Here is a 68,235-nt window from a genome sequence, read left to right as displayed (position 1 = left end):
GAATGTTGCACAGTTTAATGGAGACGCCCAGTACTTTTCAGTTTCATTATGGCTGTCAACAGCCATTGGGTTTCAACCCATTTAATATTTGCCATATTACATAAAATAGTATTACCAAAAAAGCAAAACACCACTTTGAAATAATGTGCTTCCGAAGCGTTCAAACTAAAGTCCATTTTAAATTGCCATCCTTTCAACAAAGAGGAACTTCAATAATTGAACTAAAATATTTTTCTTTCATATCAAGCACATCCGGTTAAAAAGCAGTCCAATCCGATTACCGTTCAAATAAGAATGCATTCCACCGAAGGTTCACGACAATTTTCCCTCGCCATTAATGGCAAAATGAGTGGCACAGGCACACACATTCTTCGGATGCTTTCATTTCTCATTACATCTTTTCTCTTTCCAGTAAGGATAAAGCATTTTATTTAACAAAAAAAAACAAAACTCCGGAGACTGCTGTCACTCACGGTTATGAATATTACCAAGGGCTTTGTTCTCGGTTCCCTTCCCATTGCACTGTGGTCGGTAAAGGGAAAAGGGGAGAGAGAAAATAAAAGTTACACGAACCAAACGAGGATCATTTTCCACCGACGAATTGCCGACGGGTTCGTCGCACAAACCCCGTGTCGGGAGCGTGGGAACACTGGTGGAAGAAAAACAAAACCATTGTTCAACTTTCCATCGACTCTCGAAGCGCCCGAACCGATGCGGTGGCATTAAAACAAAATTAAATCCCCTCTTACCGTACCGTGCCGTGTCATTTGGTGTTTGATCAAAAATGAATTTTTTCTCCTCTATCCCCTCCCCACCATACTCCCTACCTTTTCCCGCTCCGGTAGTGATCACTTACCGCTCACCCTAATCTGTTCGTCCCTTAAATGATGCGGTTTTCCGAAAAAGGACGAACAGCCGTCGCCGGCAGACTCCATTAGATATTCATCGCTGCGAAATAACGGAGTAGTGGTCCCGTCCGGTCGTAGATGAACCGAAAGCCGACCGGACGGACGGACGGATAATTTACTGCTCCATACAGAAGAACTTTCGACGCTTTCGGCAGTGTTGTCGGTCGAGGATGGCACCGGACGGCAACAGACGGTCGTACGTTTCCGAGGAAGCTTCAAAGGATAGCTACAGTTTGTGGAAGGGGGGGTAAAAAAGGACCTCCACCAAAAAACCATTGTGCCGTCCATTCATGAATGGTCCTCCATCGAGTACTGCCTCGACAAAAACAAATAGGCAGCATAATAACCGCTCTAAACTCTAATGAGCGCCACGCGGAATCCTGTGCAACGAGGGGACGGAGTAAAACGTGAATCTCGGACGACCCGTCACTCAGTGTCGTCGGGCAAATTCGTCAAATAAACCCAACCCATGCAGTGAAAATTCTGCCCCGTTTGCGACAGCTACGAAAGAGGAGTTCACAGAGTTGCTAAATAGCTCGGAAACGAAGGAGGGTTTTTTCTTGCAAAAACGATACGTTTGACAACGGATGAAAATAAAATGGAAATCCAAGTTATTAGTGTGGCTTCGTACGTGTCCTCAACGGAACAGTTTTTAAAATTCCCCTTCTGTTATTTACTATAGGTATCTTTTGCCTACTCGGTGCGAAGGGTTTTATATGAGCCGTTTATTGGATGCACCAGTTAAGCAAGGCTTAACGAAGAAATGAACGCTAGCATTGTAGTAAATTACATCAAAAACATCCCAAATAATCAGTTTGCAGGGAGGTGTTTTCTTCACGGTATTATTAAACCCATGAATATTGGAAACTTTAATAATTGTATCATCTTGATCAGTATACTCAATAGATTACAGAGCAGATAAAAGATTGCAAGACAGCTTATCATTACAAATTGAAATAATTTAAGCGTATTATAATCTTCATTGAGATGCTTTCAATGGAGGTTTGAAAATTAAAAAGAAAAATTAAATTAAATCATTTAATTTTAAAACAAAATCTTGATCAGGAAAAACATAAGAAGTGGAAGAATTAAGTTGTTTGAAACATCAATTATTTTCATAAAAACTGATAAAATTTGTTACTTTCTGTAAACTGTAACTGTGCGATAAGATGAAATTTAACGAATAAGAGGAATAGTAAAGCCGAAAAAGCTTGTATTTGATACAGAATCTATATACAAATTGTTATAATACAAAATTCTATAAGTTTATCAGTACAGTGACACTATCAACTTAACAAAAAATTAAGCAAACCAAATTTTCCATGCACGAGATACTCTCAACGTTATACTTAAGCACCGGTATACAGTATTTAACCTCGCTTGAGATATAACCAGGTTAATGCGGAGCACGACAAATATTATGGTTTCAGATTACAGGGCGTCTCGTCCCGACTGAACCCAGTTAAGCGCGAGGTCCATCCGAGGATCAACTCATTAGCCATCGTGTAATGCGTCCTATTATAGCTTTCCCAAGTACCAGCTCCAAGTGCATGGAAAACGAAAGCATATATTACGGGCGAACGCCAAAATTCTCACCATTCCGCTGTTGATCCTTTCATAAATAACTAGCAGACCACACCAAAAACGAAACTCATTATCCATTTCCCTTTTTCCGCTTTCACCGAAGGGTGGATATTTTGTTCGCTCCTTCTGTACATACACGTGTATGTACTGGGTGGGATGGGGGGGAGGTGTTTTTTTAAATCTTCTTTTGCTTGTCTATGCTACGGTCATCGTGCCACAGGGTTTGCTTTAACCCATTCGCCGTTCGACAGTTCGGTGCAAAATTTTCCCTGATCCGCTAGTAACAAGTTCCGTTTGTTTTTACCTCCTCGAATTCCCAATTCAATTTAACGACCCCGAGCGATACGGGAGCACGTGTTTGCCGGATGAAAAAAAAGCCGCTTCCGGGCAGCGGATGATGATGTTGCGTCCAACGGCGTGTTTTTAACCAGCGTTACGCGGTACAGGGAAAATAATGAAATATTTAAAAATTGGTCATTTAGACCCCTTCCCGTGGAGTGTTTCTTTTCATCTCATTTTCAACCCGCTCGTCGGGCGTCTCATAACAGCAACAACACGGCGGCTTCCATACCATGAAAAACGGGTGGCCCTGGAACGGAAGCATCCACCGTCGAGCCATCATCTTTATGCTATCAGGCTTTATGAGCATGCAAACATTCGTGGTCGGTGGTTTTTCCGGTGTTTCACTTTCCGTTCCGCTTTTCGCATGCTCGTATGCATGCAAATGGGCACAAGGACACGCTGCCCTTGATGTCGTCGAAAAGGGGTGGAAGGAAAAATTATCCAAAGCCACCGAAGGGTCAAACGAAGGGATGTGGCCAACGAGCGTTACCCATCGGCGTTCAGCCCAAAAGCGCTGTAATAAGTAATCACGACGGGGTTAATGAATTTGTTTATTGTTTGTCCAGATGCAGATGTCGTTGAAAAGTCGACCGCCGGCTCGCGGCGATGTTGAACGACGGTCGGCAAATTTTAGCGCTCCGGCCCCTTTTGTCGAGTGGCGACAAGCATTACAACGACAAAGGGTTCCACCCGGCTCGGACAGCACGGAAAGCGACCGTCCAGTGGCGCCCACCGGCCACGAACCCTTTTTGTCCGTCGTTTGTTTCAAGTGCGTTAGGCGTTCGGAAGCAACCGACCGACAACCGAGAATATCACAAAAACCAACGCCTCGACGTGACGAACTCCGGTTGGTTGGGCTATTGAAATGAATAAAGACATTAATGGGCCATGGTCAGAGGTGGAGAGGGTCTGGGTGTGGGGGGAGGGGGGGTTTGGGGGGTGTTTGTGTTTGTCCAGGGTGCGACAATGACGACGATGATGATGGCGATGATGAAGGGAAAGTTTATCTTAAATTGATTTCCATCCACCAACGATAATGATATTGTACTGGAGGACGGTTGGGTCAGCGGACAATGGCGGGAAGTTAGGATTCTCGCAGCCTTTGACATAATTGTTATGCTAGAACAACCGGACCCAGACTGCCGACCGTCATCAAGAGCTTTATGGTACGCTTGAGCAAATACAAATAGCTGACCGAAATATGATCAATAATTGGAAAACTTTTTGCTGGGAAAAGCGACATGCAGGAATATATTGCAACAGATCTGATAAATCAACCTACAGTATACTCCCGATTATGCACGGCTAAAGGCTTTCAAAATGTTCAAAACACCAACAAAAAAATTCGAAGCACCACTTCAAGTAATAATATAAAGTTACAAAGTTGCTTTTCGAGCCTTTAGTTTTGATGTGTTGTTGTTGAATTGTTTTCTCAAACAAAAGGTGATTGATCATGGTTAAGAGGAAATGCAAATTGAAATTTGTTACTTCTTCTTCTTCTTGGCGTAACGACCTCTTGGTCATGCCTGCCCGTTAAGGGCTTACGAGACTTGTTTCCCTGTTGTACGTGGATAGTCAGTCCTCTCGTACAGGGGAGGGTCCGGTCTCAGTTGGGATTCGAACCCACGCCGTCGAGGTGGTGAGCCCCGGCGCTCATGGGCCGATTTTCTAACCGGCGCTACCGCTCGGCTGTCGCGGACCCCCAAATTTTGTTAAGACGCCGAAATTTGTTAAGACGCCGTATTATTTTTAAACAATCACCGAAATCTTTAAACAAAGTGTAGCAAACATCAGTGTGTAAGAATCTCTATACAGTATGTCCCATAAAAAAATGCGAAAATCAATACCTAAGATTCTAATTTTTTTTTTCATACAAAATGAAAAAAATATAATTTTAGTTAGGCAATTATTTTTTAAGTCTTTTATGATTACATTTCTCAATAAATCTACCATTTTTCTCGATCGCCTTCTCCAAACGGGGACAGAATCGAGAGGATATCTTCTCAATGTGTGAGTCAGTCTTGGCAATTGAAGCTGTCTAAGATCCAAAAAGGGGGCTAGAACTTTCTCAGACCTTAACCTGAACATATGCTCAAATATCCTTTTTGAGGTCCGTCATGATGCTTTGTACTGCTAGAAAATGACGTGGTTTTGTGCTTCAAAGTTGGATTTTCTCCATGGTACACCGTGGTCCTTCAAAATTTTAATATTAACTTCGGTATTAAATTTTAATTCAGCTTTCATAAATGCTGGCTATTGAGAACAATGTTTGGTTGAAAACTTGATTTTCAGGTTCTCTGGAACATCCTCAATCTTCTTCGGCGATATAAACTTGTCTATACGTGTGTTAGACGCGCGATCGACGATAAACATTTTTTCATCGGGGAATACGATGACGGTATTCTTTTATTTCAATGTTTACACCAAACGTTTCGAGAACTCCAGCCGTAGTTGCTTGAGTCGGTCTGGTGCAAGATGACGGTTTACTCGGACTCTGGACGAACATTTCAAGTCATGTTTGATCAACCGATCCATGGTAGGTTTTGAAACATCGAATTCCTTACGATTAATACGATTACGAGGGGGTCCGCGACAGCCGAGCGGTAGCGCCGGTTAGAAAATCGGCCCATGAGCGCCGGGGCTCACCACCTTGACGGCGTGGGTTCGAATCCCAACCGAGACCGGACCCTCCCCTGTACGAGAGGACTGACTATCCACGTACACATAGGGTAAAAGTCTCGTGAGCCCTTAACGGGCCGGCATGACCAACAAGGTCGTTACGCCAAGAAGAAGTAATACGATTTTGCCGCACTTAACCTTTCAGTGATCTGATGACCTTCGGCGTGCGATTACACCTTGGATAACCACTTGCTGGCTTTCGGAGACGTGGTCCACTCGAAAACCACTGTTTTCTGTTTCGATGACTTCATATCAAAGTTTACTACCAGATGATTGCACACACATACACATGACCACGGTAAAAATAATGTTTAAAGGTACCCAAAAATAAGCATTGAAAAGTCTCGCATTTTTTTTTGGAACATACTGTAAATTATTTTAAGGAAACATACTGTGTCCATTTTATTTTCATACTAAATCAAACAAAAATTATTTCATAACACTAAGTCTAACTTACGTCAGGTCAAGACAGCTCAGCGGTTGTAAGTAAGTAGGCCGAATAGTCTTAGTCTTTTATAATTGAAAGCTATATTTTTGTAGTCCAAATACTGTATATATTTTAGAATAATACCGCCACTTGGTAAGTTAACTAAAGCATAAAAGGATGCGAAAGAAGCATGTCCACATCCACATCGATTACGCCAATTAAGACAGGTTCTTTATTATACTGTTTTGATTTTTGTATTACAAAGTTGTTAATGAGACGTTGAAGAACTCTCTTCCTTAGCTGTGGTTGCAACGCATAGAGTGAACTTACAGTAGGTAGAAATAGGTCGCATTGGTACACCCCAGTTACTTTTCCTCTGTACCTGTTGGACCCAATTTATGGGCATCACACATAAGTTTGTTTTTACTTCTTTTGATCTGCCACGTTAGGAAGGAAGTTTGGTTACTACGACAATGTATAACTATTAGGAAGAGTGCAGAAATTTCCATTATGACCGGGTGTTTGTGTATTCGTATGATTTATGTCCTTCTTGATTGATTGCTGTTATTATTTCTTTTTATCTCCTATTTACCGTTGTTTAACTTTAGTGTTGTGGATCGTACAATGTTCTACCTCGCCAGTTTGGGCTGCTCTGAATACGGCCTGATAGGGCTGATAAATGTTTGATTGTGGGCCGGTAGCGAAAATGGCAAACGCCCTGACACGGGAGAAAAAAAGTTAAAACATTCGTAAAACCCGCTAGCCCGGTGAGTCGACTTCTTGTAAGAAAAGATTGTAAGTTTCCGTGCACATTCACGGTAGGGATATCAATGACAAGAAACCACCTATGGAACTGAAAATATCGCTCTGATTACACTTCAAACAGGAATGTTTTTAAGCGCAATAAAAGGATACTATCGGATGCCATTGTTTGTTTTGTAAACCGATTTTAATGTGTGTATAATTTTCTATAAAAAAAAATAATGTAGTCAAAAACTAAAACCAAACACATTTGATAATTTGAACAACATACATTTTATACTCGCTTGGACAATAATTACATGAACATGTAATAATTACAAAAAAAATAACAAAAAGGTAAGATGAACCTTGTTTTTTAAATATTGAAATAAACTAGGAGCATGTATCGCACCGTGGTTAAAAGTTTTTCGAAGACAGTTTGCACAATACGGATTAACGTATTAAATATGGAAATAATAAAACCCAACTTCAAGTCACATTTCTCATACTCTCAACATTCCCGTTTCGCTATCACGCATCTAGGATTTGATAACTTTTTTTTATAGTTTGGTTTAAAGAGTGTTTACACATTCATTTTATGATTCTTCTTTTAGATAAGCATAATTTGTTTACTTATGACACAGTTAATATGAATACTTTTGTTCTTTACAGTTATCTGTTTTTGGTACTAAATTTATTAAATATCTGCTACTTTCTGCCCCGGGTCAAACTGGCCATAGCCAGTGTCGGAGCACGGCGGTCATTATATACCTCGGGCCATCATATTAATGCGTGTATAATGTCATTATATAAAAGGGAGATATATCAGGATACTTTGTTATTCCACATAAATCACAATGATAATAAGAAATAGCTTGGTTTATCGTACGTTATCTGCTATTCGGTTAATTTTCTTGCTAATCCCCTTCAGCTACACTGTTGATAAATATGTATATAATAACGTGTAGAAGAATCCCTCCTCTTTCTCCCATTATTCCTCCAATGTCTGAATAGTAAAATACTTCCACAGCGACCGTATGGATTGATATCAGTTTCTAGATTTTTATTCATCATGCCCGGTTATATTAACCATTGCACTGTGACTTCCCAACGTGCCTCTAGCGAATCTACAATAATATATTCTTATATTATCGAACTGTTGCTCCCACGGTCGGATTCCATGTTTATGTTGTTCTGCATTTGCGTAATATCTTTGATCTTTGTTATAGCTTTGATATTAGCATAAATAGTATGGCACTAAAAATATGCTTCCGGTTCCCCCCGGGTAGCTTAGAGTAAACCGAGCTAAACTCATCGTTCAAACGAGCTTTAGTAGTGTGTGCTTTGTATAAATGCTCTAGATAGTTTGATTTAATTAAAGTTGCACCGTTTAACCTTGCTTCATCATCCGTTACATGCACAATATTTTTTCAACGTTCTTTAATAGTACTATTCATCAGAAAACCAAAGACGCAAAGCTGTTGCAAGATGCCTGTCAAGGACCTTCAGTTCCCGAGCTCGATTCCAGCGGCAAAATGTATCTAGGACTTGTGTGAACCACTAAAGTTCACTATCGATCACATCTGAATGGGCAGATTATTATGCAAATTGGTTACCACACCTCAATGGTGACCGGCATAATTGGATCATTTTTAAAACATATCTTTAGTAATAGTTTTGGTTATGATTTTTTCCCCTTTTTCATAATGTAATGTTAGTTATCTTTTCCTTTGCGCTCATAAGATCATTTTCTTCAGAGAATGAATTTTGCTGGCCCACCCGAACGGGTGATAATAAAACATCTGTTGCATATATTTTTTTCTTCTCGCGCGATTACGTTAACTGACAGGAGACGCTCGCAAACACGCAATCATATCCAATTGTTATAGTTTACCGTGCTTCAATCGTCCGTCAAACCTAACACCTACCACGACCATCGGTCAATGCACATTAAACGAATTATACCTCAGACAATGAAATCAGATCACAAGCAAGCGATAGATACACGACATTTGAACGTACACCACGTGGCATTAAACCCGGTTCATCTTTCAGCGACGTACGCTACATTTATCACAAACATATATATTCAATACCAAACAATCAATTATCTTAAGGAGACGAAGGATCACGCAGAAAGATCGGAAATCAATTGTATATCTATAACTTCACTGATTGTTACTTACGCCATGTTGAGCGCAGGACTACTAAACTCCTGCCTCGCTACATCGGTCTATACCGTCTGCAACGCCCAAAGAAAAGCACCTAATATTGATATTGTACATCTAATGATTCTAATCCGAACTGATTCGAACCTCACCCGGCCACAACCAGACACCTATATTTTAAAATATCATTTTCAAGACTTTAGACACTCATATAAACTAGTATTAATACGCCCCTTCTTCTCAAGCCCTCAAGGGTTCGCTAACCAACCCATTTCCATGTCGGCGAATCGTACTTGAATCCTGTCTGTTAGGGTTTATTCTTAAAGCCGTTATGTTTCTTCATTTTACGGCAATCTTTGTTGACTTGATGTTGCATTTCAATCTTTCTTATAAGTTTTGACTTGTCTATTGTGCAATGGTACTATAAATGATAAATAACAACTAAAACCAGTTCATAAAACCAAAATGTACCAACAAAACCAACAGAAAAAATCAACAGTTTATACATCGATTAGGATCGCTTTCATTTAACTAAAAAATGTTTAAGCTTAATTAAGCCCATTACTAAATCCATCCCTTCACTTTTCACTTTCATAAAACATCAATTTTTTTAATCCCTTTTCGTTATCTTGGAATCGTTGCTTTAAAAATACTTACGTTGGGTAAATGTTATGGACAAACTTTGAGAATAAACTTTGAAAACATCAACAGTAAAATAAAAAACTTTTCTCTACTGAAAAAAACATCAATCATTAAATCAAATATTCTGAAGTTGTAAAATAATCGTTTGTTTCACTTAACACTAGAACTACTTGCTATCGAACGGCGTGTCAATTGTATTCACTTGTCTTTTATAACCTTTTTTGCCTAACCATGTGCTAGCTTTTGGACGTGTTAATTTAGTCCATTTAGGATTTATATGCACTCTATTTTCTAACTTTCGTTTCATTTCTAGAGGCTTAAAAATGTTTTCAATCCCTTCAATTTGATTGGAACACTCATTGATTTAGTGTCTTGCGTGCCCATTTAGATTTGTTTAGTTTAACATTGTATTTGATTTTGCTATTTATTATGAGAAATTGGTCCAAAAATCGATCCCCCCCTGATGATGTGTATGCGTTCTTCACTAATATGAGTACTCTTTGTGTGAGTGTATTTCCCTTTTAACAGATCATCTTTCCCTTCAGTCGATAGTAACACTTTCGTGTTCCATGTTTCTGTGCCCATTTTTTCAGAACAACAGAAATGTACGCTGAGATAAATATCTGTTTCAATTCATACACTACCTTCGTACACTGGTGGTTTGCTTTGTTTGTAGTATTTTTTTTGTTTTTGGTTTGTTTTTAGCCTCCTCGGATCCCTTCCTTCATGTTGAAATGTTTGGCCTTTTATTGAATTTGATGGGACACATGCAACCGACCTCCTCTACTTCCCTGATCCAGAGTTGATTTTTTTGAGACCACTCTTATTAAAGTTACAGATCGAATCAAGCAACGCGCTACGATTCCCCTCATTGCCGCCCGTATCGTCACCAGAAATGGATCTCGCCAGCTTACCTGTTGTTGCCGAGGATGATGTGGCGTTGGCTGGAAACGACAGCGGCAACGATGCCGGTGGTGCCGGAACTGGTGGTGCCGATGGCGGTGGCTGTGGAGACGTACTCCCACCACTGTCCGTCGCGTGCGGAGGCGGTGACATCAGCGCTTCCTGGGGTGAGGTAATACTGTTCGCACTGTTCGATTTCACGATACCACCAGTTGAGCTGGACAGGTGTACCGTAGATGCCATTCCACCGCCATTGCCTCCACTACTACCACTACCCGACGGTCCGGTCAACGGTGGTCCGTTATTCAGCTGGAGCGAATTTTGTGCGCGCAACTTGGCCTGCTTCTGTTCATGTTTCTATCGTCAGCGGGAGGAAGCAGGGGGAGGAGACGTCAATTAAGACAAAAAAAGGAGAAACAGGACAAGAGAAATCCCACAGGACACAGTACATGATTAAAACAGTTTCATCGACAGCGCAATGCGCACACCGCAAGCGTTACTTACAGCTTTCTGTTTGATTTTTTTCTTCTCCTCCTCGGACGTCATCATTTCCTGCACCCGGACGAGCCGCTTTTGATTCTTCACCGAACGCTGCTCGTCCCGGACGCGATTCTCAGTCTTTTGGACCGCCAGCTTTAGCTGCTCCTTGGCGCTGGTCGAGAACTTTAGGTGCGGTTTCTGGACGGCGATTGCCGTCGCGTACTGCTCGTTAAACTGGCCGGCATACTCGCCGAAGAATGGATGCGTCGTCAGTTGATCCAGCGTAGGCAGGGCCGACTTGCAGGCCTCCTTCGAGAGGATCGATTCCAGCAGAGATTCTTAAAAACGAGAAACCGGAATGAGGTGTGCTATTTTTGTAATGCTTAAGGCAGGTAGCAATATTTACTAGATACTTACTCAAACTATCGGGACAGTCGGTGATCTGCCGTGCATACGAGTCCTGCAGTGGATATCCCATGCACATCTCATACAGCAGATGGCCGAATCCGTACACGTCGATTGCTTCGCACGTGTTAATTTTGCTGTGCTGAACGAAGAACGGCCGATAGAACGATGGCACGCCGAACATGAAGTTCTCCACGTCCATCAGCTTGGCCACACCGTCCACCACAATCACGTTGCCACAGTGCACGTGGCCACAGGCGACGCCCTTCGAGTGAAGGAACCGTATCGCTTCCAGGATCTGCCGCGCGTACAAAGCTAGCTCTTTGAGGGGCAGCGGTGCACGACCCTTCGGGCTGCCGTACTTCGATAGGAACGGATTGCAAGGGCTAGCCGAGCAGAGCACATCCTTCAAGCTGCCCTGCTTGTAGAACTTTCGTATCACTAGCGCTCCGCAGTCGTTCGACGCAATGTGCTCGATCGGTACAATGTACGGATGCTGCACGCCACCAAAGTTCTTCAACACCGTATGGATCTCCTTCTCGTCGATGTACCGGTCCGGGCCGAACTCGGTCCAGCTGAGGATGAGATCATCCCGGCCACTCGAGCCATCTTTGCTCGAGTTGTTGTAGTCTTTCTCCGTCGACGTGGTCACGCATACCTGCGTAGTGTGTGCCTTGCCGTGCGACTGTGAGCTCGACTTGATCAGATGGTGCTTGGTGGTCGAGTGGCCTGGCGAGTGTTTGTTGCCCTGCGGTCTGTGAACCACCTTAAAGTAGTGCTTCCGCAGCCGCCACCCGATCGGACCGAGCGATTGCCCCAGCGTGTAAAGGCCATCCGTACGCAAGCTCATCGACGCATACTGGAGGGCTAGATCTGTATAGATAAAACGAAAAAAGAGCTGCATGAAGAACGGAACCCAGAAGTGCTAAACGGTAACGCGTGACTCGCGGCACACTTACCATGGAACGGCGTCGAGTAACTATCCGGATCGATGAATTTTTTGGTCGGTAACGATGATGCCAAAATGGGATTCATTAGTACTTGATTGATATACTCCTGTAATGCGTTCAACCGTTCAGCTATAAAATCTGGGCGCATATTACCTAGTTGGGGCGGAAGTGTAAAGAAAGTACATGGGTTAAGGAAACCGTCGGGCAACAAGGAACGTGGTAACACGCAAGAGAAACGCAGGAAACACAAGAAGGAAAGATAGAAAATAAAAAGGATAGAGAAAATTTGATCCGATTAAAACCGTATCTCTAATGGAAGCAGATACGCTACCAGAGGCTTATGCTGTGCCTTTATGTGTGTGTATGTGAGTGTCTATGCGCCAGGATGATGTTTCTCGATACATTCAACGTTAATGGGTACTAATGGAGGGAGACGCACGATTGAACGCACGCGGGAAAGTAGGGGACCGTAGTGGGGGGATAGTGTGAAAATAGTGTCAACGTTCAACGTATCCTTGCTAGATCTGACTCGCCTTACATAGTCCCTCCTTCTGGTTTCCCGAAAGGCGGTGAAGCATACATACAGTCACACCTTCCTGCAAGCACACAGAAGCATGGCTATAGTAAGCATCAGCCATCGTTAACCGTAGCCAATATAGTGTGCCATGGTAAAGCACAACCTTTCGGAGAAGAAACTTAGAAGCCGATGCACAGTAGTTCGAAGAGTAGGCTTTTGGCTTTGGCGTATCGATCGATTCTTCGGTCGGAAAACCTCCAAAAACTAATGCCAAGATATCATGGACTGAATTAGCTTTCATTTCCATTAGACATGTTCTCGACCACACACTGTTAGTCTTTTCATGAAATACAAAAAATTGCAAACAGGACATTACTCCCTTGTGTTTCACAACCAACGATTGTACACCGAAATATGATTTAAAAAAAAAAGATACCCATGTTTTTGAGGTTTACCCTCTTTAAGTTGTGTCTCAGAAGATTAATACGTTTTCGGTTGGTTATTACGCACAACAAGTCCCCACAAAATGAAGAAAACATTACATACGTCCAGCAAATGGTTAACATTAAGCCACTGTGCGATGCGTGTGCCCGTCCAATACGGGTATTCTTTCAGCATGAAACAAAAGGGAGTGTAAAACTAAACAACAAAAAATAGTATCGATCGCACTGGACCGCATCACTACTCGCCGTCTTACCGGATCACCCATTTGCCTTCCTTCTAATATATCTTACTCCTTATTACAGACAACACGGATGGCGCCATGCCTTTTTAGTAGGACTACGCTGTTTTTTGGTGGGGTGGGATAAAACCGGTTAGAGGGTGTTAGACAACGGGTGGTGGTCGTTCTCGCTGTCGTTTTTCCTCTCGCCGGATGATTATTTCTAATGTAGTGGAAACTATGGCTAGTCGCTAGGTCGGGGGGGAAAAATTAAAGCTGACGTCCGCCCCCCGCGTTAGGCGTCACGCACGAAGCATGAATCGACACCAGAGCGCACCGGAAGGGGCTCTGTCGCGTGCGGGGTCCCTTCAGTACACTTACCGATAAGCTTCTTTCCGGGGAATGACAAATCAATCCCTGAAATTTGCAAACACTTGTTGAGCGAGGCGAAATCATTGTAGCGCCGCAGAATGCGCCAGCTGTTTTCCGGGTACGGTCCTCGCTGCACTCTCAGCACATACTCCTTTTGTGTAACGTGGCGGTGGCGAAAGGGAAGGTTTTTTGTATTTTACCACACATACGAGACGAAAACACGGGGGTGGTGGAGCGAACCGAAAAATAAAAACAAATTAAAAAATAGGTAAGGAAACGTAAAAACAATAGGAACACGAAGTTTTGAAATGAAATGAAAATGACGAAATCCAAACATGGTTTGGACGGATGTTTGTAGATGCTGTGCAATTGTTTTCATTGAAATTGCCAATCATTCGGGTACATGAAGGACGACACAACCCTGACCAGGAAAGGCATCACACCACAATCTCAACAAACCTGCTTACAAAATACCTACCGTATGTCCGTCAATGGTTTGTGCTGTTTCGATTGTACAGCAGCAGGCTTCGGTATCGTCAAGGTTCACTTTCTGCGTGGTTCCGGTTTGCTCAAACAGTGCCATTTGTTGGTTTCCGTATACCAATCGGACATTTTCGCCGATCCCGCAGGTGTTAAAAGAAATAGGAATGAATATGCCACGGCAGCGTCACTAAACACACTAAACGAATGACGAGCTGAAGAAGGATGTGTTTTGCACAACCATTGGTGCTTTAGTTTTTGCTTAGCTTTTCTACGCTTTCACTTTCACCGGACGGACCGAAACCGATTTGATAATACGATACGCAAACTTCTACGAAATTTCCACTTTTCTTGACATCATAGTGATCTGCTTTTAGAGATGCTTTGGATCAATTATCCGAACACTTTGCAAACTCATGCAATTTTAGACGCCTCAGGATGGACTGCGTAAGGCTGCACCACCCATCCTCTATTCCAGCAAACACACTCCGCCTTACCTTTACGTGCTAACAGCCTTAGCGAGAGGCAAAAAAACAAGTAAATATTTTATTCTTTGGCACTATTTTTACCCAATCCTACCACCAGCTGATTCATGGAACATCAGGTACTAGTTCAGAAGGACCACTCGCAGGCGGATGAAAACAAATCCAACTCGCACTGAACTTTCGGCTGGCAGCAAAGGAAAACACTTCGGAAAATTAATGCTTGCACTGCGGCACGGACCGCGACGTCGCCCTGGACATTTCTGGACGGGCACCGGAACTAAACGACGGCTGCTTTCGATTGATTTTCTGCTACGTTTTTCTTCCCTGGTACTAGTGTTGGCAGAATCAGGATTCCGAAGATTCGAAGATTCAATCACTAGACAGATTCTAAAGATTCGAATCTTATTAGACGGACCCCAAAGGTTTGATTCGATTGGGGTTCGATTCAGATTTGATTTCTTTGGAACTTGATTTGAATCGATTCTGACTTGACCCTAAACTATTTGAATCGACTCAACAAAATGTGAGTTCAATAGAACGAGTCGATCTAGAGACAATGTGATTGATTTCAGATTACTCAAATACTCAGACCGGACCATTTTTACCGGATTCTGAATAAAACTATCACTCTAAATTGATAATCTTCTTAAGACAGCGTTGAGAGGTGAAAGAAGCCACCCGGCTCAAAGCCTCTATAAACCCTACATACTACTACTTCTTAAGACAGTGTTATATACAAAAATAACTGTGCCCGATTTTCAATGCTTGCGAAGAACATCGTTTCCTTACGTGAATAGATTTTCATGATCAACAGAACTACTTACAGCGGTGAACCTCATTTTCAATGAAAGTGTGTGGCACGTTTTTATTAGGGAAAAGCGAGTTATGATTTGATGAGGACTCAAATTAGGATAAACGATTTCCAGACCGACATTTTCATTGGTTTACATCGAGACGATGTCGCGACTGTTTCTTGGATTGGGGTTCGGATTTGGGAATTAGGTTTACCCACCACTAGAATAAAGCTGCACGCCAAACTGGCATCAACAAACTTCAAAGACCTTGGTCACAACTGGAAATAATGGCTAAAATAGCTAATTTGTTAATAACTTTTTTAGCATCTCAGTCAATTTCGGTAAATGAAAGGTCTTTTGAAGATATTTACTATAACTCTGATATAACAAATGCTTGTTTAAAACTTTATGATCCTTAAACCAATTTGAGATTGTTGCCAGTTGCAAAAATTGCCTAGTGGTAGTTGATCCAACAGGAGAAACGAGTTTTGCGCAACCATCCGCCAGTCTAAAGCTGTTGTAACTTTTTTTTAATTTTTTTCAAACATTCAGAGAAACTCAACGGTGTACGAAAGGAATGTGAAAAATGACAAAAACCTAATGGGTTGAAGTTCATGCAGTATATTTTTAAATGGAACACAGTAAAGTTTAGAAAAAAGAAATGGCGCAAAAGCAACTTCATCGACCAACAGCTGAACCGAACCTTCCTTCAATGTCGTGGCACTTGCCCCGGGTGACTGATGGTGCCTCTTTTATAGTATTTAGCCGTTGCATTTACAATGCTGGATTTCAGGGACGGTGTCACCGAAACATCCGGAGCTGATTCGGAGTTTTCCGCCTTAAGAACGGCAGCACAACGCCAATTTTTTAGATAATTCACTGGAAAAGAAAAATTAAAGATTTAATTAGTTTTCAACGCACATGTTGGTCGGAAGCCTTCACACTTACTTTTCCACATTCGTACACATCCATCATCTCCCGTTGAGGCTAGCATCGTACCCGTAATGTTCCAAGTAACGCGCCATACGGTACAATAATGATCACCGAATTGAGCAGCAGTTTGAACGTCCAGTCTGGTGCCCGCCATGGGATCGCTAAAATTAGGGAAAGCAAATTTAAATAATAATCGTTCCAATTCACAGTATGCTCAGTATGACCTACAGAATGGGTTTGAGGTTAAAGATTTGAACATCCTTGCTAGCGACGGCCAAGATATGATAGCTTCTTCCAACGTTAGGCGCAAATGCGATGTCGTGGACAGGCTCGAGGATCGAGTTGATGGTTTCCGTTTTAGTCCAACGGCGGCAGTTTTCGCTGTACTCAAAAATGAACACCTTCCCTCCGGTACTCTGTGAAGAATCATCACTTCCGGCCGCTATCATCGGTGGATGCAATCGGAACATTGACGGATTCCAGGTCAGACAGCTGAGCGGAATCTTTACACTGATCTCATGAGACAGCGTCCACTGGGACAGGTTCATGATGTCCGGCGCTTCGTAGATACGTATAATTCCATCGGCGGAACAAGCCGCCAGCATCAGGCCTTGTGTTTTCGGTGCAAATTTAACATCCGTCACGCTAGTCCTCGAGTCAACCAAGTTCGTGCGTCGTACCCAACGTTTGAGCGGTGGCATGGCCGGATTTGTTTTTTCTCCCACCGTTTCTTCCCACACCGAAACGGTTCGGTCGAACGAGCTGGTAGCGAGCACTTGCCCAAACTCCGGATGGGCCCACGATAAGCGCCATACGGAACCGGAATGCGATTTCCAACTTGCAGTAACACTCCACACACCGGGTTCGTTTTGATCCCAAACCTATAAAAAGAAAAGTGGCAATTTAAACCAACAACTCTACGGTAAGCTCGGCACTTGATGCCGGTCCGGCTTGCGGATGTAAACAAATCGACCCGGCACGCGCACTTACCTTCACGTACTGATCGCTGGAGCATGTAGCCATTCGTTGGCCATAGTAATCGTAGGCTACGTCGTGTATCACATCCTTATGCTCCGTATGAATTACTGCTGAATCAAACATTTTACTGTTTCCCACAAAATATCCGTGAACACTGTAAAATGGGTTGTTTTGAGTGGATATCTCGCGGTTATGGAATGTTTGACGTTTGACAGATGTTCGGAATAATTAGTGATGTCCCATAAATCCGATCCGTCCCTTCAATTTCAGGCCGGAACAGGTGAACCCATGGGGTTCGTATTTAAGTTACATTTAAAAATGTGAATTAAAATACCCTTAAAAGATCCGTTGTCGCATAAGTTTCATTACTGTAGTCCGATATAAATATTACATTTGATAATTTGTGGTGGTTATAATCGATTATATTCACGATCATCTATTCCTAAAAAATCAAATGTAATCGATAACAACGACAATATGTTTGATCATTTAATGAATGAATGTGGTTTCATGGTTTGTCTGTTCTGATGAAATCTGATGAAATGCCCACGTATGCGAATCCGACCGGTATCACAGATCCTGGACCCTGTTGTGTGCCAGTATTTGGATCTGGTTTAAATCCGGTAGAATCCGGTTGTAATCCGGTTAAATCCAGTTGAATCCGGCTCAATCCGTTTGAATCCGGTTTATATCCGGTTTAAATCCGGTTAAATCCGGTTGAATCCAGTTTAAATCTGGTTGAATCCGGTTAAATCCGGTTCGATTCCGGTTTTAATCTGGATTAATACGGTAGAATCCGGTTGAATCCGGTAGAGTCCTGTTGAAACCAGTGGAAACCGTTTGAATCCATTTTAAATCCGGTTGAACCTAGTTAAATGCGGTAGAATCCGGTTTAAATCTGGATGAATCTAGTTGAATCTGGTAGAATCCGGTAGAATCCGGTTGAAACCAGTTGAATTCGGTTCAATCCGTTTGAATCCGGTTTAAATCTGGTTGAATCCGGTTTAAATGCGGTTGAATCCGGTTTGAAGTCGGTTGAACCCGGTTTAAAGCCGGTTGAACTCGGTTTAAATCTGGATCAATCCGGTTGAATCCGTTTGAATCTGATTTGAATCCGGTTGAATCCAGTTGAATCCGGTTGAATCCGGTTGAATCCTGTTGAATCTGGTTGAATCCGGGGTGCTTTTATCGATTATGGTGCCAATGAATGCTTCCGAGCAACACTGTTGAATGCACAACACGAACGATGCATCGAGCAAAACTAGTGAGGATAGTGATGAGGCAAAACGGAACTTGTCGAACTAATCGATTTTAGCTTGTGCATTTGCGTCCTTCTTATGAAGCGACGGGGATCTATACTAGTTGCGTACTTCGCTCAAGCTGCTGTACCAACATTAGTTTATCCTGCTACGATTCTTATTTCAACTGACAAAGTTATAATAAACATGATTGCGTTATAAAATCAACTGATACTGTTGGAATATCATGTGCAACAGTTAGAAATAATGCTGTTGCTGTTATGATATCATCTGAAAATCCCTGTAAATTCTTGATCCTTCCGCAGAAATAATATGACCCAATTTAAGTATTTAGGAGTTTTATTCAGAAGCCCTTTGATGGTTGCTGCCTGCTGAACGGAAATGCTGTACAAAACTCAACCGGTAGCTTAACAAAAAAAAACCCTTTCGTCTATTTAGTTCAATCTCCTTGTTCACCTGCGAAAAATTATCCAAAATCAACATTCGAGGCCAAAAATGTTACGAACACCTAGCGCTAGAAGAGATGAATTTCAAAGAAACTTATAAGTAACTACTCTAGCAACGATTTAAACTAACCTATCGTTCTTTATAACAACGAATGTATGGGTTAATAATATTTAGATAACTCAGTACAGTCTACAGTACAGTACGGATGCGTAGAGTCCGATTCAGACGGACTTTTAATTCATTTGTTTTTTGTTACTTTTATATGCTTTTTCAAAACCATTTTCTTTTAATTCGCGTCTTTGTCGTAACGAGTCCAAACGTGAACATTTGTGTGGGGTGTGTTTGTGTATGCTTTCATAGTGAAGAGTAACTTCGAATGCCCATCCGCCGTGGGTGTGGTATTTGATCTCTTTTTCCTGCTGTGCATCATATTCACAATTCCGAGTGTAAATCTTCGCTATGTGCGGGTGCTTATTTAAATTGAGAGCGAAAGGACGAAATGTATGAACTTGTTCGTTCGTTTCCAGGCAATAACGTTTAGATGATTTCCTAACCTTAACCACCGCCGCTGCAAACCAGCCTAAGAACTATTTAATATACCGAAGCAACGGGTCTTCCTCCTGTAGGACCAGGAGTAATGATCCCGAGGGGCTCTAGGGAAGATGAGAACTTCCCAATATTACGTTTTTGTACAGTCGTGGTTCGTGTTTTGGTAGCGAAATGCCTCGCGTTGTTTTCTTGCTGCACCTAGAATATCTCACCATACTGCAATTGTGTCTAAGGGTGCTTTGATTATGCCTAGCACCCCGCCTAAAACCCCTGAAAAGTTTATCGTTTACGCCTCGATCGCTTCCGTTATGCGCAGCCGAAACGTTGTCATCCAAGGCTGCTGTGCTCCTTGTCCGTGAACTCGAGCTGCGCTAGCGTTTTCACCACCTCACCGCGTTGCGCTGGCGAGAGGGCTTGACAGAGGCCAACCACCGCATCCAAAGCCACCTCCGGACAATCCTGTGTGAAAAAAGCATTGAAATGAGATGAGAACATTAACAACACATTCGCAGTGTTAAACATTGTCATGGCTATCTTACATTTAACGATTGCTGAATCTGTGAGATTATTGCGTCCTTCTTAACGGCGTAGATATTGCGCGAAACGGTTGAATCGACACGTTTCTGGTTCTCCAACCAATCGACCGCGGATTCGTTCGCTTCCCAAAGGTAAGCCTGGGAAAGAAAAAATAACAACACGTATGCGAGTGTGTGAAATAAGAGCATTTGCGAAGATAAAACGAAAAACAATCCCATACCTCCGTTGCACCCTTATCCTCGACAAACCATCTGCGCAACATCGACCTCGCCTGCCCAACGGAAACTCCTTCCTGCGCCTCGAGGATCTGTTTGATGAAGTGTTCCTCCAGCAGCAACCGCCTCAGCCGCCAGTAGATCCAGCGGCGCGAGTTGCGCCACGGTACGATCTCGCTAATGCAACTCTTCTCCAGCATTCGCTCGGGTGTGTCGTGCAGGTCGGCAAAGTGAACCGCCACCGGGTGGTAGATTTGCAGCAGTGCGTTCGTGCGTGCCTTGATCTTGGTTTCCACCTCAGCTACAACTGTCTTGTTGTCTCCCGCGGCTTCCAATTGATTTTTCAACTGTTGAAATGAAAAACATATTTAGATTAAATGTTTCAAAAACACACCAAATGCTTGTGGTTCACTTACATCCAGCACAACCGGGTCGATACGGTGGATCGTCTTGACGATATCCTTTTCCTTGTACTTCACCTCCACGATGCCCTCCGGCTCGAGGACACCGGCTCGCGACTCCGGATCGGCGTACGTTTCCATGTAGCGGGGGTTGATCGTGGGATCCAGTACGGCCCAAGCACCACCTCGAAGTTCCGCGTTCGGTGGCAAGTACACGATCACCGGCTGCTTATACTCCCGCAATCCGTCCACGATGTACGCACCAAACTTAACGATTTGTTCGTACATATCTGAATTAAGAAAAACAAAACAAAGTTAGATAATTCGTCGTAAAAAGGCTCGAATTAATCAACGTGCCTTTCTGACCACCGGAGAATCCACGCCAGTTGGCCAAAATGATGAGCGGTAGCTCCTCGCGCCCAAAGTCCTTTATCGCCTGGGCGGTCTTGAAGGATGAATCGGGGAACCACACCTGACCGGCCTGTTGGAATGTTTTCGCCTCCGAGTCGAGGTTGGCCGGATCGGCCGGTATGGTGACCTCGACGGTGCGCGTCTCCACGGCGATCACGCCGACCGGAATGCCACCGAGCTTCGCCCGGCCCGTCACAACCGTCTGGGCCCATGGTTCCATCACCTCACCGAACGTGCCCCGATCGAAGAAGCCCGTCTCCCAGTCGGACGGATTCGAGGGATTGTAGCGGCCCGCCAGCATCCAGCGCGGATCGTACGGTGCCTTTGTGGGCGTGAAGTCGATCACCCGCTCGATCGGATCGCTCGTCGACACGATCGGCAGGATGCCACCGCGTACGTTCGGAATGTAGGACAGCCAGTGCATCACCGTGTACACACCATCCAGGTCGAGCGCTTCCGTCTTGTGCGTGACGCCGTTGTTGTGCATAATCTGGATGCCACCGAGCTGGTTGTTCGAGGCGTACACCTTCCGCCCCAGCAGCTTGTTTAGGGCCGCGAATCCGGTCAGGATGATGTGGGAGTTTTCAATCTGAATCACACGCTGCCCCAGTCGCACCAGGTACGAACCGATGCCGATCGTACGGCACGTTACCATCGAGATGGTGACGACATCTTCGTACGCGCGAGACGTCTCTCCCGCGATCATTCCAGCGTACCGAAGGTTCTCCACACCCAACCCGTCCGTCTTGCCAATGATGTCGGTGATCTTGTAGCGCGGTTCTCCTTCATCTTCGATCAGAATCGCGCGTACCGAGTTTGTGTTTGCGATCTTACTATAATCCTCCGTCGTGAGGTAAAGATATTTAAAGCCTTTCTCCGGCTCTTCCGTATCCTCCCAGGCGACCTTAAACAGAGATTTCACCTCTTCGGCCAGCCCAATTCGGGCGCCACTGTTCACCGAAATGTAGATCCGGGGACACTTCCGTTGTCGGGACAGCTCTGAGGCCTTGTAAAACAGCATGTCCTCCTGTGGCCCGAACGACCCAATCAGATAAGTAAGATCGTTAGCGATGACGATGATTTCACGCCCCGACGGGAACTCGGGTGTCGCGAGCACAATCCGCCACGCCACCATGCCCACGTTGTTCTCGCCCGGCAACCGCTGGATCTCCTCCAATGTGTCCCCGTTCAGCACGAGCTCGTTGCACTCGAGCAGAATCTTCTCCGGGATGCGTATATCCTCGGTGGGGCGCGCCTTGGAGAACTCCTTCCACAGCCGCTCGGTCATCTGGCGGAACATGTCCGGGATGTCGTACACGTACGTTGTGCCGTTCGATTGCGCCTGGAAGCGCTTCTGCTGCAGGAAGTCTTTGGTCATGTACGCGGAAGAAATGGGCAGTCCGTGCAGCGGACCCTGCCGATTGCCGTACGCCTGGAACTTGATCACGTGCGTTTCCGGCTCGGTCACCTCGGTGTACATGGCGATGTCGAGGAAGTAGCCGGAATCGTTTGCGATGCAGAGCCGCACGGACGTTGTCGGTGACTGTGGCGTCTGGCGGATGACCATCTTCAGCTCGGCCTGTAGCACTCGCAACTTCCACAACCTTGGCCCATACCGCATCACCATCTTAGTGACCGACTCTTCGATCTTCGCCGGATCCATGATGACGGTCGGGACGAAGTTGAGGAAAATGTGATTACAATCCGTGCGCTTCGCCTGCGGATGTGAGAAGGCAACCTCCAGCTCGTCCATCGCCTCCAGCAGCACCCGTTCGCCCTCGTTCTGGAGGTACTCGAACGAAGCCTCCTTCGTGATCAGATCCGAGTGGCGGATGATCGAGCGAATGAAGAACCGGAAATCGGTTACCTCCTGACCCTTGGGGACCTTCGCACGGCCGAGATAGAGATGCATCTTTTGGTTGGCCGTCGGTAAAGCCTCGAGGTCGTACGTTTTCATACGATTAAGCTCCAGCTGGAAGGCACAGGCCGGCTCCAGATGGCGATAGATGCGATCCTCCTCAAACTGATCGCGCGCACGGTAGGTAAAGAACTTCGGGAATTGACGTCTAAGAAGGAAAGTAGAAGCGTTTAAAATGTAGATTCTACAAAAGATAAACTAACTTTCAAATACTTACTTTTTCAACGCGGCAAAAGTGATTCTTCTCACACGACGGCTTAACAGCTCCTCGCGATGTTGATTGCAGAACGAGCCAAACACTTGTTCCATCTGGTGATCATCCATATCTCCCATGTCGCGTACGGCTATGCTTAGGATGTGTATCGCTTCCGACGGTCGTGCTGCAAGAGGCAATACGAATTTAAAATAAATTATAATATGATATATTCCATATACGTATTCTTTTGGAAGCGGAGACACAACATGCAAATAAGTTAACGTTATTCAGACAAGGAATACCAATAAATTTGGAGTATGAACTAAATTGCACGAAGATCATAATTTTGCATGATCATTTAAATTTCGTGCCTTGCAAAATCTGAATGATTTTTGTTTTTTTCTGAACAGACTGAGGATTTCGAGACGAATTATTTTTTTTTTTTCGAACCGACAGAATACGAGACGACCAATAAATTAAATGGCCTCACCAATATATACGAGTTAGAATCTTTTATTGCACAAGGACTTGCGAAAAGTGTTACGAGCTGAATGAAATAGATAAATACTTACGAGCTGCACCTTCCGCCTCGACAACCCGATTCACCTGGTCGGAAATGGACACGTTGATCGAGGTGCTCATGCGCCGATCCGAGTCGCCACCGTCGACGGCTTCCAGCACCTTCGGGTTGACGAACACGGGCGACGCGTAGTCCTCCAGCAGGTCCAGTATTTCGTCCGAGTATTGATTGAAGTGTTCGAACGAATCGAACGCCGCCATGCATCCGGTGCGCATGAACGAGTCCGGGATGGCATCCGGATCGTTTCCTTCCGAGCTGTGAAAGAAAACAGTTATGTTAAAGCCGTACTTGGGATTGCTCTTCTTTCTTTCGGTTTCGGAGAAAGAACCTACTTGTATCTGTTCGGGTGTGCAGTTGGCAGGAGGAACTGGAAGTGTACCAGCGGTACCTCCCCGGACAGCTCCAGATGCTGCAGGCAGGTCAGCTCGTACGAAGTGTACGCACGGCGTACGTACACCTCCAGCGCGGCGTTACAAACGGCCCGGTTTGAGTGGTAGAAGAAATCGTGCAAAATATCGAAGATGGACGTTTCCGACTGGATCAACCGCTGCAGATTCTCCGGATGGAAATCGTGCCCGTACATATCGACCGCCGAGAGGAAGATCGATTCCATCTGATTGTGGCGCAGCTCGTAGGCCGGCTGATGGGCGGCAATGAGGACCTGGCGGGCACGCAAGGCTACCCGCGAATGTTCGGCCCGGTTGAGCGATGTCAGCTCGCTGAGCGTGGCCGCCAGCTCATCCGTAAGGCCCGGCTCGTTCGCCCACAGATGGTCGACCAGCAGCGTCACGAGCAGGTTCTTCTTCGCGACCTGACTGTGCGAAAAGATCGTACCGACCACCATGTCCATGTCGTCCTTGTATTTCTCGCGAATGGCCGCCACACACTTGTCGTAATGGCCGTGCTGGAACTGCGATTCGACGGCATAGTACTGCTTGAGTAGCTCGTGTACGGCCGCCTTCATGCGACCTCGGATGCCGTTCCGGTAGCGCTGCACCAGCTGCACGATGCCCTGCGTCGTGAGGAAGAACACATCCCTATCGGCACGCTTCTGAAGCGTTGCCGCGTGACTGTCGATCACACTCGCGATCATCTGCGAAGGGAACTGGGCCAACACGCTGGTAATATTTCGCTCATACAGTTGCATCATTTTGCGGATCTTCTTTTCCACCGAGAGCGGAATGCGGCCGGAAATGGACGCGATCACCTCCTGCAGTTCGAGCAACGGCAGCGATGGGTCACGGAGACTTTGCATGAACTTTTCAATGATTTCACGCAACCGTGGAGCATTGTATGGGTCGGGCAGGCAGTATCCGGCCAGTGTGTTCTCCAGGATGATCTTGTAGCTCGAGTGCACACGGTTGAGTTTCTCGGGGATCTGCACATTCTCAATGATCGGCCAGGGGTTCTTGTACGGTTGTGCCTTCGTCACTAACGATGGATCGTCCAGCTCGAGGTGACCGATGAGTGTACCGGCGTCCAGCACTGCTCCGGGCCGTCGCACGAACGTCACCGTACCGGCTTCGTTCGCCTTCAGTGTCATAACCATCTTCATCACTTCGATTTCAACGTACGCCTGTCCCTTGGACACGTGTGCCCCATCGTCCACCAGCAGACTGATCACCTTACCGGCCGACGGTGAGCGCAACAGTGAAGGATCGTTCTCCTTCTCGAACACGCACGTTTGATTGCCGATCACGATCCGATATCGGTCGACCTCCTCCTTCATGTACGTCGTGTAGCTGGAACCCTCGAGCGAGAGCAGCATTCCACCGTCCGAGAGCCGATGCACTTCCACCTCCTTGAACGACCCATTCATCACCAAGAAGTACGTGTTGGGGCCGCTCTTGGCCGCCTGCACCTTGTACCGTACACCTTCCGCGATCAGCTCCACGTCGATCACGTTCGTGAGCGTATTTGCCGCCTGGATCTGACCCTTCTCCATCGAACTCTTAAAGCTTGCGAACGCATCCGTTACCTTGCGGTCGGCAATGTGCAGCGCACCGCACACCACCCCCAGGATGATGTCCGGTTTGTCCGACTGCACGCGCTCGGCGATCAGTGCGTCGAGCCATGCCGTGTCGATCGTGTTGTCCAGGAAACTGTTCGTTTCGAGTAGCGTGATCAGGTACTCGACCGTCGTACGGAAATCACCGCGGATCGAAAGTTCCTTCAGCGCGATCACAAGGTTCTCGCGGGCCTGCTGTCGATTTTCACCCCACGAGAAGCAATGCCCAAACTGTGAGTCGGCGAACTCGTGCAGCCCACCCGAGGCGGCCACACTGAAGTACCCCCAGACGTTCTTGCTCGAGCGGAAGTTCAACTCCTGTACCGTGCCCGAGCTTGGCTTGAAACCCTCGTCCGGGTTCTCCGAGGTGATACGAGCCGCGATGACGTGACCCCATGGGCGGGGCTTTTGCGGTGGATTGTCAAAGTCGATCACCGTGCTGCCCCACGGGTTCTCACCGTACAGCAGCCGAATGTCCTTGATGCGGTACAGCGGGATACCCATACCGATCTGCAGCTGGCACGCCGGCAGGTTCACATCGGCCACCATCTCTGTGCACGGATGCTCCACCTGCAGACGGGGGTTGAGCTCGAGGAAGAAGTATTTGCCCTCCGCATCGTACAGATATTCCACCGTACCGGCACTCACGTACCCCACCATCTTGGCGAGCCGTACCGCCGCCTTCTCCATGTCCTCGAACACGGCCGGATCGGCGATGACGGCGGGTGCCTCTTCGATGATCTTCTGATGACGCCGCTGAATCGAACAATCGCGCCCAAACAAACTGATTGCATTGCCGTACTGATCGGCCAACAGCTGCACCTCGAGATGGCGCGCACCGCGGGCCAACTTCATCACGAAGATCGGCGAACCGGGCACTTCCGCCTGCACCTGCCGGAACAGTGCCGGAAACTCGTCCGGGCTGTCCACCCGGCGGATACCCTTACCACCACCACCCTCCGACGCTTTTATCATCACCGGGAACCCGATCTTGCCGGCCGCAATCAATCCCTGCTCGGACGTGGTCACACAACCCCGCGCGAACAGCTCACTGGAAATCTTAATCTTCTTCCCACTGTACTGAGCCTTCAGCTCCGAGCCGGACCACGGGAGGGTCGGGATTTCGGCCGTCTGCGCCACGATCGAGGAGGCGACCTTGTCACCGAGCGCCCACATGGCCCGCTCGGGTGGCCCGAGAAACACCAGCCCCTTGCGGTGCAGCAGATCGGGCAGCTTTGGATTTTCCGACGCGTGGCCCCAACCGGCCCACACCGCTTGGACCTGCGTGCGCAGCGCGATGTCCACGATCAGCTCCACGTTGGCGTAGTTGTTGTTGTTCGAACCGCCCGGAACCGGCACGTAGTGGTCGGCCATCTTGATGTACTCGGCGTTCGCTTTCAGGTCTTCCGGCGTGACCATGACCACGAAGCGTACCGCACGCTCGTTCTTAAACATTTCGTACGACCATCGGCGAATCGACCGCATACACTTGACCGCTGCGATACCATTGTTCGCGATGAGAACCTGCAAAGCGGAGCCAGAAGAGAACAAACAGGGAGCGTTAAATCATTACATTTTGTACATTACCGTCGGGGACACGCACTTAGAGTTGCGGTGGTTGCGTAACATCGCAAGATCGTTTGTCGTAACAGGCGATCATCATGACATTGCATTTAACAATCTCCGTTTGCGCAAATCGAATAACTCACGTACGGGTTTATGTATGACGGCACATCATGGGTAAATAATTCACTTGTTTGCGCCATTTGTTGATCCCGTCCGATATCGTAAGATGCGAGCGAGAAACAACTCGCGCGTTCCAGTTTTTTTTTTCTAATGACATCTTTACGCGTCGCAACAAATCAAATGAAAGGCAAACGATCAAACTCTCTATAAAACCAACCCGAGGCGAACAAATCTTCGAAGGGAAGTGGCCGTCAAAGTGACCTTCAACAAAGGATAGTAGAATGAATCAAATTAGCCATTCAATGCTCTTAGGCAACAAACTAATTTAATAAAAAATGGAAACGTAAGACCAAACGTCGATCAAATTGTTTTTGCCAAATCAGTCATTATTTTAAAATGTGTTGCTTGTTGACTTTTTTAGTATTTTCGTAAATATAACTTCGCTGTTATATAAAATCATCCTACTTTTTTCATTCTGTTTGAAAACGATGTTTATACTATCAAAATATTTTTTTCAGTTTCCACAAGCCTTCGATGCGACACTTTTCGATATTTTAACAATTCTTTGAAACAGTTTCATATTTTTAAGTGCTAAACAAAGTTCAATTTCAAATTGATGACAATTTAGATATAAGTATCAACATTTAAAACTAAATCTAATTTATTTATATATTTCCTTGTGCCTCTTTTAAAAGTAAAAAAAAATAAATGAAAAAGTTGATGCTATATGTGTGAAAAAAGGTGATTTCCTTTCATTAAGCATTGCAGGGTTCAATGAAAAATGTGCTATAAAAAAAAGAATACGTTTAATTTCTTTCTTCGGCAGTTCAGAGCCACTCCACGCACAAATTGTACCTTATTGAATAATATGGATACGATGTTGAAGGAAAAAACCAACCAGAAACCTGCTTCGGGTCTTGGGCAGTAGTAAAAAGAACTATCTACGGTTGCTAGCAGCTCAAAAGCTGGTAAACAAGTTCCGGTAGCAATTACACTCTGACATTGACCATCCTGATCGAAGCGGTCGCAATTGCGCAAAGGTAGATCGTTCCGCAGTCATGCAGACGTAGAGCAAAAGTGCATGCAACGTTCGTTGAAAGATGGCCAAGGGCAGCCTTTGCCTTCTTTTTTTGTGCGACAGCGAGAGAGGTTGAGTTTCGCTTATTACCTTATTGATCACCCGTGTGCCGTTGAACTTCTTCACAAACTCTTCCGTTGTCGAGAGGACAAAGTCACGTTCCTGGCCACGCTGAAGTCCCAGTCCCGTGCCATGGGACATACTAGGCCTGAAATGGAAGAAGAAATGCAAACAAAACTGTGAGCACCAGGTGTTACGATATCACTCGAAAAGGAATTTGTAAAAACATAACAGTTAGAGTAAATGGATGCTGAAAAACTGACCACAACCATGCTGGCTCGGTTTGTGTTTCCGAGCTTTGGGCGTTCGACGACGGGGACGACGGTGGAGGAGCATCGTGAAAGTGGAACGGAATTTGAGTTTCGTTCAGACGACCTCGGCACAGCAAAGTGTCCAACACGTTTAGCACCTTGCTGCTCGCTTTCGAATGCTTATCTTTCATGGAGGTCGTACGGAAAACAGTTGCCACAGGAAGCTAGCGCACACGACCCGCCGAAATTGGGGCCACCGGACAAACAAACCGAAACCGTTCCAACTAATTCCCTTCTATGCAAGCAGTCTTTGCAAGCATTGCAGCAAACAGCACCGTTCAACCAATGCACATCCTTATCGGGCCACCACGGGACCAAGGGCAATAAGCTGCAGTAAATCGAGGCACCACCGAAACGAACAGCACGAAGATCTGCCGAACACTGCTGACCGTTGCCAAATCGGATGGTCCGCCAACCGTCGACTTTTTCGTTTCACATACGATTGCGCTTGTAAAACGTTTTACTGCGGCCTGGTCTGGCCCGGCCCAGCCCAGCCACCTCCTTCGTCCTTCCGTTCCAAACGCGGCAGCGACGCACGTCGTGTGTGGCTCGCAAACGTAACTGAGGCCGAAAAAAGCGCTGTTACGCTAACCGCGATCGCGATTGCACAAAAGGCTGGCTCAAAAATGGCTGGCCTGGTGGAGGGAGGAGGAGGGATGCCGCCCGGAGGGGAGTCTCCGTTTGTCTCCGAAGGTCTACTCTCTTCGGATTCGGTGCAACTTTCGAGAGCCTCCCGCGCGTCGGAGCGGAGTTGAGGTCAACAAATCCGAGCTGAACCGAACACCGCGCGTACTGAGGATTTGGCTTTCCGAAAACGCTGTGAACGAACGAACATTCCGGCAATCGGGTTGCGCAAGTTTATGTCATAGGTTGAAATAAGGTAATAAAATCTGGAAAACATATTGCAAGAAGTGGCTTAAGAAGCCACCGAAGCTTCTTCTGACGAATGAGATATTGCGATTTTAAAACAAAGAAAATGTTTCAGGTGTTTGGTCAATACAGTGAAAGATACAGTTACTCAATAACGTATCGGTACATGACCAATTTTTATCATAGAATTTTTCCATTAACAGCATTTTTCAACACAAAAAATCAATCCTATAATTCGTTTACTTATTGACAAACATGGTTTTTGAAAACTGTTATAGAGAATTTTTTTTCATTTCAGCCAATAAAAATGCTCCTCCAAACAAATTTACTATCGTAACATTCCAATGAAGTTTCTGTCTGTTTACTTTCCAAATGCAAATTTTACACCGTGAAATCCTTCCGTGTACATTTGTTTCCTGAAGCTGCAGCCTTGAAGCTTCCTCGCACTTTCAATGCCAACAAAATCATTGATTAATCAGTTCTTTTAAAGTGTTAATCTTAGTTCTGATCTACACATAAAGCAGCTTAAATGTCCTTATCATAAGGTTTACTAACAAAACAATTCAACTACACGCACACAGACTTCTTTTCACAACATTTTGAAATAATTAGTCTTCTTATATGTTTCCAAACTGGCCACATCACACAAATGTTGCTGTTGGCATAAATTACACCTGTGACGTTGGGTGTCATATGCCAGCCACGACCAAGACGGTCGTTACGCCAAGAAGATGAAGACAGATTGGGTGTATAGATACTTTTTTTTGTATAAAATTTAAATTATGCTCGGATCCAAAAATATTACCAACCAACAAGTTTGTCAAAATGTGAACAATTGATTGAATAGAATAAGTTTATCATGAACATATTGTTTTAACTTTCGCCCTCGGTCATGTTTTCTCGACAACGACAAGGTTTCAAAATTACTTAAAAATAAAAGTTAAAATTGGCAACTGTACGAATACTCTCTTGAACAACTGTACACTGCGTAACATCTGAGCTTTAGACATCTTACTGAACTTTTGCCGTTGCGATCTTAAACTAAGCTTCATTAGACCCCTACCAACAGTGAAACTGAACGATACTAACTTCAGACCCCCGGACACGGACAGATGCAGATGGTTGCTGATCGGCACCTTCAACCCCTCGCCGCCACCAGCAACACCACCGGACAACACGCCATTGTTGTCCTCGCTGAAGCTACTGCTGGCGCTGGTGCTCCCGCTCGGGACAGCCGTCTCCAGGTTGATCACCGGCGGTCCCTGGTGCTGCTGCTGTTGTGCTGCCATGCTGCCGTTGCTGCTATCGACTGCCCCGGTCAGCTTGTCATTATCTTCGGTCGTATTCCAGGAGCTTTCTTCACCGGTTTCTGCCAGGACGAATCGTTTGCTCGCTCTTCTCTTCAACATTATTTCCCTCGCGAGGGCCAGCACCAGCAGGGCGAACGTGAGCACGGTTTCCGCAGGGAAGGAGTACGCCGGAAGCTCCACTAACACTACCACCACCACTAGCAGAGATATGATGTAAATTTTCACAACGGTACGCTTTCACGAAACGCTACGATTTTCCCCCTGGAGTGCGGACACAATCACAACACGGTGCGGTTCCGACGATCGTCTGAACGGATTGGTCAGTAGTACTCAGTGTAATTTAATAAAACCAAAACACTTTTCAACATCAATCAATATCTCCGGCTGCACTTTCACTTGGTTTCGTGGCACCAACAACGATACCTATTCCGTGAGACTTTTCCCGGTGACCTTGCTCCGGCCACTGGTACTACCACACAACTACAACGACTCTAGTGAAACGGAAAACACATGATAAATAACAACACGTGGACGAGTTTTTTTCTTCTCCGCTGCCCGGATGCCTCCCACCCCGTTCCGTGTAGCCCTGTTGTTGGATTGCATAAATCGATACTATCGGTTTTTGCCAGCTGGCGCAACAATTTCCACCCGTCCCAAGACCTAGTTGTTATGTTGGTGTCTACCCTTTTTTCCTTTTTTCATGATTGCTTTATTTTTTTTAAATTTTTGCAAGTTTTCATTAATCGAAAAAGATTGCTTTTTTGCATAAAATGTAGAACAACTGAAAAAAAAACCAACACCGTCTCTCATGACATTACACAAGAGCGGTAAAAAAATGGATAAAAATGATGATGATATCATTAATTCAACGTGGCACCGACATTTTCCTTTCCATCTTTCCCTCCAGCCTTTCACAGGTTTAACGCACGCGGAACGGGACCAATTAAGACGCGGAACGTTTCTCGTCTACCGTCTCGTTGAAGTCACCAGTGCGGTTTCGCGTGAAAGCGACGCGAGGACAAACGGGGAAATTAGCCCGAGAAAGTTGTTTTATCCATAACCGACCTGTAGCTGCGAAGCCTTGAATGATACTTTAAAGATTGCTCGCTGGAACTATCTTGACACGTACGTCCAGAATTTTGCCCTGTATGCGTTCGGTCGATCTTCGATTAACGACGTGATCGCATGATGCAAACCCAAGGAAAACCAGTTAGCGGGCCGAGACCCGAGACGGTGCTTGCATAATTTGTGGACGAGTTGTGGGCTTTTCTCTCATCATCTTCCCACCGATGGGCATTTTCGGCATGGAACACTATTTGTCTAAAGTCGAGCAAACAGGTAGCGTAGATGAGCGTCAAACAGTATACACACATTCACACAGGCCCTCGATATCACTTTCTTTTCCGTTCCAAATATCAACAGGAATCGTAAAACGAGACCAGGAGGGCAGACTAATACCTTTCCACATGTCTCTAGTTCATGGCCTTCCGATAGACACTTCCGTCTATGCCATGCGCCAAATAGGTCGATGACGCCATACTTGTAGAATCCACGGGTACTCGGGGTAGTCTAAAAGCACCCCCGAAAAAGGGTGTTTGCGACAAAATGAGGGCTTTCGGAATTTTTCGGAAATTTCTTTCCGTCGAGTTGCCACCTGTGCAGCAACTTTCTCCTCCGTTTTCCAACCGCGCGCGTGTATGGTTCGAATACCGTTTTGGTGCCTCCGGGCCCGTTTACCCTTCAAAGCGGCATAAGAGATGAGACCGAGACATAGCGGGTCGGATCGGGTGGCCCAAAACTGGTGTTCATTTGAAATCGATTAGTGTGGGACTTGCGGTGTCTACCCAATAAACGGTTTCACTTGGTGTTTGCCGGCGTTATCTCTTCGCCTGTCGCCTAATAAACACCCACTGTATAGCTGGCCACCAATGATGGACCATCGTATCGATTTATGCAACCCCACTGGCAGGCAACAACTCGTGGGAACGTACCCCAGGAAAGAACGTACGATATGATGACGAATATCGGGTGGAAAAGTAACACAACGCACGGAATGTCCGGGAAGCGACACACTTGCCACTTTGGCGGGAATGTCAACAAAGCACATACACACACGCTCGAGGGGTTTCGCGGGAGGAAGGGTTCGCGGAAGTGTGTGTGTGTGAGTGTGATGGTGCGCGAAGCAACACACGGGTTCACACACCAGTCCGGCGGTGGCGGCAACGGATGGCTGGCACTTCCGAGTTTGGCCACGTTTGACTCACAACTGACCGCCTGGCGGAGTGTCCGGTACAAGTGAACCCCGGACGAGCTACCCCAGACGCCCCGGGTAAGATGGTAGTGGTACTTAATGTGCTGATGTGTGCTGCGGCCAACACCGTGGAGCGCGAATTTATCCGCGATTCAAGAGAAATCAAGAGAGAACAGACGTGGTGTGGTGGGGGGAATGAATAAGCTGGAAAGGGCGCCCGCGAGAGAGAAAACGGTTCCCCGCGAAGGAACGCGCAAAACAAAGCCCCCGAGAAAAAAAAATCGGCCACAACCACGGATTGGGCCGCGACGCATCGTACGATACGAAAGATCGGATGGATGAAACAAAAAGAGCAAAGCAAACGGATCATCTCGGGAGAGGAAAATGCAGCAGCGTCTGGGAGAGGCCACTAGCAACAGGTTGCCACAACAAACAACCGTACACACGTGCAGTTGATGCGTCAGGTGCATGCCATGCACGTTGGCATCCTTCGGAACGCTACTGGCGTGCAAGTGACCATCGGACCTTTCCGGCCAATTTTCGAGGTTGTCCGAGGGTAAGTTCTGATCATGGAATGCGTGCTTCCATTGCAATCGAGGGTCAATTTGATTCAATTTCCAATAAACGTAACAAACTTAATTCAGCATTTCAATGAAGTTTATGCATAAAAGAATATGCACCGAGGCAGTTGATACACGAAACAAACAATAAAACCCATCTAAAACATTGAAGGAATTGTATAAATGTTCCATAATAATTTTATAAAATTATCCCAATGGTACAATGTCATTTTGGTTAAGTGATTAACTTGCTTAAAAAGAAATCTAAAGCCTAGTTAAAATGAGAGCAACGATCGGATAAATGATTCCAAAGATTGGTAACTTCATTCTGGGCACGTAACTCAATTCAATAATCCACTTCGATTCAACTCTGTTCAGGAATCTGTTCAGATATTTCAGTAATCTATTAAAAATAAAACAGTTAAACAATTGATTTGAACGAAATCTGCAAACTCACGTTATCGCACGGGTTGCTTTGTGTAGCTGTTAAACCCAAATTAACCAACATTCATAGTTTTGCGTTTACAATAAATAGCTGGTTCTAGTATCAAAAAGCATTAGCGGATGAATGCTATAGAAATTTGAGCTATCTTTCGATCGAATCGATCCTAGGTTGATATGATAAGGTAACATAAATGTGACAGGGGTTTAATTAATTGAACCATTACGGACGGACAAAGGTGGTGACCTTTAGACGGGATACGTACAGGAATTGAACAGAAAAAACCAAGAAATACGAGTTAAAAAAAACAACCAAAACCAATCGAACAGCACGATCATTATTAAAATAAAAATTTACAAACCACAGCAAACATTGATTTCAGAACCTTTCCGACAAAACCTTTCCAAGATGGAAAAACTACGGTAAAAAGAAAAAAATAGTATCATTCGAGTAAAAAAAAGCACCACTTTGTGTGCCAGTAGTATCCACGATTTGCGTCATTTTGAAGCCTTCAAGGTGCTGAATTTTCAGACTCACAAAAAGTGTATTTGAAAAAGACAAAAAACGATTGCCAAGGAACGGAGTCTCCTCCGGTAATACAAACAGTCAACAGACTCAGGTCGCGTCAGCGCACATTAATAGACTTGAGTTAAGAATGAGAGGGAAAAAAGGGTACGAACACACTTGCGGTTCACCCAGCGTTAACTTGTAGGCAAAGGGGCAATTGAGCCTCGCGTATCCAATTACCCAAATACTGGACACACATGAACGAAAATGGCGACGGTGACGATGACGATGGTGAAGCGAGTTAGGATAACAAATAGAAGAAAAAACAATACTCCACAGGGGTAATTTGTTAACTACGCAAACGATCGTGGACGCGATGGAGATCCGCTGCTTGAACGGTAAGGTGCCAATTCATCATGCCCTTAAAAAACGGCTTACCTCAGACGGCGCCTCTTCTCGGTCAGATTGATCTCGTACGACGAGCTGCTCCGGAGGGCACCATTTTCCATCGTTTGCGGAAACGCATCGTTCGCCTCCAGCTCGTCATCTATCGTGCTGTCCTCGCCGACGATGAAGCTGGCGCGCTCGGACTGCTGGACGGGTGGGTTGTTTTGGTCCACTGCCGGAGTAGTCCCACCGCCCACCACCGCATCGACGGACGCGATGCTGTCTGCCATTTTGATATGGTTGTCGTTCGTATCAACGGGAGCGCAAACGGACGGCTGCTGTTGCTGGTAGGCTTCCTCCCGCCGGCCGTTTATGAAGACGGTCCGCTCGGGACCGGTACGCTGTTTTTGCGGACGAGGAGTTGGTTGGCCGAGGAAGTTTGCATTGGACAGGGACACCTGCTTCAGCTGATGGCTGACCTGTGCTGTGACTGCGTCAAGGGAATCTGCTGAAGTAGATTCGGTGACGTCTGTTGTGGCGTTTCCGTTCGTCAGGACCGTGGGTACCCCGTTGTTGGGTGGCTCCGTGTCACCAGGGTTTGTATCACCTAAAAGAGAAATTTGAAAATGCGTCAATATTATGTTTCCCCCAGCAAATGAACGAAAATCAAAATGACATTTATTCAGGAATAACATCGAAAACTACCGAAATTAAGATCAAACAAGGAACAGAACTTAAACTCCACGGAAAGAAAGCAGGGAAGAAACGTAAAATATACCTTCGAAAAACAAAATCTACGTACTAGGCCTAGCGTCAGCGGGCGATCGAAGCGTTCGGTCGGATTCGCCGACTGTCGCCTCCGATGGTGCATCGCCGCCGGAAGGCTCGTTCAAGGTCACCGATCGTCTGTAGCCGGAATGGGTCCACCAGTCGTACAGGAAAATGTACGCGAACAGGATCGCCCCGGCTAGCACTAGGTGGATCATTGCATCCGGGCGGTCTCTACCGACCGTCAATCGAACAATAAATTTCCAAAACCGTTGGCCAGTGGCGCACACACACGCCACCGAACTATGCCGTCGAACAGTTTAACAGTTCACGGTGACGGGTCGGAAATCTGTAAAAATTGGAGAGAATGACGTCAAAATAAGTCACCTCTTCGCGGGTGGAGTTTGGCGTTTTTTTTGTTAACTTTTCCTACGTACTCGCACCATTGGTACATATTGCTGGTGGTTGACGCAAGACCTTATAATTCTATATGGAAACAAAGTTGTGGTTTCGCGTGTATAACCTTTTCAATTTACCCAATTCGTTTGATCAATTTATTCCCAATAAAAGAGATGATCGGAGTAAAAATACCTAACTTGTGTAAAACCAATATAACCACTGAACCGATAGTAAAATACTGGGCTAAAGTTATAAGAAAATAATATTCTTCTTGGCAAAATAGGACATACGTGAAGGAAAATGAAACATAGTAAAAATCGTTTTTTTGTTTATATTGAAAATGAACGAAAAAAGCAGATACATTTGGAGTATCTGCAATAGTTAACATTTCAATATGCACTATTGTAGGAAATTTACTTATTTATGGTAGCAGCAGGAAATAGGTATTCAAAAACCTGCTTCCGGGTCAATTCAGAATACTTCATGCTTCATATTTTTGATGACGAAATCATTAAATAGCATTACATCACGAAACAAAAATAATAAGGAAATAGAAATACTCAAAAATTTTCAAAATATTTATGCAAATCACAAAACATGCTGAACTACACCATTGCCAATCGCAAAGAAAAAAAGATCCCCTGTGATCATCTGTTGCCACTCAAAAAAGAGGCGATAAAGGTACTCATTCACCTCGGCTGCCAACGTCATACACACCAATCAGTAGCACGAGGTGATCATGATCAAGTCACTCTTCTTCAGGAACGTCAAGATCAAACGGCGATGAAAAAAAATACACATACACTGCTCCAAGAAGCAATCCTAATGATTAGACGAGGTGGCGCGGCGTATTATGTAACAATCAGTGGTGCCACCGAGATAGAGAGACGCAGAGAATTAGTTGGACAGGAAATTCTATTAACACTTATCAGCCGGACAACACACGGCAGGCACGAATCGGCACGAAGCATTTCGGCTTGATTGCGAATCAAGGGAACGCAGATAAAGATTTCGGGTCACGAAGGGTGTTATTGCACAGAAATTGTGTTGTCGAAGAATTACGTATACCTTGATGATCACTTCGTGAACGTGCTAATATATTCCTTAGCTTCGTCGTTGTCCACTGAAAGAACATCTTTTAAAAGATATCCAATCAACAAGCGATTAATTGAATGGACGTCTACGGCATACATAAGATGAATATTTACACACTCTACTCTGGGTGTATTAATCCCAACTTGATCGGTGCCCCGAGCAACGGCAACGATTCGCTGCGGCACTTACGTTTCCGTTAGACCAACCTTTGGTTTCCGCCCGGACACAACGGTAAACCACGGTTCGCTTCCACTTTCTTCACCAACCACGTTGTGCGCGACTTGTCGGTTCGGTCTGTGACCTTCCGTTCCGTTCACTTCCACGAGGAACGCTAACGATCAAAACGGACCAACGATCGACCAACCAGCCGCGCCGGAGGGTCGAGCGAAAATGATCTAGTTTAGCGAAAGTTCGAAAAGCCAACCTGACCCAAGCAGGGACACACTACAACAAATGATGACACGCAGCGAGGGACGGAGGGATGGAGGGAGAGTGAGCGAAAAAGAAATGCTTTACATCTGATACGCCTTACACACCTTGACAAAACACTGCGGATAGCGCCGACGAACGGTTGGGTGGCGTTCAATCCATGCACCAACGGCTACGATCGACGTGCCGGTTGACCTCTCCCGGGGCGCGATCGGACGGCGATTGGAAAAAGGAAAAATACTCTTTCGAAAACAAATGCACGCAGAGGTTCTCAAAGAAGAGTATCTAAAGCATTTTTTGCTGTAGTATTACAAATTGTTTCAGACAGGACAAGGTGGATGTTTGGGAAGTTATGTTAAAAATTATTCATAAACTCGCTTTAAGAACCACTGACCTAATCTAAACAAGAATAGGAAAAAGTAGCCACAAAACCATCCATCTAATCACTTGTGTTTTTACAGGGAAACCGTCCGCCTAAAGGAAGCGACCTTAATCCAGCTGAACATCATCAGCTTACGTGGTTTGTGGTGTGGCATGGAAAAAAATCCATCCCCTTGTTGATAAGACCGTCGGCATTCGATCGGTGACCGCCGTTGTAATCAATTGCTACGGACAGCGAAACACGAGCCCATACAGCCATTATGCACCCAGGCGTAGGTTTTGTGCCATGCTTTCGATCATCAGCTGCTCTGGGTCGTCCCGGACGAATCAAGGTCGCATGCGGCGGAGGGAGGGGTCCGGATCACTGAGGTAAGTTCAGTTGCATTGCCCGTAAGCTGCTCGTTCCTTGTTGACCTCCACCGGGAAGCAAACGAATCGAACGCAATCTCGTTGCGAACTGAGTTGACGAGGATCGCTTCTGGTAGATCGATTATGTAACCAGGTTCCCGATGGGTCACATTTGAATTTCTTTTTTCTCCCTACAATGTGCGTTCCCTTCGTCGTGGAAAGTGTCAAACCGGATTGATACCTCGAGGTAATAAAATGCATAATGAATTCCTGGTGCATTCCTTCGGTGGGAGTGGCCAATTAGGCAACCGAGTTTTAGGGCTTGTTCGTCTGTCTTGCTTCCACAACTCTCCCGGTGAGTATTACTTTTTCTAAAAGGAGGACAAATTTCATTCAAAGAACGCCATTTGCAGGTCAAGATTCCAACAAGTAGCGATCACACGTCACGATCAAGCATCGATCGATCGATTGTCGATTTGTTTACTGATAGGTTCGGGTGATCGATTTGCAACCGTTTTGCGCCAAATCACAACAATCTTCCACTGGTTCCCGGTAGGATGGATGGTTCGAAACACATGTTCCTTTCTGCTGTGGAGAAAAGGAGAGAGAGTGAGTTTCGAAATTGAAATACCAGCTAGAAATAACCCCGGCCGAAGGAAAAGCTCGGTCGGACCTCGAAAGGTCGTCCGGTTATGGAAATATTCAGTGACGCGCACGGTACAGTTGGTTGGCCAAGTCCCCGTTTGGATGAAGCCACAAACCGTGTACGGCTTTAAACCCTCGTAATGTTGTTGTTCCTGTTTTTCAACTTCCAACGCTCGAGCGAAGCACTTTGTGAGCCGCGTGGTCCATTTCATATTCACTGACCTCGCCGTTTATTTCGCCCTTTAACCTCCTAGCAGACACGTTTGACCGAGTAATGGAAGGAAGGGGAACCATACTGGGTGTCCACTCAAGGGAGCCACGGGGCCAGAAAAAGTTGTCAGTAAAGTGGAGTACACATTCCATCCTATGCGTGTGCGTACTTTTTGGAGAACTTGCCCAATTTGGATACTTAACAGAATAATTTCCATATGTCACTGCACTCCCGGTGCTAATGAGATGATAACTAATGCCAATCGTATCTGTCCACCAGAGGGAACTGTGGCGTGTTTTCAAGCTCATTCCTTTTTTTTCTGCTGGTGCGTATTGCGTTGTAGTACCGAAAACAAAAAATCTTCCCATCACACTTGCTTACAAAGTCTTCTTGAAAAATCCTCACGAAATTTTAATTTAGTCGAGATGTTTCGCCTTTCTTCAGTTCGGTTTCTATGTGCCGAAATAATCCGCCACAACAGGCCATCCCGCTCGGTATCTAGGAACAATCCACCCATCCTGCCCACGCCCTCCTGTTGTCTACCGATTTCGGTGCCTGCAGTCAAGTGGCCATCAGCTGATTTCGATTCCCATTCGATGATCACCTTTCACCACATTCTTCCCCCTTCACGCAGCAACGGAAAACAACCTTAACCTCCACCGCTCCTTATCAACGCTGTGGCAACAAACCGAGCCAGTTTAAGCTGGCGAAACACACACACACACACACACATGGGGCGGAACCGGAGACTGCAGACGAACGCTGTTACCGGTGGTGGCGTGATTCGTACTATCGAGATAACAGGCACCATCCGTTATCTCCTTTTCACGCGCTTCAGGCCACTTCCCAGACACACGCGTACAGACGCAACAGAGGGCACTAGACAAACCCACCGTGGATATGCTTAATCCATGGGACGTTGGGTTACAATTTTTCGACATCAAAATAGTTGAAATTATCCTTCCCTGCGGAAGCAGGATAAATGTCTTAATACAAAGGACTCCCGATATGCCACTTACACACCGTTGTCGTGACCGATCGGATGCTCACTACCAGAGCTGGTACCACGATTGGAGGTGCAGTTTTCGGTACTAAAACCGGGGCTAGAGCCGCTCCCGTTATATGCTACCTATCCGTTACTTTCCCGGACCGCAACTGAACCGGGAGTCGGTGCCGAAGTCTTGATAGTGGCCCCCGGGTTGGGTTGATTTGAAAGCTCGAAACGGCGAAAATATGTTAGAAAGAAGAGGAATAAAACGAGGTAAGCATTTCTCTATCGGATGTTTTGGAACGAGAGGCCCCTTGGGGTACAAACGTACACACAGACCATCCCAGCTTGGCACGTGTTGGTTGCAGTCGAATTCGGTTTAGTATTCGAGATCGGTTGGCTAATCTAAAGCGAGCCAGTGGTTCAGTGTGTTCTTGAAGGGATAGGGAAGCGAGGGGTAATACCCATCATCCCCGGGGCATTATGATACTATTCACTTAAATGGAGCATATTTAAAATAGTAGTATCATAATTAGTAAGCAAGGCAAGTCATTCCACCAGTAGGAATAATTAATGTTATGAACGAAAGAGAAAAACTAATGAGTGAAAATCGTTCTATGTTTCGTTAACAAATATATAAAAAGAGTTTTTATATTTAAAAACTAAAACGTTTAAAATTTTAAGGATTAAATTATACACGCACATACACGCACAAACTTCCACTTGAAGTTTCAATCTTCTAGAAGCAAAATAGACAGGAGACCCCATTATACAAGCAGTGAAGCTACAAAGTTTACCCTAAAGTTATATCCTTCCCAGTTAAAACGTATCATGGTAGGCTGTTTGTATTTCAACTAAATTGAGCTTAGCATAGAATAATGTTCCTTACCAATTGCTTAATGCGCTGCTTTACCCTACCTTTCTTAACAAAAATATTTTTAAAAAAGCCACGCGAAATGTCATTTGAAGCAAACATGAGTAATGTAAAATTATTGTTTATTTTTGGTTTGGTAGTGGGGAATGTAAAATATTGACCTACAATCTTTTCATTGATTTTGATAAGAATAATTTAAATGCCAAACAAATCATACGAACTCAAAGTGAGCTTGGCAATCGGATTCTCTAAAAATTATCGGACACTAGCGTTTTGGGGAGTGGTTAAAGCAGCATTCTGCGGCTACTACACATCGGCGCAGTGTCAACCACGTGGAAAGTCCAACGAACCAACAGCAAAGCAAGCGCGGACAGGAGCCTCCATCGTCCTGTTGCACTAACATGCACTTAGTGTCACCGGCCAGGGTGGCCGAGGGGCTGGGATGGGGGAGGATGGTAAGGTGTTTATTTTGGTTTGGTTTTTACTATTCGCAGCAAAACCGGTACTATACTCGGTGCGCCGCGTCGGTGGTGGTGGTTACGTGACCTTGAAATATACGATCCCGGGGGTGAGGCTGTGTTCGTGAACTTGAAAACTGTGTACGATGAATCGTTCGCGGGCATCGACGATCGACGACGTCATGATCGCGACTGTGTTCATTTTGGCAGGGGAAAGAAAGAAAGGGGCATCGATTGAAATAAATTTAGAATGTTTTATGTTGATACTCCCAGCGTCATAATTTAGGAGCACACGACACACTTGCAAACGCCGTGTAACCAGAAGTGAGTTGTGTCTGATGGCAAGGATTTTCTTGTCGAGTGATTTCGTTACTCGGAACAGTCGTAATCTAGGGCAAATGAGACCCGTAATGCATTAGAAAGTTAACGAATATAAACTTCTAGATGGGTAGTAATTTTGATAAATTATGCGCACAAATCAAGTAAATAATCAAGGTTAATAAAAGTGCAATCAGTCGAGAGACGAGCCCATTTTTATCCAATGAACTCCACCGTGAGGGGAAAAGTACCCGACGGCGGCAGTGGCCAGTATTTGCGGCGAAATTCCACGTTCGGCGTCAGAGAACAGAGGTGGCACTTTTGTGCGCACAAGCGCAGATGGACAAGTTCATCTGATGACGCGCTGCCAAGCATCACACCATCGTCTCTGATTGGTCGGCAAGGCTGAGCCCATATTAATTGGACAACAATGCCGTCACAAGAAGTGCGAAAGCACGCGAGATTCGGAGGCCCGCGTTTCCTGCCGCTGACCCAGGGGTTGGACTGCTGGACGCATGAAAGAGACACCAACAACGCTATCATATGGCGGCAGACGTTTTCAGGGGGGATCCATCGACAGATTTTGCAATAAAGTATCACCGCGTTATCTCTGGGTTGCGAAAATGATTAGATTTACGATGCTCTATTATAGTACGTACACTTTTCCATAGTTTTCCACTACCGGTGTTGGAGTCGCGTGCGATAATATCCTTCCGCACCGGGGGGAAAGGCTCCGCTTCCGTAATCGATTTTCCCTTCCGGCGGAACCAAACGACACACACCGCGTTGACGGGGTTTTCCTCCTGGGGTTTTCCTTTTAGCAACACTTTGGATCACACACTCAATACTGCGGGTTTGCGAACGATACCGATAATACTGTAGGCAGTGCGGTGCGCTCAACGCAACGGTATGTTCAGTGGAGCCAGAAAAGCCACATTTCCACTCGAAATCCCGTTGGAGCGCTGTGCAGCGCAACGGTGCTGACGGTAGGATATGCCGAGGAGAAATTTTATTTGTTTTCCTTTTCTTTGACGTTTTACTGGCGGTGGTAATGGTAGTGTTGTGCATAGCGCAATGGACGAATCAATCCGCGGATTTTGACGATCAATTTACTTTTTATCCTCGATTGCTCTTTTACTGACTGAGCGAATTGCTGTTTCGTGATGTAATATATACCGACACAAGCCATACAATCCATAGGACTGCATCATAATTCATACCATTCTTTGCTGACGAAGAAACATAGAGCAATGTTTGTAAACGGTTTTTGACATTTATGTACCCCAAATTAACATGCCGGACATTCAATCGTTGTTGACACAACCAGAACCATACATGCAATTTTGACCCAATCTCTGCTTAGTGGGCCAAAACTGGCACTTTAACCCTACATTTTGTGTGTGGAGTCGGATTGTTGGAATCAGATTGGACTCATCGACTAGGTTGGAGAAGTAAGTGCACTGATTATAATGAACGATTTAATAACTCTGAATATATATTCAGGCAATCAGAAAATTTGGTTCATTTTACTTATTCGACTGCTACTATGAAATATGTATTAGCGGCTTTTGGAACAAATTCGTAATTCAAATTAGAAGAAAAGTGTTGCCAGATAAAGTTCCGACAAGTCAGCAGTGTTGTCAGATAATGTTCCGACAAATCCGTTGTGTTGCCAGACGTTATGTCAAACTGTTGTTTTCAAAAAGAAGCGCGCAAAAGTTCCTGTCTCGTCGTCGTTGTCAGGAAAATTACAAAACATCAGCATCAGCATCATGCACCGAAGAACTCGCCTCAGTTTGCGGTCATCCATTGTGCACGATAAAGAAAACGAACATGAGGAACAGACTACTCCCAGGAAGCGCCGGTCAAAGCTTCCAGTCAACGTCAGCGAGCACGAAAGGGATGACGAGTTTGTTCCTTCTCCAAAGAAATCGGCTCGCAAGAGCCGTGGACGCCCATCATTGCAGCTTCCAAAGCCAGTCGTTGAGAGTGAGGATGCGGAAGAAACGGACACAAGCTGGCAAGAAGGTGGTGCATCGGAACTCGTAGGCAAATTGCCGGAACGGGAGAAGGAATACGACCAGCTGGTGACGTACGTGGAGAATGTTTTGGACAAGGGCGGTTCGGGTAGTTTGTACATCAGGTAAGTCCCGGGGGATTCGATTTATTCCTCTACCGTCCTACGTTTATTCCTCGACCGTTTTCTTCACAGTGGTCCACCGGGAACGGGAAAAACCGCAACACTGCAGCGGATCCTGAACCATGGTCCTTTCGTTGGCAAGTTGCGGCCAGTCTACATCAACTGCACCTCGATCAAAAGTGTCGGCAGTATCTACAAGAAGATCTCCGAAGCGCTAGGGTTGAAGGTGTCCGGAGGGACGGAGAAGGTCTACCAGGGCGCCATCGAGGCGTACCTCCAGCGAAAGCACAAAACCGTCATGCTCGTGCTGGACGAAATCGATCAGCTATCCAACAGTAAGCAAACGATTCTCTACTCGATCTTCGAATGGCCCTCGCGTGCCACCGCTCGCCTCATCCTCATCGGTATTGCCAACGCGCTCGATCTCACCGACCGTCTCCTGACCAGATTGAAGGCTCGATGTGATCTGAAACCGCACGTTATTCAGTTCCTGCCCTACACCAAGCAACAGATTGTGACGATCCTCAAGTCCTGCCTCGAAGCTACCGATTCCCTCGCACGTTTCCCCGAGCCCGCGCTGGCTCTGCTTGCGGCAAAGGTGGCGTCCACCTCGGGGGACATTCGGCGAGCGCTGTTCATTGCGCGTCGGCTAACCGAGGGCGTTAAGAAAGAAGATAGGAAAAATGGAACCGCAACTACCACGGCGGTCACGACGGTCAGCATGCGGCAGGTGATGGCTGTCCTGAACCAGGTGTACGGTGGAGCTCAGACGCTTAGCCAGGACCTGGACGAGGGTTTCCCGTTGCAGCAGAAAATCCTCATCTGCTCGCTGATGCTTGTGCTGAAGCACGGCAAGAACAAGGACATTACGGTGGGAAAGCTGCACGATGTGTACCGTTCGATCTGCGTCAAGCGCAACATTCACGCCGTCGATCAAACGGAATTCATAAACCTTTGCTCGCTGGTGGAAACACGGGGCATCATGCGGCTGCAAGGCAAAAAGGAGCCCCGTTTGCACCGGGTGTATCTGCAGTGGGATGAGGAGGAAGTGAGTGCGGCACTGAACGATAAGCAGCTCATCAATAGTATCATGGACGATGTGTCTTGTTTGGGAAAGTAGCACTTTTTTAACGGTTATTTATTATCTTAGGAGTCAATTTATAAAAGTGTGAAAATATTTTTTATAACGATTTATGAATAAAAATAACGATTTTGATTGTGAAACATTACCAATGGTTTAATACGTTCCAAAGCGGCAAAACACCGAGTGGTATACGCGTCAAACTTTCGGTTCCCATGGTAACGAAACCGATTCCAAACAACCTCCTTGCGGTGTTTTTAATTCTTCAGTTGGCTTTCGTCCTTTCTGCCACAAGTACACTCAACATGGCGGCATCACGGCGTAGTTTGGATATGTACGATGAAATGTACGAAATAAAAAATGGTCGAGAGATTGACGATAGTCCTCCACCGGACTTGGATGTTTCCGGGTCGCTACGGTTCATCAACCAGGAGGAGGAGGACGAGGAGGATGATGAGGATCACCCGGAAGAACGGGAACAGCGAAAGGTAGGTGACTAGTTCAAACATACAGCCACAAGGGATGTGAAAATGAGTTTTACGGACTCCGCAGGAAAGCTTTAACGAAAGCCACCCATTGGCACTGGTCGATGAGGGAGGGAAAAAGGCAGCCCGAGGTACAGCAGGTATGACCACGTGGAGGCTCTCAGTTCTGGTGTGTTGCTTTGTTGGATGATGAGTTGTGTCCTTTCTTGTCCCCGTTGTCCGCGTGCTAGACTTGAGCCAGAAGCGCGAGACACTTCGCAAGAACGATTCCCTTACAGACAGCAGTGGCAGTGTGTCGGACGACGAGAAGGAACCGGCCAAGAAGCTGGTCGAGGAGAAGGAGTTCAATCCGAAGCTGTACGAAAACATTGACGCACCGGGCGAGGTGAAGGACCTGTTCCAGTACATTTCACGCTACACGCCGCAGCGCGTTGCGATCGATTACAAGCTAAAAATTTTCATCCCCGAGTTTATACCGGCCGTGGGCGATATCGATGCGTTCCTGAAGGTGGTTCCACCGGGGCCGGTGAGCGAGAACAAGAGCAAGAAGCTAACCGGTCACATACAGAATCTTGGTTTGATGGTAAGGGGGTTGGTAAAACATATTTCGCCGGATGATCGGGTTTGTTATCCAACATTTATTCTTTTGAATATTGTCACAGATCCTGGACGAACCTTGTGGTGATCAGAGCGACAGTGTGCTGCTACAGATGAAGCTACGGTCGATTTTTACCAAACCGATCGAAACACCGTCGGCGATAGTGAAGAGTGCGCGTGACATCGACCGATGGATAACGGAAATACAATCGCTTCGAGCGAACCAGTCCATCCAGAGTGCGAACGCACAGAAACAACCGAACGTGAACATCGACAGCTTGATGTCCGAGTGGCCGGAAGAGGTCGAGCGGACGCTCGATGCGGTCGGTTTCCCTTCGGCCAAGCTGGACTGCAGTTTGGCGAACTACATTAAAATTGTCTGTAACATTTTTGACATTCCGCTGCCACCCGGCGAAAGCCAGGCGGATTATATCTACGCATTGTACAATCTTTTCAACCTTTTCCTGGCAATCAAGCAGCAGAACAGTTTGTAGATGCGGGTTACGTAGACAAACTGAATAATATTTAACAATTGTATTTTATGCAAACGCAAGTAATATCAATATGAACGGTCAGTTAATAAAATAAATAAAATGAGCAAAAAAAAACAGGGTCCACAATTTTGATAATACGTATCTCCGTTTTTGATTGACGAGTAGCGTTCGAGTTTCAATTGATAAGCGTTGGTGTTGTTACGCGGACACCTTATCTCGATTAATGTCTTCGTTATCAACGGTGCATCGATGCATTTGAATTATTAAAAAAAGATTTAGTGGTGTCTAATCAGTGGTTCTTATATTTTAATTTATATCGTTTCTTGCAGAGGAGATATGATACGCACATGAGAACGTGTAATACTGAAAATAATATTGCTTTAGCGAATTGCTTCTTTTTACCACAAAACAACGTAATTGCCATTCATTTTATTTGAAAAACTTTTTCCCTCACGAAAGCTTAGCTTTGTTTGATTGCTGAAATCGTAGTAAAATACTGAAATAGATCGTTCGATTGTTAAGAAACTGCTAGTCAATGCACAGGTCAGACTACCAAATTTGTACTTACGAGGGTAGACACAATTTTGGTCACTTTAAAATACGCACGTACGCATCCTCAATGCCATACTGGTGAATCGCCAGAAAGGGAAAGTGCGTGATGAGGAATCGTGACATAATCATTTGCCTGTTGAAATACCACCGGAAAATGGCCAAATTCATCAACACCGATAGAATGTACGATATAGCGAAGAGCACGAAACGGGCGTATCGGGTAAGCTGCTCGTAGTGGCTTTTGTGATGCGCCTTGGCGGGCGCTTCCTCGTCCCAGTAGTGATAACCGGGAATGTTGTTTAGACGCATCGTGAGAAACAGGAAGCTATCGTAATAAACGAACGGATTGAAACACCAGAGGCCCTCGATGAGTGCTCGGCCCATTTTTTCGAACTCGGACGTGCGGTTGAGTAGAGCCGGTTGAAGAATTTCGCTTGCTATCAGTGACATGCGTTTCTCGGTGGTTTCGAAGCTATCGGAACAAGCGTTGAATCTTTGAAGAGAAACAACAAAAAGATCTATGATAGCGAAGATCAAGAGTAAACGTTGGTTCAGGGCCGAAACGAACCTATCTTCTATTCCCATCATGTACCCGATGACGCGCCAGAAATGTACGAAAGCATCCCAATCGCCCGGTCCATACTGTATGCCAAGTTTACGATGGCTAATGATAATGTAGCTGCAAAGAAACGAAAAAAAAAAATCCTTGAACAAAATTCAGGGCAGAGTAATTATCTTTTTTTTTGCATAAGGTGTAATTATGTGTGATGCCGAATTATGGTACTTTTTTGCCAGTGACGCTAATGGCTGTCTCGTGCCATTTTCTTGTTTCTTACCCAATGAAACCAAATTGTGTAATTGCCATATCCTTCTGGGATATGATCATGCCGGGATGGACACTGTTCGCCTGCTTGCTTACGCCGGCATGTGTTTTTCGCACGAAAGTGATCGATTTCCACGATCTACAAAGAAAAGAATGTATAGATTTTGCATCACAAAAAGAAGCCATCATAGAACAGCTGAACAAACAACATTAACATACTTAGACGAGGGAACCAACGCTTCGTAGTACCATTCGAGCGTATGCATAATCGTAGCCACGTAGCGCCGGTAAGCGGTCCGTGGTTCGGACGATTGGTTCGTATGTATCAGCACCCGCAAGATCGACGGTACCGCAATGATCGCGAGCAAACCGCACAGTTTGCCCACGAACATGGCGTAAAAGTTACGCTTGAAAAATTCCTGCGCCCTGTTCCACCGACAACCGGTCCCGGGGGGATGATAAAAAAAAGAACGGAAAAGATCGTTAACCAATTGACATCATAGCTTCTCTGTCTCCAAACACAAACCTTTTGTATTTTACGTCATCATACCACTCCGGGAGCTCGATCGGTCCAAGATCCACCGAAATGTTTGCGCCTTCCTCGAGTCTTTCGATGTATGATGCAGTTTTCAAATGGACTATCGGGGAAACGTGCGGAAAACACAATTAGAAAGTGTGCATGAAGACGATCTACGTTGGATGCGATTTTTAGCTAACCTGGTTTTGTGCTACCGTTTGTTTCCATGCTGATCACACTGGCCTAGGAGTTTCATCGACGAGTTATCACTTATTTCTTCTAACGGTCATCGACGGTGCAATATCTCAACCACTTTTCTGTATCAAACAGGATGTTACGCACTGACCATCTCGTTTCACTTCTGTTTACGCTTTAAGCAAACTGTTTATTTCTACGATACTTTCGAAGCGCCGCAGGTAGGCACAAGAAAGAGATGGCAAGTAAATGAATACCTATTTGCTGAGAGGAACAACTGAGATGGCAATAACAACAACGCGGATGAATGCTATTTAACCCTTAAAGGTCCAGATAGCCAACCCTGGATCAGGGGTTGGCACACGTTTTTCAAAAAGGGCCAGATGATTAACCTTTAGATCTACAACCGCCTACCTGGGTAAGTTTTGCCCTTTTATTTTGCAATTACTTCGAATTGTTATATGTCGAAACAGTTATATCAACTCGAAATTCCTGGAATGCTTCAAACAACATGTTCTCTATAATTCTGCCGAAAACCGACTTTTTATTTTTATTCTAAGTATTTTTTTACACCATTTTTCTATTTATACCCCTCAAATCTACAACCGCCTACCCGGGTAAGTCATACGTTTTGTACGAGAGTTTATATTTGTCTGTACCAAGACAAACCACCAGTAGGTGAAAGGAGGTGGCCCTCGGGTTTTTCTTTTTATATTTATATTGAAAACAATCCAAATTTATCTAAGACACACTATGAAAGACTGTTTTACTCCTCGAACTCCTCGAACAATTAGTAATGAAATAAACTCGAAGACGATGTACAAATATGCAAATTATGCTACATTTTGGACCACACAGCGGCAACGAAAGCATTCTAGGTGAACTTTCATAATTTGCTACACAAAATAATAATTTATTAATTGCAAGAAAATCATGATGCAACGGGTTGAATTTAATACAAAAGAAACTGTTATCGTTTGAAACAAAACGATCGAATTTATGTATATGAGCTAAGTTTTAAAATGTTAAGGCTTAAATATCAGTTGTAACAATGAATAATGAAGAATTTCCTCCAGATATGCCACTGAATTTACTGAGGAACATGAACATTTCCAAAACGTAAAATTTAATAGAAAAATATTTCTACATCTTTGAAATTTCAATTTATAAGCAAAACTGTTGAAGGCATCAAGAAGTTACTTCACCAGAAACTTAAGAAGTATAAACAAACACAATAACTTATTGAAAATGTATGGTTTACAGAGTTGGCGATTGTAGATCTATGGGATAAAATATATTTGAATGAAAAAATTACTTACTTATCGAATTTTTAATATTATTATTTGAATGGGATGTGTTAGAAAACATTCTTAAGTATCATTACTGAAAATTTCAACTCACTACGGCATCTAGAACAAAAGATATTAGCTTTGAAGCACAGCAAAATGCAAACCCCCATACAAAACGTATGGCCTACCCGGGTAGGCGGTCGTATGTTAACGTAGGTATTTTTGGTCGTAGACCTGAAGGTTAAACAATTAGCATCTTCATTTTTAGGAAGAAAATAAACCAGACATCGTGGACAAATCCGATAAAAATTGGAATGGGTTTTTAGTATGAAGCACCTAAATATTCTTACGGACCGGATACAATCATTTAGCGGGCCGGAATTGACCCGCGGGCCGCACTTTGCCGACCCCTGCCCTGGATGGTAGAAGTAGTAATTTTTTTCCAAAGCAATAAAATCCTCAAGAAATCATCGATTATTTAGTTAAGTGGGCTCTGACTTTCTAGCTGCACTATTTTGAAGAATTTCCTTATTTCAATAGGTAGTTATTTTCTGATAAAGGTAGTTTATTTCTGATCAGCAACATGAGTACAAAAGAGAAACGGTCGAAAAAAATTGGATTTGTTGAGTCTGAAGATGGAACCAAGGAAGATACAAGGAAAAGTAATGATAAAACTTATGTAAGTGAAATCTAATTACAAATCAGTTATTATCGTTGATCGCAGCTCAATTTGAAATTGTATTTTCCTCAGAGAAAGTCAACGTATCCTCGTGAAAGTATGGCAGCCATTGCGGTAAGATCGGCTACATCAAATCGAATAAACAAGGATCATTATCATGGTTTCCATTTTTCAGCGAAAATCGTCCGTACTTATACTCTCCAGGTTGATGGGTCCTCCGATGACTTCCTCCCGTGGAAATAGAAGTCTCTACGATCGCACCAGCATGGTAAACTACCTTAGCTTACAGCGCTTGACCACATTATAATATTTTTTTTTTCAAGTATGTTGCACCACGTTTTCAAAATTCCTACCGTTTGGACTCGAAACGACCATTCCATCGTGAAGCGATGCATACGATGATGGGTCACTTCCTAAAGTCCTACTTAGACGACTACAAGTATGTGGGGAAGCGAGCGAAACGTTTGGCGGAGAATTTAAGCGAAGAATTGAAGAATCAGTTTAAGCTTTGCCAGTTCGATCGTTACCGCTTTGTGGCTCTCGTGACTGTGGGGGACAAGTTGGCCCAGGACTTCCGTTGCGTTTCCCGCTCGCTGTGGGACCCGGAGAAGGACAATAGCCTCAGTGTCACTTACGAGGCACCGACGTTTTTCGTGGTAGCAAGCGTTTGGGCGATTTACTTCGAGTAGAAGGACACGGAGACACGGTGTTGGATGAAAATAAATATCTTTTATTTTAAAGCGAATATTTGCGCATTTAGATGGCAGAAATGATGCTGATCACTAGTTATTCAATATAATTCATGAGTTTGACTAGACTGCCGCGGACCTCTTTGTCTTGAGATGATTTATATAGCACACTAAAATGATACAATTTACTCAGCTTGAACATCGACAATCCAACACCATCGTCCTGCCAAGGGTTTGAGTATTTTTAATGTTATTTTCAAAAGCATTATAATCTAACAGCTTCCTTTAGCTATTCGCTTCATCGTATGTACGCTTCACGGCGCCTGATCTTGATTTAGATGTAAAAATGGACGAATTCAGTGGTGGATTAGTTGTGAAAATCTCTTCGGCCATTTCTTGCATCTCATTTTGCCAGCTCATGTTTATAGAATGTTCAGTCACAGTTAAGTGCCCTAGAAGGTGATTACAGATGTGTTTAAACATATTTGCATAAGGTGAGTCTTAGCGTTTTACCTTTTCGCAGCAAGTTACCTTGAGTTAAAGATTCTCCGTGGACATCGATATCGTCTGGTTGGTCTGTCTGACCAACATGTTTTGGCCGTAAGCCTTCAACGAAATCATTCCAATCACTGTTCGATTCCGTACCATCATCTCGGCTGGAACAGGACGAATCGTAGCGCGTCGACAACCCTTGGCCAGAGTCGAACGAGTATTGGCAATCCATCATGGAACCGGATCTTTGGTATGTCGTCACGGATGGCTTCAGTTCCTGGTCACTTTCCGAGCAGGAGCGATCGGATGTATCATCGTAAAAACTGCTGGTTTTCAGCAATACCTTTTTCCTTGGTTGAGTGCTATTTGCGTTTGGTTGCTGGCCGTAGGCATCTTCATCGGATAATTCATAATTTACCAGTAACGCTTCCATGCTCTGTTCGAACTGGCGTGTGTACGGAGTTTCTGGAGGACACCGGGGAGAATTGAGACCCACCGTGGCCAATTCATTTACGAAGCTTGCGTATTCCATTTTTCTTCTATAAAACTAATCCACTACCTTTCACAGGTTACTGCGTTGTAAGAAATAACTTGCTTCTCACTTTGGGCAACCTTGCTCGTTGCTACCCAATAGTTCTAACGCGCTTGTGTGACATTTTGTTGCCACAAACTGAAAGTGTTTATACCATATTGATGGGATTGATAAGGAAAATATTCGCAAGACGCGGAAGCAAAGAAAGCTTTTCTGTTTGAGGCGGACGATTTTGTTTGTTTACGTTTGCTTTTTGACATTTTGAATTCATCGCGCGATTGTCAGTCTTGGCAAGCCATAACAGCTTCGTTTTACCTATCTTGTGTTTTATATTCCTACAAAATATATATCTTGGCATTAAATTTAAAAAATCCAACGACAATCACATTTTGTCGAACATTTTGCTTCGAAATAAATATTTAAAATCTGCGAAATAGTCCCAAAACTACTACTTGTACTTTTGGGTACTTTCCGCAGTTCTACTTATTGCTAAAAACCATTGATCAATATAAATTTGGATATGCATGTTGTGTAAATAAAAAAACCTAAAATGCTGCTATGAGTCCAAGTACTTCACTTTGCTGAAAGCCTTTTTAGTATATACCCAAGGAGAACCGTGCTGCACTATCCTACCAAAAGTGTACGCGTTTGCCTGAAAAACACCTTGCCAAGTGTATTTTTGGTACGCTTTTTTGACATGTACGCCTCATAACCAACCAAAGGTGTATTTTTGGTAGGCATGTATACCTTCTAACCTACCAAAAGGTGTATTTTGGTAGGCTTTGGTGACATTTACACCTCGTATCCTACCAAAGGTGTATTTTTGGTGGGCACTGGTGTTTTCAGATGAATTAGCTGTCAAAACCCACTACTGCGAATGGGTATACGTTTTTGCCACGTGTAGTCAGAAATAGGTGTTATAAACGCACAGTCACGTTGTCAAATGAGTTCTTTTTTGAGGCGTACCGCAAGTGTAAAAAGAATTGTTTTATACTCCTTTTCAGAATTCTGTTTACACCTAGAATGCATAGGAAATGTGCTGCAAAAGAAGTGTAAAAAGAATTCTGAAAAGAAGAGCGGGCAGTTTTTAAGAGAATTCTTTTACACCTGAATAACACCAAAATTTCACGTTGGGTAGAACAGCAACGGGGGTAGTTAATTCTGATAATTTTCAAATTTTAAAATTTCTATTACTACAAATTTGTAATATTGTGTGATATTCTTGTTTTCCTTTGTTTTGATCAGTCCATTTTATTTTGATATCAAACAATAGATGTTTAAAAAAATGGAATTTAAACATTTACAATGCAGTAAAAATGCGTACAACGAGCGTAGAAGAATTAAAGATGAATTCAGCAAACATTAGAAAAAAAGCTTGGGCGAAGGTATTAAAGTCAAGCCTTATGTACAGTTCTATTGTGAGAAGGATTATGATTATAAATCGTACTGGCAATATGAACACCTTTTTCCTTCACTCTCTTTGAATGTAAATTTACTTCCAATCAGATTTTTAACCAGTCTAGTCCAACGGCTTTCTCGAGTATGAAACCGTTCCCCACATAATCGTGCTAAACGGAGAATGGGGCGACCGAATGCGAATGCCACGGTAGTAGCGATACATTTTACCGTCGATCCGTCGCCCGAGCTTCGTGGCACTGCAGTTCATTCAGGTATAATGCCTCGTAAGTGCATCTCCACATGCACGCACGCACGAATGATTCACCCTTTCGTACGCATCGTTTGCAAGCACTCGAGGGCTCTTAGGCTACCGGTGGAGATCAAAATGCAATCAATTTCATCATGCATGATTCTCCCCGTGGCGTTGCATATTCCTCGCATTGCGCCCTGCCCGGTAGCGAAACTCCCACCTGCCTCCTTACGCCAAAACACCCATTTCTCGCCCGAAGGGGGTTTTCGCATGGGGTGCCCATTTTCCCCGTGGTACGCATGTAATGGATTATTAAGTACACACAGCACAATCCGGCCATGCCGTCCACCAGCGGTAATCAAACAAGTCCTAGCATTGCACTCATATACCGTCACCCGAAGCGCAATCCCGGCGAACCTGTGCTTGTGTGCCGGGCAACGCGCTTCGAAATACACCCGACCCAAACATCGTCCGAGAATTCGACCATTTTGAAGCCGACGAAATGGGTTTCCATTTCCACCAGGGAAAGGGTTTTCTCCATCACGAGGAAATCAATAATGACCGGTTCTATTTTCCCGTCCACGTGGAATATTTTCGGGATGGGGTTTCGCCGTGCGTCGTCCGGAACTTGATTGATGCGGGTTGATGTGTACATCGATTGGAATAAACTGTTTCGAGTGGAATATAGCAAAAAAAAAAAAAATGAAACCTCCAAAAAGAACGAAAGCCATCCTGCACGTTTGCTACTGTTAATATTGAATCTAGTGTCATTAAACCGGATGCTTCGTTTCGAACCCATCGCCTCGAGGGCCTGTTACTTTGTAGCAATTCAATTCTAAATTTGACCGTGTTTTTATGTAGCTTTCTTTTGTGAACTTTTTTGATATAAGTGAAACTGATGCTGATGTTTTAACCACAAATTTAATTTTTTTTGAAAAATCTTATTTTGAATCCTTCATAGTACAAATGATGATACTAGAAAGACATATTTAGGAATGGTATTTTGGTTGTTCTTGCATTATTAGAAAGTTTCGTAATTAGCTAATTATATTTTAGGTGTTGATTTTTTCAATTGGGTGTAATATTTTTTTAAGAAACTTTTCTCAAGCTATGCTAAAGTTTATTCCAGAAAAAAATGAATATATAACTTAGAAATATAGGTCACTTCCTTAAAACACAGAATTTAAAATAGGATTGATTAATGCGGGAGATTAACTTGTTGTTCTTCGATAGAACTTATTTATTGGACCATAAAATGAAAAGGAAAATTTGTATTACGCTCTACTTGAATTTGAATAGTTTAAAATGTTCGATATCAGTACTTCCAGTGAATGTATAAATCACACATGTATAATTGCACAAAATACAACTCTTGCGAAAAATGTCTTGCAAAACCGAACACTGGGCGTAGTATGACATGTTTGCTAACCACCGACGTCAACGTCATTCACTGCACTTGATCGTATGATGCATTGCATTGTAAGCCTAATGAACAACAAACTTACATTTGTCACATTGTGCTCGAAACGATGATATCCTTGACGCCTTGGGCGAGCAGAGGAGCTTCGTCGCAATGGCTGGTGTCGGAACCCTCGAACCCCAGCACGGTGGAAAGCCTTCCATTTTCCCTCGTGGAGGCTTGTTTACCGCGCTTTCCTTCCTCGCTGTGGATGGACAGCTCTGTAGCTTCGGGAAGAATGTTACATTGTGCCGAATGCACAGGGATCTCTCGGAAATAATCGGCCCACAGAGGCCGTTAAGACCCGCCCGTCCGCTCGACGGGGACCAATGTCAAAGCAATCCGATTAGCAATCCGCCTGTCTACGGCGATTTCGGATGGTGACCGCGGTGGCTCCGAGTGGTCAGAAATGCAATTAGGCCCGCAAAATGGCCGTCGTTTGCGTGTCGTCGGGAACGTGCGGGAACATCAAATGAGCGCTGTAAACCGGAGGGTACCGCTATCGGTTCCACGGTTCGAAACATCCATCCGCTGAGTCTCTGTCTTGTGAAAAGCGAACACCCGAGTGGGGGGAAGATTGCCGGCGGGGAGGAGCGAGAGGCAAAAAAAAGGATGCTTGTTGCGAGTAGAGATTGATGCCGGAGCTATTACCGGTGGGCCATTTCATCAGTTGTTTGGGCTTGGCCGGCGAATATCGGTAGCAACCATCAGCGCGCGCCGTGATGTCGATTTCAGACCGCTCGCCTCACAATGGGCGGCCCGAGATCCCTTTTGTATTGGTGTTGGTTGTCTTTCGCTTTCCCGAGCCGGTTAGGTTTTTCCCTGTCCGACGGTGAACAATGGACCTTTTTTTTCCATGCATTATGGGAGCCGAAGGGATTGGTCTCCGGTTTGAATGGAATGATGAGCTGCCAGCCTCCAATCGTCGGAGATGGAAAGTACAAGCACGGATTTTGGTCGGGGGGTGGGACGGAGCAAGTACGGGAGAACTGGAATGATTAAAAGGCGTGCGTACGTCGGCATTTAACGGACGATAGGCTTGTTGCGGCGTGAAAACGACAAAAACGGCACTCGTAACGAATATCGGGCAAGAGGTTATCCACCGTTTCCACCAGGACTGGGTTGGGCTTTGGGCAGGGATTGTTCTTTTTTTACCTCGCGCCTCCCACCCGCCATGTACTTGAAGACCGGAAGCGAAACGATCCAAATGCCCTTATCTGGACCGGGTGTATTGTTGACCGCCGCCATCGCCGCGAACGATATCTCACCGAATTCGATGGGTCTGGAGTAATAAATTTGATGTCCGTCGTAAAACTCCGTCGTGGGTTTTCTCGTGCAAGGGGAAAAGCCGTGTAGTGTCCGTCCGGTTTTTATGTTCGCTCTCGCGCGGGGGTGAAACGGAAAAAAAATCCGATGCGGAAATAACGGCGTTGAGCTGCCGGGAAAAGAATCATGATTCCACTTTAGTTTGCTTCTCTTGCCGTTTTCGAGAAACTGTTACCCGTCTGATTTTGGGAGATGTCACTGTATAGGAAGGAACCAAAGATTGAAGAAAGAGGAAACATCTACCAAGGAAAACTGTAAGGCCTTTCGAGTTCTTGACTTTGATTTCCTGTAACGGATGAATATTGTTTGGCGTGAGATGTTGAAAATGAATGTGTGGCTTGCAACGGAAAATTCGTTCAGAACTACGAACTATCTCCATCGTTAGTTAAAAATGCATCGTTGAATCTTGAATACAAAAATAAAGAAAAGTTCCACGAAAACAAAACAACCAGTTTGACTGGTCCGGTTGCAACTCTGATGATCCGACCAGAACAATATTTTTTTTATCCCAAAGTCGACCAGAATATCAGCTTATATTTTACGTTCAAGGCCATCTTTTGCAGTGTATCCTCAAAACGACGCCAATGAAAAGAATATGTTTACGATTTGGGTAAAAAAACACGTATGAGTGTTCCCAGCTCACGCACTAGAAAATTAAAAGGTAAGTTTATAATAAACCATGGCGGGGAGATTTAACACATTCTTCTCATCGCGAGATCCAATGTTGGTCGGATTAAACGCACCGGCGCCGGAACGAACAGGAAGGCAGCATGAAAGCATGATGAACTTGAATTTGAAAATCAAAAAACCGTTAGCGGGGAGGTTAGGACTTGTAAAACGTGTTCAACATCACAAAAATATATCGTCACTTTGTCTAGCTGTTGTAGAAAAATATGTTACAGTTGTCGTTTTTGAATCCTTGGCAGTTGTTTGGAAATGCTATTGACCGTGACATTTCTACCGGATCATTTTTGGATGGTTTTGGAAGTCTGGAAGCAATTTACAGATGCTGTGGGAGACAGAGACATATCTTACCACCTGTGCAGCATCAGCGGTTACTGGAATGGCGAAAAGGCCCACTAAACCGGCATGACTGGCGGCGTCCTTCTACTCCGTCCTTCGTCCGCCGGTTACGTTCGTGAGCTTGATTGTGACACCCGCGGTTTCGCAGGAGGCAGATGTCGAATGGGCCCTCAGTAGTCTTTCAGCATCCGTCCCGAATGGCGAGTCGCGTGCGATCGCCGTCGTGATGGAGCGATCGAAGTGCATCATGAATTTTCCACGGTTCGCGCTATGGAGGCCTGCTGGTGGAGTGATCACCCTGTGCACGGTATTGATGCTTGCTCCCGGTGCCGGAGGGTTCGATGTCCTTTTCGGTTACAACAGTGAGTGAAGGTGTCAGTGGCTAGTACATGCGTGTGCCTACCTTAACCGTGTGATGCTCGTTTTCCTTTGCAGCCAGTGAATATTGGCTAATGCCGCCACTGCATGTGTATGATAGCTTCGAGAGTTGCCTCAACAACCGTCCGGATGGAGTGTTCTGCGTAACGAAGGTGGTGATCAAGCCGGATAGCCGGTCGGAAATATGGCGGCTGATTGAAGTAAAGGAATATGGAAGTGAAAAGCGTTTGTTTGTGATCTACGTGACAAAGTTTTTCACTTTTTGGTTGACAATTTTCAGAAATACTCCCGATATACCTTCCAATACAATCACGACGTGCTTACGAGAGGAGTTTGTCTGGAGAAATGTTTCAGTTTATTGAAGCGGTTAGAAAATTCCGGCGTATTGACCGAAAGATACTACGTGCCAAAGTTCAATGTGTCGAAAAGAGTAAGTGAAGCGTTGGATTGGTTTGTTGAATTTGTTTATTTATTTCCGCTTTTCTTATGTTCTTCATAAAGTGGAACTAGATTAAAAATAAGGAGTAAACATATCTTGAAAATTAATTAACGCTTGCGAACATGTAGTTTTTGTTAATTCGAACCAATCTTTATGAACTTTCCTACATTTAATAATTTCTGCCTAGACCTTTATCATAAAATCTTTTAAAAAACACACGAACTCAGAAACCATACTAAGTCTTCATGAGATTGTTATGCACAGAAGCGGATCAATCCATTCCGGGGCCCCAAGCGGTTGGATAATCGGGGCCCTCCAGACATTTCCATTGCTCAAAATGTGTCTATACCAATGGCCAAAATTGGACTTATATTTTACAACAGCTTGCAATCCTTTATACATATTTTCAGCATATAGTCTCCATGATTTTTTATAGGCAAAAATTCTTCACATCTTTTCGTTACTACCCATAACTTCGTCACATATCTTATAGTAAATATTAATTCAAAGAATCTAAAATAAATAAATTTTCACATTTCTTTTCGCACAATTGGCTTATTTTAAGAAATCAGACGTCAAATCTTCATTATCTGGAATTTAAAATCGACCTCAAATTATTAAATCTTTTCAAGTTCAAGTTAAAATCAATTTTAACAGCGATGAGGAAACCATTTTAAAAGGATAACAGTGCATTTTGCTGGTGGACCGTAAATTGAGAGCATTTTAAGTCAAAGGGACATTATTAGAAAGAAGATTCATGAAAACATATTCTGCCAAGGCTTTAGGTGAAAATTAACAATGGTTAAGCAATATCGAAGTGCATCTGTAATAACTTTTATCAAAGTATGTATAGCACTGCGAGAATAAATAAAATCGGTAGTTACTAATGCGATTTGAGGATTTCATCACGGGGCCCCCTTAAGCTCGGGGCCCCCCGCGGCCGCTCAGTCCGCTCATAGGTAGATCCGCCTCTGGTTATGCAAATTCAATTCTTTAAATAGGCTCGCGTAACCGGTTGTCATTATGTAGTTAAAATAAAAATTCTTCTCCGGATGTGTGCTGGGAAGCAGGGTAATAATGAATTGTGTTTGTGTAATTGTCTCAGTATGCCATCGCTGAATGGATTCTATCGAATGCAACAGAATATCGCCAGAAATACGATCGATTGGTCAACATTTGCCAGAACTATGACCTACGATCCAATTACAATATGAGTGGATTCACATGGATAGAAGAGTGTAAAACAAACGAAACTCTTACCAGACCATTAGGTAAGTAGTCGAGGATGATCATAGAAATTGGCTTTTCTGGCGTATGTGTTTAGTTAAAAACCATGGATCTCGATCAAGACATTTCTTGAGAGGCTAAACCAGAGAAAGGTGAAAGAATCAAATTCTGTTGTGTTTCTTGCACAGATGCCTTGGATGTGTTGTTCATCATGCTCCTTGTAACGCTCTTCATACTCACCATCTGCTCCCAGTGCTACGACAGTTGGCTTGCGCGGGTTTCCAACAGTGAAGACCACTTTCGGAAACCTTTGAAAGGACGAGGTACGCTATGCTCGTTCTTCCAGACATTCAAGAGGAGTTGCCGAATACTGATCGATCTCTAGTCTACTGCTTTTCCTCACCGTAGTTTCCACTCTGGCCACTGCCTTCGCGATCAGGCGAAACTGGGCCAAGCTCACGTACAACTCGATGCGCTGGCGGTACCAACGGGATCTCGACTTTCTCGATCTGATACGGGTGTTGTTGATGAGCCTAATCCTGTTGGAACATGTGCTTATTGGATTGTATATGTTCACTTCTCAGAATCCACTGGCGATGGAACAGGTTCGTATTGAGTTGGAGCAACATTCGAGGGAACTATATCACATGTATTTCTTACAGTATGCGGCACTCCTTCCAAATCAAATGCTCTTCTCCATAGTGCCGTTCCAGGTGGATCAGTTTTTCGCTATCAGTGGGCTTCTGATGGCGGTACAGTTCCTTCAGTACACGGAAAAACGACCGTTCCATATGAGCATTATTTGGAAGGGACTTGTCAGTCGCTACCTAAGGTAACGCACATTCGTCCGCATTGAATAAACCTCTTTGCAACGTGCCATCTTTACTTTCTTTAGATCACTCCCGGTGTATGCGGTGCTGATGCTGTTCACCGTGTCCCTCTATGACACGCTCCAGACGACACCGTCAGCGTACAAAATCCTACCAACCGTTCGGCGGATATGCCGGAGGAAGTGGTGGAGCAATTTTCTCTTCATCAATAACTACTACCAGCAGGAGGAGCAATGCCTCATACACACCTGGTACCTAGCGGCTGACTTCCAGCTGTACGTCGTGGGTCTGTTGGTGATGACGCTCCTATGGCGATTTCCGAAAGCTACCTTTTGGACAGCCATTTCACTTGGCTTGCTAGGGTTTCTGTTACCGATGGTGAACACATACGTTTACGCCGTCGATGCTATGATGCCATTAAACGCAAAGTAAGTCTGTTCGGAATAAATTTCCTACAGAGAAAAGCTATACCTGAATGTAATGGTGTCTGGTATAAACTATTTCCGATTATTATAAGCTCCAACAGGAGGAAAATGTTAAATACCCTAGTTTCCTGTAATTTCTCATTACTTCACAGAGGCAATGAATATCAGCTGTGGTACGATGAGTATTTCACCCGAGCGTTCCAGGCCACGGAGTTACATTGCACCAGCTATTTTGCAGGGATGATCGCCGGTTTGCTCTACCATAAGATCGCGCTCAAAGAACTAACGCTTAGGCCTAGGACGGTATGGCTTTCATGGTAATAATTAGCCCAAAATGGCAACTCCTAGCTGTTATTTTTCTTTCCAGGTACGAAGGGTGTTCAATGTGACAAGCGTCCTGACTGCCGTATTCGCACTCCAAGCTCCTCTGTACAACATGATGAACTTCAGCAAACCCTCCGTCTGGATGGCAATCCTATGCGGAGCGCACAAGGTGACCTTCGCCGTACTGTATGCATCTACCTTTCTGCTGCTAGCGTTTCACGATCGCCAATCGGCCCTCCGTCGATGGTTTGCCGGAAATGGGCTGAGTCGGACGATGGCCAAGCTCGGCTTTGGCTTCTACATCGTGCAGATGTCGGTGCTATGGGTAGTCTTTGGCAATTATCCAGAGGATACGCGCGTCAATCTGCAGCTGGCCGTAAGTGAGTTTGCATTATTGACGGATTATCGAATAAAACGAAGATTTCCCTTTTTGCTGCAGGTCTCCACATACTGCTCGACGTTTGTACTGTCGTACGCCATTGCACTGATATTGTACATCGTGGTGGAGAAACCGTTCGACGTCATCTTTAAACTTTTGCTTGGCGGCGGAAACCGTAACGATCAGCGATTGCCAGAAGCGGTTATCAGGCCAGGCAACATGAAACCAGAATTATACTCCATGACGCTGGAGAACGGAAATGTGACAGAGCACGAAGTTGGAGCAGCTGCGGGAACAATAAACCCTCTGGAGGGAAGGGTAACAAGTTCTAGTGCATAAGTGTCATTTGTCAGTTGTTTTAATCTAAGAACAATTGGTGTCACATTCCATTTGAGGTTTAACTTAATTAAGCACTATGCATAGAAAATGAAATCAAAATCAATAAAATTACTTTGTACGACAACCTTCTTATTATTGCATTTTTGGAGGTGAAGAACTAAACTTGGCAGGTTGCAAAACTCTTGCCTATCCATTTTCAATGAGCAATTGATTATGTTTGTAATTTTCGGAACGCTTTGCACTTTCCGTAAGAGTGCATGGATAAAATATTCGGATTGATACAAATAAATTGATTTGAATAAAGATTTATGCAGAACTCATATTTATTTGTGTGGTTATTAAATGCATATTTAAAAATTGAAGCTTCTATCCAAGACATCTCTTGAATCCTAAGCTTCTTTTTCATGCATTTTCAAAAGTCCAAGGCTCGGTTTATAACTTTTCTGAATTTTAAGGCAATTTTTAATTAAGCCAGTTTTTTGTCTTTTTCCTCGCCTACGGTTTGTTGTTTTGTTCCTGTAAAAACATACCATAAATATACTGTTTTGAAACATGCAGCAATTAGATTAGATAGAGTTCTTACCAAATATTCTTTTGAAAGCAGTTGCGAAGGGCAATTCCACGAACAAGGCAAGGAACAGTGCGGCAACATAACAACCGACCCAGACGTACGCAATTGTAACAAGCTGTTGATGAAAGCATGTGCATCATGAGTAATGCGTTGTGATAATTTGGTCCTTAGATTACTTACGCAAATCTTACAGCTGAAGTCAATTCCTTCGCCAGACGCATTGCGGCCTAGGCTTCGCAGTATACTGAACTGCGCCATAAACACCCCGAACGAGAGTCGGCTTAGTACCAGCAGCACCGGGTGGAAATGGATCCGGGCATGTCGAGCACGCCATACAGTAGCACCGTGCAGGATACCGATGGCGCACATTGCACCCCAGCAGCATCGATGCAGCGCCCCGAAGATGGCGTTCCACAGCAGGTGCTCACTGTTGTCGAGGTGGTAGAACAGTGGTGAAGCTGCAGCCTGTAGAACCACCATTGCCAGCGGAAACCACCGAAGGATGCGTAAGATTTTACCACCAGAGAGAGCCTCCGTGCAGCCACCATTCCGGTAGCGATGGTACGCCATCCCGGCGAATATGCCAGAGAAATAGCTGCACGTGTGTGGATGAGAGAGCACGTAGTCGTGTTCCATACCGGGATGGGCGTAAAATATGAAACGAATATGCCTACCAAAAAGAAGGACGGATGATGGAAAAATTTTTGAAACAACACTGTTCTTAAATTTCTTTAAAGTGTTCCTACTTGAAGCTGACCAGAAGCAAACCGGGAAGTTCCCAACGGTAGAGATTCACGATGGGTGCGCCGATTGAAAACGCTACTGCTCCAAACATAAGAGGCTTCGTAAGCCTCGGATGGCGATGGATGAGCAGCAGAAAGGGGACGCCGATGAGGAAGAATTGAAAATCCGCTGCCAAATACCATGACTGTTGTATGCACTGTATTGGAGAGAAGGAGCAACACTACAGAAGCAGTTCGAAAGTAGCACTGCTTAGTTCGTAGTTGTTAGAGACGTTGAATAGCTCAGCCCTAATGTCTGGGACCAAAACGCTACATGAATGTAAACAACCACCATAACTAGGTTTGCTTGTTTAAACATTACATTTGATTCTTCAATTATTTTCCTCAAGCAAACGATACTTAGGCCACTTAGGTTAGGGTGTTGAACCGTTGAATAATCCACAAGTTACAGAGCTATATACAATCATCCCACTTTAAGCATTTTGAATATTCCTGCTTTATCTTCAATTATCACCAATAGATCAAAGTTCAAAAGTATACATCGTTGAGCCTGAAAGGACCAACCATTTCGACCCCTGAACCCATAAAATGAATTTGTTAGCACTTTGAGTATAGCATTCGAGTGTCGAACTGTTGTATGAACGCAGAATTCTGGTTCCTTGGAAGAGATAAATATCACCCCAGAACCGATGTAGGGACCAATAGCGACTAATAGTGTACATAAAACCCCATTCATAAAAAAGCTAAAAAATATAATAGATCCTGATGATTGTTCTGATCTCATTTAAACTCACCATATTGCTATACCGGAAGTAGTTGTTCAGAAACAAAAAGTTTAACCACCCATTTATCCGACAGTTGTCCTTTTCCAGCTCGACAAACCTGTAATCACCCGGTCCTACCGACAAGCGATCCATCCAAGACGCCTGGAACAACCATACGACGAAGAGTGCGGGAAAAACTCGAACATACCGCATCACGATCGCCTTTCCATAGAACGACCATCCGACGCGTGCCTTGGATGAAGACGCCTGATCAAGAAAGTACGCCGCCAGCATTACGCCACTGATGGTAAAGAAGGTGTGCACCTGAAATGGGATGATAGTTGACGCGATGCGCATCAACGGTTGGTCGAAAAACTCCTCCATGGGTCGTATGTTTGCCGTTGGTGCCGCCGTAAACATCTCCATCGTGTGGACCACAATAATCTGGAACACCGACAAAAGGCGGAACAATTCCACGAATGCGAAATCTCGCTGTAGGGTGGTGCGGGGTTTGGCGACCAGCTGGGACCAGCTCCGGGGAAGGGAAAACTCCAGCCAGACGCTACCGGTTCGTTTTACATTGTCGGGTTTTTGTGAAGAGTTCGATGAGTTCCGCCAATCGGTGAAGGTTGCGCAGATCACCACGGTGATCTGAACCAACATGATCAGTAGAAACGCGACGTGGTATCCATCCAGAGCTGGGCGATAAGTTTCTGCAGTGACGCAACGTTCCAGTTCGGAATAACCGGTCAGGTTGTACCGTTCGCGGAGACGATAGTTTACGCAGATGTTGAGAACTTTTCCGTGCCGTTGTTGATACTGCGCGAGGCTTGTTTTTTCGGAAGGAATTGATAAAAGGTGCTGAAATTTGGAGCTGTTGTATATCATTCGAACCATCCATCATTCGTCATATTGTTTGAAAGCACTCACATAAGGATTGACCCTTATCGGGTCAGTGGCTAAGAGGGACGCTGTTTCTGGATCTAAACCGTTCACCAACCGGATACATGAATGCACACATAATCCTCGATCTAGTAGAGAGTGCTCGTGGTAGGACGGGAGCTTTGACACTTTCTAAAAATGGAGGTAATTTTGATATGTCAAAATATGCGGAAGAATGTCCCAGTCGTAAACACTTTCGCTATCACTATCACCTCAATCGTACGCCATATTTTCGATGATTCGTTCGGTTGAACAACCGTCTTCACAACACAATACAAACTGTTGTTGAACCGCTCGAAACAGTCGGACACACTTTCGTAATGGAACAATGGTGGCATTTGATGGTACTCATCTGCAGAACAGGTGCGTAACTAAATCCATTTCTTCGAAAAATTAATCGAACTTTTGGCAAGATCACCTTTCACGTCGATGTGGGCTAGGCATGGTTGAAAATGGAACGGACACAAACTCACTATGAAAACTATGGCGAAAACAGTCCACAACGCCATCGTCGGATGCATCAACCGTGCGATGCAAGTGCCAAGGAATATCTGAGACGTCGATCCCACTGCCAAGACATGCAGACCGTTTGTATACCACATGAACGTTCCATTGACCTTCAACAATAGCTCGTGTTGGCTTAGAATTTATTAGCGTTGAAACAACTTTTATGCTACTATAAATAAAAGTTCTACGAAGAAAAAAAAACAATACAGCCAGTTATTTGACTGGTCCGGTTGCAACTCTGATGATCCGATCGCAACCATTTTATTTTATCACAAAGTTGACCAGAATGCCAGCTTATATTTCCAGTTCAAGGCCATCTTTTGCCGTGCATCCTCAAAACGACGGCAACGGTAAGAATATGTTAACGATTTTGGTAAAAAACAACCGAATATTGGCTAAGAAAAGTTTGACGAAGAAAAAAAACAAACAAAACAACCAGTTATTTGACTGGTCCAGTAACAACGCTGATGATCCGATCGGAAGATTTTTTTATCCCAAAGTTGAGCAGAATGTCAGCTTATATTTTCAGTTCAAGGCCATCTTTTGCCGTGCATCAAACGACGCCAAAGAAAAGAATATATTTACGATTTGGGAAAAAAAACCCCGTATTGGTTAAAATGGTTTAATTTGAATAGAGAATGGGCGTATTGACCACAGTTTTGAAATATGTATATTTTTTTTTGGTTATTATAATTGTTTTTATAATACGCACAGAGCAGACAAAAACTGCTTATGTTTCTGTTAAAAATAAAAGTATAAAAGTAGATTCCAATGAGTTACCTCCATCAACACAGAAAAAGCAATCGTGGAAGCAGGAAATGTAAAAATTGGTGGTCAGAATAAATACACAACTGTAAATGTAACTTGTACAGGACAAAGACTCATGTCACTGTTTTGAAGTGAAAATCAAATCACACGCCGTACCAACCTTTGCACGAAAAATACTATGAAAAAACGTGTCATTGAAAACAGTTTCCTATTCCTGTCCTGGACGTACCCGGGCAAACAGGGTTTTTTGTTACTGCTTTGCACCAACTACGGTTTCGTTTATGGGCGAGATCCACAGTTCGCATAATGCTGCCTCGCCGAGTGGATGAGTTCTTTTGTGGTACGCTAGTGTTGGAGTTGGAGCTGGAGTTTGGAGCGGCACGTTTATTGGCACGCATGTTGGATACGCCTAGCAATTAAGTCCGAACGGCCCGCGGCCAGGCACGGAGTGGATCAGTGACACGGAACATCCTTTCACCATCGTACCCAGCACCGAGGACCCGGTGAAATAAAATTAATAAATAAAAAACAGAATGAGAACATGAAACCAGTATTGTACCGGAACAGAATGGAACCCCCGAGCAGAGGCAAAACAAAAAAAAAGAATAGAAGGGAAAATATACTTCCATCCATTTGATGAAACGCAAAGAAAAGCCTAAAGAGCCGATGGTGATGAGGACGGACACCTTTATTGAACGATGAAAGCCCAACCGCTGATCAATGGGAAAATGGATGGCGCGTTTCGGAGTGACCTCTTCATGGGTGAATAGAGTTTATTGGCACTCTCTCTTCGTCCCTCTTTTGTCCCTCCCCCCTGCTGTGCATACGCATTTGAAAAGGACCAGGCTGCTCCATCACCAAGGAGGATGGAGCACAGATTGGAAAGTGGTCGCACAAATTGATTAAACCGCCATTGTACGCTTCCGGGTGGGCTGGGTTTATGTGTTCCATTTTTTTTGTGTGAGTTATTTCTCGTTTCTCGATGTTATCCACTCCCTTGAATGCCAACACATCGGCAGTACACTTCTGGTTGCATCCTGGAGGCAGCTATTTTCCACCATGTTTTGGTCGAATAAGCGAGTCGCTCGGAGGGACCGAGATAGGAGATGAAAAGATGAAACGAGTTACGGGGCCCGAGAAATGGAACAAAAAGCAAATGAATCAGTAGACTGTTCATTAATTAATGTAGTGCGTAATGTATCCTTCGGAGTGGCCTCCGGGCCGTGCTGTGC

General features: G+C 44.7%; 9 protein-coding genes across 15 annotated transcripts; 4 read left to right on the top strand and 5 right to left on the bottom strand.

The window, feature by feature from the left end:
- Positions 1-9,317: 9,317 nt before the first annotated feature.
- Positions 9,318-15,024, bottom strand: LOC131263261 (PX domain-containing protein kinase-like protein). Of its 4 annotated transcripts, none has more exons than XM_058265428.1 (7): positions 14,839-15,024; positions 14,258-14,712; positions 13,789-13,930; positions 12,239-12,382; positions 11,292-12,152; positions 10,899-11,212; positions 9,318-10,751 (listed from the first exon to the last, which is right to left on the bottom strand). In XM_058265428.1, the coding sequence occupies exons 2-7, from the start codon at positions 14,360-14,362 to the stop codon at positions 10,275-10,277; spliced, it is 2,043 nt and encodes a 680-aa protein (XP_058121411.1). In that variant the 5' UTR covers positions 14,363-14,712; positions 14,839-15,024; the 3' UTR covers positions 9,318-10,274. The 4 variants fall into 4 exon arrangements, with proteins under 4 accessions (XP_058121411.1, XP_058121414.1, XP_058121413.1 ...); XM_058265431.1 differs by having other exon boundaries at positions 9,318-10,739; XM_058265430.1 differs by having other exon boundaries at positions 13,789-13,927.
- A 1,125-nt stretch (positions 15,025-16,149) lies between these two features.
- Positions 16,150-17,642, bottom strand: LOC131262929 (nucleoporin seh1). Its single transcript, XM_058265030.1, has 4 exons — positions 17,462-17,642; positions 16,700-17,352; positions 16,487-16,632; positions 16,150-16,417 (listed from the first exon to the last, which is right to left on the bottom strand). Exons 1-4 carry the CDS (start codon positions 17,570-17,572, stop codon positions 16,248-16,250), a joined length of 1,080 nt encoding a protein of 359 aa, XP_058121013.1. The 5' UTR covers positions 17,573-17,642; the 3' UTR covers positions 16,150-16,247.
- A 1,387-nt stretch (positions 17,643-19,029) lies between these two features.
- LOC131265422 (acetyl-CoA carboxylase) lies at positions 19,030-43,321 on the bottom strand. The gene is made up of 11 exons (XM_058267681.1): positions 43,006-43,321; positions 35,484-36,039; positions 28,825-28,942; positions 24,295-27,494; positions 23,955-24,217; positions 23,404-23,566; positions 21,215-23,334; positions 20,873-21,147; positions 20,462-20,803; positions 20,244-20,378; positions 19,030-20,163 (listed from the first exon to the last, which is right to left on the bottom strand). The coding sequence occupies exons 1-11, from the start codon at positions 43,013-43,015 to the stop codon at positions 20,032-20,034; spliced, it is 7,314 nt and encodes a 2,437-aa protein (XP_058123664.1). The 5' UTR covers positions 43,016-43,321; the 3' UTR covers positions 19,030-20,031.
- A 741-nt stretch (positions 43,322-44,062) lies between these two features.
- Positions 44,063-45,715, top strand: LOC131262465 (cell division control protein 6 homolog). The gene is made up of 2 exons (XM_058264471.1): positions 44,063-44,489; positions 44,559-45,715. The coding sequence occupies exons 1-2, from the start codon at positions 44,119-44,121 to the stop codon at positions 45,604-45,606; spliced, it is 1,419 nt and encodes a 472-aa protein (XP_058120454.1). The 5' UTR covers positions 44,063-44,118; the 3' UTR covers positions 45,607-45,715.
- A 157-nt stretch (positions 45,716-45,872) lies between these two features.
- Positions 45,873-47,154, top strand: LOC131264867 (intraflagellar transport protein 46 homolog). The gene is made up of 4 exons (XM_058267134.1): positions 45,873-46,055; positions 46,120-46,192; positions 46,283-46,635; positions 46,715-47,154. Exons 1-4 carry the CDS (start codon positions 45,873-45,875, stop codon positions 47,141-47,143), a joined length of 1,038 nt encoding a protein of 345 aa, XP_058123117.1. The 3' UTR covers positions 47,144-47,154.
- Positions 47,155-47,581: 427 nt separating this feature from the next.
- On the bottom strand, positions 47,582-49,399 carry LOC131262466 (rubber oxygenase-like). 3 transcript variants are annotated; one of them, XM_058264473.1, is made up of 7 exons: positions 49,236-49,399; positions 49,045-49,156; positions 48,738-48,944; positions 48,532-48,657; positions 48,264-48,374; positions 47,712-48,188; positions 47,582-47,639 (listed from the first exon to the last, which is right to left on the bottom strand). In XM_058264473.1, the coding sequence occupies exons 1-6, from the start codon at positions 49,261-49,263 to the stop codon at positions 47,732-47,734; spliced, it is 1,041 nt and encodes a 346-aa protein (XP_058120456.1). In that variant the 5' UTR covers positions 49,264-49,399; the 3' UTR covers positions 47,582-47,639; positions 47,712-47,731. The 3 variants fall into 3 exon arrangements, with proteins under 3 accessions (XP_058120456.1, XP_058120455.1, XP_058120457.1); XM_058264472.1 differs by having other exon boundaries at positions 47,582-48,188; XM_058264474.1 differs by having other exon boundaries at positions 47,582-48,188; positions 49,251-49,399.
- Positions 49,400-51,102: 1,703 nt separating this feature from the next.
- Positions 51,103-51,887, top strand: LOC131264866 (dynein light chain Tctex-type 5-like). The gene is made up of 4 exons (XM_058267133.1): positions 51,103-51,198; positions 51,271-51,312; positions 51,374-51,466; positions 51,522-51,887. The coding sequence occupies exons 1-4, from the start codon at positions 51,103-51,105 to the stop codon at positions 51,885-51,887; spliced, it is 597 nt and encodes a 198-aa protein (XP_058123116.1).
- A 26-nt stretch (positions 51,888-51,913) lies between these two features.
- Positions 51,914-53,055, bottom strand: LOC131262467 (uncharacterized). Of its 2 annotated transcripts, none has more exons than XM_058264475.1 (2): positions 52,401-53,055; positions 51,914-52,339 (listed from the first exon to the last, which is right to left on the bottom strand). In XM_058264475.1, the coding sequence occupies exons 1-2, from the start codon at positions 52,909-52,911 to the stop codon at positions 52,173-52,175; spliced, it is 678 nt and encodes a 225-aa protein (XP_058120458.1). In that variant the 5' UTR covers positions 52,912-53,055; the 3' UTR covers positions 51,914-52,172. The 2 variants fall into 2 exon arrangements, with proteins under 2 accessions (XP_058120458.1, XP_058120459.1); XM_058264476.1 differs by having other exon boundaries at positions 52,419-53,055.
- Positions 53,056-58,593: 5,538 nt separating this feature from the next.
- On the top strand, positions 58,594-62,708 carry LOC131264865 (nose resistant to fluoxetine protein 6-like). Its single transcript, XM_058267131.1, has 11 exons — positions 58,594-58,729; positions 58,803-58,945; positions 59,026-59,175; positions 60,290-60,455; positions 60,600-60,734; positions 60,820-61,016; positions 61,074-61,243; positions 61,307-61,669; positions 61,819-61,969; positions 62,034-62,366; positions 62,430-62,708. Exons 1-11 carry the CDS (start codon positions 58,594-58,596, stop codon positions 62,706-62,708), a joined length of 2,223 nt encoding a protein of 740 aa, XP_058123114.1.
- The last annotated feature ends 5,527 nt before the right edge of the window (positions 62,709-68,235 follow it).

Source organism: Anopheles coustani, chromosome 2 (assembly GCF_943734705.1).
Source record: "Anopheles coustani chromosome 2, idAnoCousDA_361_x.2, whole genome shotgun sequence".
Classification (NCBI taxonomy): domain Eukaryota; kingdom Metazoa; phylum Arthropoda; class Insecta; order Diptera; family Culicidae; genus Anopheles; species Anopheles coustani.
The sequence above is the reverse complement of the archived record's forward strand: the minus strand, read 5'-3'. Positions and strand labels throughout refer to the sequence as shown.

Bases quoted from the DNA above. Each gene is read 5' to 3' on its own strand.
- LOC131264867 (XM_058267134.1), top strand. From the start codon at position 45,873: ATGGCGGCATCACGGCGTAGTTTGGATATGTACGATGAAATGTACGAA. The intron at 46,193-46,282 runs GTATGACCACGT...TCCGCGTGCTAG, and splicing joins GGCAGCCCGAGGTACAGCAG to ACTTGAGCCAGAAGCGCGAG. The intron at 46,636-46,714 runs GTAAGGGGGTTG...ATATTGTCACAG, and splicing joins TACAGAATCTTGGTTTGATG to ATCCTGGACGAACCTTGTGG.
- LOC131265422 (XM_058267681.1), bottom strand. The intron at 27,495-28,824 runs GTAATAAGCGAA...TCCGCTTTGCAG, and splicing joins GCACACGGGTGATCAATAAG to GTTCTCATCGCGAACAATGG. The intron at 23,567-23,954 runs GTAAGTATTTAT...TGCCTCTTGCAG, and splicing joins CGAGGCGGAAGGTGCAGCTC to CACGACCGTCGGAAGCGATA.
- LOC131264866 (XM_058267133.1), top strand. From the start codon at position 51,103: ATGAGTACAAAAGAGAAACGGTCGAAAAAAATTGGATTTGTTGAGTCT. The intron at 51,313-51,373 runs GTAAGATCGGCT...TCCATTTTTCAG, and splicing joins AAAGTATGGCAGCCATTGCG to CGAAAATCGTCCGTACTTAT. The intron at 51,467-51,521 runs GTAAACTACCTT...TTTTTTTTCAAG, and splicing joins TCTACGATCGCACCAGCATG to TATGTTGCACCACGTTTTCA.
- LOC131263261 (XM_058265428.1), bottom strand. From the start codon at position 14,362: ATGGCACTGTTTGAGCAAACCGGAACCACGCAGAAAGTGAACCTTGAC. The intron at 13,931-14,257 runs GTAGGTATTTTG...GTTACACAAAAG, and splicing joins AAACCATTGACGGACATACG to GAGTATGTGCTGAGAGTGCA. The intron at 10,752-10,898 runs GTAAGTAACGCT...CGCTGACGATAG, and splicing joins AAAAAATCAAACAGAAAGCT to AAACATGAACAGAAGCAGGC.
- LOC131262466 (XM_058264472.1), bottom strand. From the start codon at position 49,263: ATGGAAACAAACGGTAGCACAAAACCAG. The intron at 48,658-48,737 runs GTATGTTAATGT...TTTTCTTTGTAG, and splicing joins GCGTTGGTTCCCTCGTCTAA to ATCGTGGAAATCGATCACTT. The intron at 48,375-48,531 runs GTAAGAAACAAG...GTTTCTTTGCAG, and splicing joins ACACAATTTGGTTTCATTGG to CTACATTATCATTAGCCATC.
- LOC131262465 (XM_058264471.1), top strand. From the start codon at position 44,119: ATGCACCGAAGAACTCGCCTCAGTTTGCGGTCATCCATTGTGCACGAT. The intron at 44,490-44,558 runs GTAAGTCCCGGG...TTTTCTTCACAG, and splicing joins TCGGGTAGTTTGTACATCAG to TGGTCCACCGGGAACGGGAA.
- LOC131262929 (XM_058265030.1), bottom strand. From the start codon at position 17,572: ATGTTTGATTCAGCAGTAATTCATACGGAGCATAAGGATGTGATACAC. The intron at 17,353-17,461 runs GTAAGTGCGCGT...TTCTTTTTATAG, and splicing joins CCAGCGATCAGTACGTGAAG to GTTTGGGATCAAAACGAACC. The intron at 16,633-16,699 runs GTAGGTCATACT...CCCTAATTTTAG, and splicing joins TTTAACCTCAAACCCATTCT to CGATCCCATGGCGGGCACCA.
- LOC131262467 (XM_058264475.1), bottom strand. From the start codon at position 52,911: ATGGAATACGCAAGCTTCGTAAATGAATTGGCCACGGTGGGTCTCAAT. The intron at 52,340-52,400 runs GTAAAACGCTAA...ATCACCTTCTAG, and splicing joins AGGTAACTTGCTGCGAAAAG to GGCACTTAACTGTGACTGAA.
- LOC131264865 (XM_058267131.1), top strand. From the start codon at position 58,594: ATGGAGCGATCGAAGTGCATCATGAATTTTCCACGGTTCGCGCTATGG. The intron at 58,946-59,025 runs GTAAAGGAATAT...GACAATTTTCAG, and splicing joins AAATATGGCGGCTGATTGAA to AAATACTCCCGATATACCTT. The intron at 60,456-60,599 runs GTAAGTAGTCGA...TTTCTTGCACAG, and splicing joins AACTCTTACCAGACCATTAG to ATGCCTTGGATGTGTTGTTC.